The 72089-nt window shown below is 37.5% G+C and overlaps 1 protein-coding gene and 2 pseudogenes across 3 annotated transcripts; 2 read left to right on the top strand and 1 right to left on the bottom strand.

The window, feature by feature from the left end:
- Positions 1-32823: 32823 nt before the first annotated feature.
- On the top strand, positions 32824-36057 carry LOC308416704 (carnitine O-palmitoyltransferase 2, mitochondrial-like; annotated as a pseudogene). Its single transcript has 2 exons — positions 32824-32829; positions 34297-36057. The product of its transcript is annotated as a carnitine O-palmitoyltransferase 2, mitochondrial-like (transcript).
- A 24916-nt stretch (positions 36058-60973) lies between these two features.
- LOC308416694 (adenosylhomocysteinase-like) lies at positions 60974-63006 on the top strand (annotated as a pseudogene). Its single transcript has 2 exons — positions 60974-60998; positions 61806-63006. The product of its transcript is annotated as an adenosylhomocysteinase-like (transcript).
- Positions 63007-64445: 1439 nt separating this feature from the next.
- Positions 64446-71684, bottom strand: RAD51AP2 (RAD51 associated protein 2; the record flags this gene model as incomplete). Its single annotated transcript, XM_080938153.1, has 4 exons — positions 64446-64564; positions 68038-68112; positions 68651-70140; positions 70456-71684. The coding sequence occupies 4 exons, from the start codon at positions 71682-71684 to the stop codon at positions 64446-64448; spliced, it is 2913 nt and encodes a 970-aa protein (XP_080794279.1).
- Positions 71685-72089: the final 405 nt, after the last annotated feature.

The following is a 72089-nucleotide window of genomic DNA, read 5'->3' as shown; positions in this document are numbered from 1 at the left end:
AAAATAGAAACTAAGAAAATAATGGTAAAAAATCAATGAAGCAGTGTTGGTTCTTTGAAAAAGTCAACAAGATAGCAAACACTTAGCCAAACTAAATAAAAGCAGTGAGAATATGCAAATTAACAAAATCAAAATGAAAGGAGGCAATAACAGACACTGAAGATATCCAACACATCATTAGGTCTTACATCAAAACCTGTATTCCACAAAATTGGAAAAGCTAAAGGAAATGAACAATTTTCTTAAACATATACCCCTTCCCAAAGCTAAAACATGATCGGTAAACAATCTAAATAGACAAATAACCCCTTAGGAAATAGAAGCAATCATTAAAAGTCATCCAACCAAAAATCCCCAGAATCACATGGTTTTAGGTCAGAAATTCTAGTGAGAGCAATAATATAACTGAAGTATATCAAGGGGATACAAATTGGATGGAAAGAAGTTAAAGTATTGGTATTTGCAGATGATATGATAGTATGCATAAGCGACCCCAAAAAAATCTACCAGAGAACTCCTACAACTAATAAACAACTTCAGTAAAGTGGCTTGATATGAGGGTAACTCAAAAAAATCAGTAGCCCTTCTTTCTACAGATGATGTTTGTACTGAGCCAAAAATCAGGGAGACAACATCTTTCACAATAGCCATAAATAATATAAAATATCATGGTGTATGTCTAACAGTGAAAAATGGTTAAATATAGTGAAAGATCTATATGACAAGAACTTCAAGTCTCTGAAAAAAAGAAATTGATGAAGATATCAGAAAATAGAAAGATCTTCAATGATAATAAATTGTTATGGTTAACAGAGTAAAAATGTCCATCCTAACAAAGCTGTCTATAGGTTCAATACAATCTCCATTAAAATTCCAACATGATTCTTCAAGATCTTGAAAGAACATTATACAACACTATATGGAAAAACAATAACCCAAGATAGCTAATTCAATCCTGAACAGTAAAAGAACTTCTGAAGTTATCACCATCTCTGATTTCAAGCTGTACTATTGAGCAACCACATAGTACTGAAAAAAAAAAAAAAACAGATAGGTTGATCAATAAAATCTGAGAACCCAGAAGCAAACCCACACACCTATCAACACTTGATTTTTAACAAAGAAGTCTTGACTATAAAATAAAAAGAAGAAGGCATCTTCAATAATTGGTGCAGGTCTAACTGGATTGTCTGCATACAAAAGAATACAAATAGACTCATATCTATCACCCTGCACAAAACTCAAGTCAACTGGATTAACACATAAACACAAAACCAGATCCAGGTAAATCTGAAAGAAGAAAAAGTAGAAAATAGACGTGAACACATTGGCACAGAAGACAACTTCCTGGACAGAACACTAATAGCTAGCTCAGGCACTGAAATCAACAATTAATAAGTGGGAGCTCATGAAATTTGAAAAGCTTCTGTAAGGCAGAAGACATTGTCAATAGGACAAAACATTAGCCTACAGATTGAAAAACATCTTAAACTCCACATGTGACAAAGGACTGACATCCAAAATACATAAATCTCGAGAAACAAGACATCAACAAATCAAATATTCTAATTTAAAAAATGGGGTGCAGATCTAAACAAAGAATTATTGACAGAGGAATATCTATTACAAAGAAGCACTTAAAGAAATGCTCAATATCCTTAGTCATCAGGGAAATGCAAATTAGAACAACTCTAACATTCTATCTGACTCCTGTCAGAATAGCTAAGATCAAAAACTTAAGTGACACACATGCTGGTGGGAATGTGGAACAAGGTGAACACTCTTTCAGTGCTAGGGGGATACAAATTTGTATATCCATTTTGGAAATCAACTTGGTGGTTCCTCAGAAAATTTGGAATAATTCTACCTCAAGACCCAGCTATACCACTCCTGGTCATATATTCAAAAAATGGTCTACCATACTAATATAGCACTTGATCAACTGTACCTATGGCAGTTCTATTAATAGCCAGAAACTGTAAACAACATTGATGCTCCTTCACTGAAGAATGGATAAAGACAATTTCATTTACACAATAAAATATTACTCAGGATTAAAAACAATGACATCATGAAATTTGTAGGCAAGTAGATGGAACTAGAGAAGAATGTTCTAAGTGAGATAACCCAGACCTAGAAGGCAAGCTTGGTTTGTACTCATTTATAAGTGGATATTATTAATCATCAGTAAAAGATAACCGTGCTACAAACTTTAAAACCAAGGAAGCTAAGTAACAAAGAGGACTGAAAGCAGAATCTCACTGAGAAAGGAAATACATTAAACATAAGGGGCGCATGAAGGGATGAAGTGGGGGTAGGACAGAAGGAGAAACCTGGATTGGTGGGAAGGACATCTCTAGGATGACCGAGAAACCTAGGACAATGGAAACTTCCAGGATATAGGAAGTTATACTAACACTCCTAGATAGAGGAGCTATGGAACCTAAAACAGCTACCTTCTGTAACAAGGCAAGACTTCCCATGGAGGGTCTGAGATACCAACCCATCCACAAAACTTTCGACCCACAATTTTTCATGACTACAAGATGTGCAGGTGTGATAATGGAGCTCAAGTTGAGGGAAAGGCCAACCAATAACTGGCCAGCTAGAGACACAAGCCACAAGAGGGAGCCCATTTTGACACTATTAATAATATGCTCTACTTGCACTCAGGTGCCTAACATAATTGTCATCTGAGAGGCTTCACCCAGGAACTGGTGGAAACTGATGCAAAGACCCACAGCCAAACCTGATCTTGGGGAATGCTGTGGAAGAGTGAGAGGGAGGATTGAAGAACCTAGAGGAACAAGAACACCACAGAAAGAAGGAGGAGGGGGTGGGAAGAAGGAGGAGGAGAAGGAAGAAGCCTACAGAATTAGTGAATCTGGGCCCATAGGAACTTATATAGACTGAACTGCCAACCAGAGGGCATGCATGGGACAAACATAGGCCCTCTGAATGTATGTAACAGTTGTTTGTGTTTGTCTTTGTCTTCTTGTGGGACTCCTAAAGCAGAAGCAGGGTCAATCAGACCATACTGCCTGCTTTTGGATCCCTTTCCCTTAAGTGGATGCCTTGTCTAAAACCTCAATAGATGAAGATTGCCTAGTCTTGCTGCAGCTTAATATGATAGAGGAACAGGAACTGAAGAAAAGATCATTCATAGGCTGCCTCAACTGGATCCACCCCATATGCAGCCACCAAACCCAAGCACTATTGCTGATGCTAAGAAGTACTTCCTGGGTCTGGCATCAATGTGAGAACATGCTTTTGTTCCAGGGAGGGCACGTTTTCCCAGTGTAGGGGAATGCCAAGGCAATGGAGTAAAGAGGATGATATGGAGGGAGTGCACCTTTGTGAAGGCAAATGGAGGGGGAGGAGTGAAGGAAGTGGGGCAGGGTAAAGGGATAACATGTAACATCTCAAATATAAATACAGAGTATCTAATAAAAAAATTCTTAAAAGAAGTACTTACTGACAGGAACCAGATATAGATGCCTTCTTAGGGGCTCTGCCAGACTCATACAGATACAGCTGGTCATACTTGCAGCTAACTATTGGACTGAACACCGGGATCCCAATGAAGGTGCTAAAGAAAAAACTGAAGGAGCTTAAAGGGGTTGCAACCTCATGAGAAGAACAACATTATCAACCAACCAAACCCTCCATAACTCCCATGGACTAAAACGTCAACCACTGAGCACACATTGAGAGACCTATGGCTCCAGTTGCACTTGTAACTGAAGATAGCAGTGCCTGGCATCAATGTGAGAAGAGGCCTTTGGTCCAGGGAGGGCATGTTTTCCAAATGTAGGGGAATGTCAAGGCACTGGGTTGGAGAGAGTGAATAGAAGCAAGTGCACCATTTTAAAGACAAGTGGAAGAGGAGGAGGAATGGGAGTAGGGTTGGGGAAGGGGATAACATTTCAAATATAAATACAGAGAGTACCTAATTTAAAAAGAAAGAAAAATAATATTATATAATATATTATATTATAATAACTAGGATTATAGGCCTGTGATACTAGGTCCTTCAGTTTTCAGGGATTTTCATATTATTGCCAAAAATGAATTCCCAAAAATAATGGAAATTCAATAAAAAACAAAGTAAAGATAATTAAAAATACTTAGAATTAGCATTATATTCAATATTTTAATTTTGAATTAACATTATATTCAATATCTAAATTTTTTTCAATTTTCTATATGAGTTCACTGTACTTTCATCCATCATTTCAACTTCTTTTTTTTTTGCTTCCAATTCCTCCTTCCCAGTCTCATTTTTCTGGGCTCAGGATGTCTTCTATAATTAATATTGTTTCATTACATACACATAACCTACTAGTTATGAAGCCATGCTCAAAAGGGGTCACCTCTCCCAAGAACTCCAAACTAGCTCCTGTGTTCCCTTTCTTCTTCTAGGAAGTAAAAATAAGAACATGATACTCATGACAAATTCTTAATTTATTTAAAATATTAAAATACCATGCAAAACAAAGGAAACCACATTTGGTTTAATTTGGAGGAACCCTAAAAGAAAATGGATATTTAAAAAGCAAACAGACAAACAACTTTGAAGTGGCTCTGCACATGAATACAGGAGTCACTCTCATGAGAAGTGTCAACTGAAGACTCTCTGTTTCTTTTCAGCACCTCTAGCAAGAATACTGGAACTCTGAGTCAAATTTTATTGCCCATAACTTCTTGTAAGCAACTTTATCTGGTTATATAGCTACATAATTGCAGTATTTACTCACTCTAAGTGCCAGGGGCCTAGCCATCTGAGTTTAAAATCCAATGGATCATAAAAATCAACCTAGTTAAAAATTCAATAAATCTTGATAATCAGCCATGATCATGAGTCAATTGTAGATATTTTTAATCCTCTAATAAGATCTCATATGCTTGTTTAGCGTTAGCCTCTTATCCTCTCTTATCTCAAGCAGTCCTTAAACTACTTTCTGTTCCTTTAAATGGAATCAAATATAATGGAGTCTTACATCTGGATGCTGTCACTTTGCTGGTTTTGTGTCTGTGCATGTGTGTGTCCCTGTGCCACATGTGCCTATTATATCCCACATGTGTCTGCAGGTACACACAGCTTCATTTGCAGGTGCAGAGAGTAGAAGATGATGTTGGACTCTGCTCTATCATTTTCTGCCTTATTCTCAAGATAAGGCCTCTCCCTGAATTTGGAGATGTGTTGTGTATGTGTATGTGCCTCTCATATCACATTCAGTCACACAATGGTTTTTCATGTGAGTGCCAGAATCCAAACTCAGTTTTCTATGCTTTCATAAGTGTTCTTACCAACTTTAGCCAAGACTTGACTCCCTCATGCTGTTTGTTTTTGAAGCTCATATATGAAATAGCCTGTGGACAATTCGTTGCTTTTGTTGCTATATATTATCCCACTGTATGAATACCCTATTTGTCTACCCCCTTACAAATTGATAAATATTTAGGTTGTTTACAGTTTCTGATACCAGGACAACTGGTGCTCTAAACATTCACTCACAGGACTGTAGACCAAATATTCTCATTTTTCTCAGGTACAAGGCTGTGTACTTGTTAGGTTTTACCTTTTGGGAAGCAGCCAACCCATTTTCCAAAGGGGCTGCACTCTCCTTTATTCCCACTTCACCTCTCACAAAACATCCGTCATTCTCTGTCTTGTTCATTTGTCGGGAACATTCCAATGAGTGGGAAATGAGAACTCATTATGGTTTGCATTTGTGTCTCCCTGACAACTGATGATGTCAGTCAGCTCTCACTGTTGTAGAATTTCACCTCCTTCCTTTACCAACTGTAAGACAAACAACTAAGGAGTCATTTGAACATTCTAAGTGTTTAAACTTCTAAGAAGACAACTAAAATCATTAGTCTATTGCAATTCTAAAGTGTAATCACAAACACTGAGTTTGTCCTTTAGGTCCTTAGCCAGTGATTCTGCTTCTGTAGAAAGCAAAAAATATCAAGGTTACATAGCCCTCCCCAGTATACTAAACCTCCTGTAAGAAGAAAGCAATACATGTATCTGTCATCACACTCCAAATAGTTTTCATTAACAATCATTATTGGATATTGTGAGCACATGAAGGAATAAATAAAAGCATAGATGAATTAATGTGAATACACGAATGCTGATGTTAAAAACATATGTATCTAAAGAAAAGTCAATGGCACTGGGAAGATCTTACACAAAGAAAAGCATGTGGAATTCTACCAATTTCCCTTCATCCAAAGATAAAATGAGTCATTTCCTCTTGCTCAGAAATGGAATAAATGAATGAATGAATGAATGAATGAATGAATGAATGGCCACTCCTGTTTCTTAAGTGAAAATTTCCGTGGTGCATCTGTCTCATCAACACTATCTTTCCTGCCACCATTTTCTCCCACTTGCTGTCACTGGTAAAGACTAGCAGTCATCCTCTCTAGCACAACCTCCTCTGCCCAGCCTGTATTCTCCAACACGGTTCAACTTACTTAGTCTACGCAGGCCCCATCACATATCAAGTGAGTCATATACAGCAGGTAATGATGTAAAAATGATAGGTGGTCCAGCCCCAGAGAAAAGGTTTCCCTCTGGGCTCAAATCATCAACTTGTCCAGTTAAGTTGCTTCAGACGTCATGAATGCCCTTAAATTTCTTTGTAAGTCTAGGGTGAGGTGCAGAAGGTAGTCCAAGAGGAACCACAAATGGAATCAATTGCCTGTTACTTGAGTGGAAAATGGAAGTACCTTCTAGCATCCCACAGTCATGTTTCCTCTCCCAGAACCACTGAAGTCACTGAGAGTGTCCTACATCCTCCCCAGTATTTTACTTTCCCTTTACAGCCAATACTAGGATGAAAAGTAAATGAAGAGCCAACCATGTTGATAGAAATCCAGTGATTTTGGAGGTCAGTAAACTGAGGCCCACATGATGCAGGAAACCTGCTGGTCCCCAGAGCAAATTCTGTTCTTGAACAAGGCAATTCAGACTCCATGATGACTCACTCGACTGTTCACAGGCGCTTTCACAAATATTCACACAGATTAATGCATCACCTCCCACTTGGCATAAGTTTACAATTTGTTAAGAGCAATTGCAAATTAAATTGTGACAGCAGATCTGTCTGCGTGGAATACCATGCACTTTCTAACTTCTAGAAAGTGTAATGCTTCAGACAGGCCAATGTAAATACTACATAAAGCCACAGCATGCTGCTGGCTTACTTGAACTCAGTGAGTATATTGTAAGTGGTTTGAGAACGACCTCCAAGTCCTTTTGACAGTGCATTGACAGGCATTGAGTGCTGTGAGATATGATCTCATGCTTGCCATCATCAGTGATCATTTCTCATCTCAAAAATGACCTATGGATTCTGTGAAATATCAGGATAAAGTTGGTGGAAAGTCCACTACTTCTTGGTATGTGGACCTTGTACAATTACATACATAGGCACATTTAAGTTCTGTGTAAACCTGAGGTATATTTCTATATTTTATAGACATTCCAGATGGCAAAACACCTTTAAAAATCTTAAAATAATCTTTAAACCATGGCATAAACAGTTTTTGCCAGTATTCCAGAAGCCCACGCATTTTATTAGCATATGCCTCTCTGTCATATTTTAGCACTCCCTAATAATAACCAAAACACATAGTGCATAAATAGCATTGATAAGCTGAGCCAAAGAATAAGTGGAGAGATGTTGTGGTGTGGGTGTGATGGCAGGAGCAATGAAAACACTCTCCATGATCCTAACAATTCTTTACATCTCTCTGAGCCACTACTCCCAATCTTAAACAGAAGAGCCATGTTCTCAAGTCTTCCTAAAAAACAGATCTAAGATAAAAGGCCTGTATGCAAATGATTTGTTTATAAGATGGTCCCAGCTAGGCCATGGTGGATGACTCTTTAAGCCCAGCACTCAGAAGGCAGAGGAAGACAGATGTCTGAGTTTGAGGCCAGCCTGGTCTACAGAGCAAGTCCCAGGACAGCCGGGGTTACACAAAGAAACCCTATCTTAGAAAGAAAAAAAGAAAGAAAGGAAGGAAGGAAGGAAGGAAGGAAGGAAGGGATGGGGAGAGGGAGAGGGAAAAAGAGGGGGAAGATGTTGAGAGATGGAGGAAGGAAGGAAGCAAGCAAGCAACAGTCCCAGAGAACAGAAATAAAGAACAAGAGGAACCATGTGTAAAGGAGAAGAAGCTGCTAGCAGAAGGACGTGGGTGCAAATGAGTTGGCCAGTGCTTTGGATAATTGCTGCTTAGCATCTTCTGAGAAGCTCTATGAAATGTGCTTCAGAGTAGTCCTTCCAGTAGAGAAAAGGAGGCAGCATTAATTACCTTCATAGTCAAGCATGTCTCCAGGGGTGTTAAAGCCCTCACACTTAGGTTTGTAATATAAAAACACATAGGTCCATGAGCATTTACCTTAAAATGTCAGTAAAGATCATGGAAAGAAATGAGATACTCAGTGCTCCTGGTTGTCCTAAAAGGAGTCAGGACAAATTTGCAGAAGAGGTTCAGCAGCTACAACAAGCACAAAGGGATGCCTGCTAAATTTGAACCAGTCCCAGCAGAATCATAATACAAGACAGTTGATTATCATGCTCCCATAACTTGGATGCCTTAATACTGTTCAGTAATTCCCATGACTATATTCAATTACTTTTTCATGCATGTATCTCATATGTTGTTTAGTTTACACTGCAGCCTTCTGAGTCAAAACTGTTATCTCCATTTCAGAGACGAAGAAGTTAAGAGGATAAAGGGTAAGAATGTTGCCTGCAGAAGGGTTGCTCAGCCTTCATAAGTTTGATACAGGGGGGTGGAGGAGTACATAACTCTTGGTCGGAAATATGGAGAGTTGTCTCCCAGGAGGCAACGTGTGATGTGCAATCCTTTATCTAAATGCTAAGGCAGCCATGTCAAGTTGTTGGTTTTCATTACAGCTATCACAATAATCTTGGCCTTAATTTAAGTAGCTAATGCAAAAAGCATCCATCAAAAAGCATCTATTATCATTCATTCAGATACAAAGAGGACCTACCATGTAGAAAGCATAGTGTAGAAGTTAGAACACTGACTGTCCTTGTGAATAAAAACTGACTAGACTGGTGCACATCAAGAGGAAGTTACATAAACACAAGGCTGCAGTACTGTAAAGCCAGGGCACAGAGTGATGTGAGAACTGAAATAGGGCCATGCTACTCAGTCCACCACCAGTGCATTAGTATCTGCTTAAGAACCCCCAAGAAGCAATGTGATAGGAAACAAGATTTCAAGCAGAAAAAGGAATGGTGCCATAAAGCAGCTGGCCCAGGGAAGAGGAAGTATCTCTCCTGGTGGAAAGAAAGAGACAACAGAGTAGCAAAAAGAGAAAAGGAAGAATAGAAGACCTGGGTTTTAAACCTTTTGAAGTCATATTAGTTCTTAAAAAGAGAAACCACTAGAGGGGAGATGGGAAGTTACTTGGTCAAATTTACAAGTCAGAAACTATAACATACCATGTAGTGCTGGGTTTCAAATGATGATTTTTACGTGTGTGTGTGTGTGTGTGTGTGTGTGTGTGTGTGTGTGTTGCAATGTAGGAACATGTAGAAACATATGAGTGGACATTCCTATAGTGTCCGAAGTCTTCCTCTTTCAACTGCTGGACTTAATTTTGAGGCAAAGTCCCTCACTGAACCTCTGAATGGATCAACCCATACTCCAGGAGTCCATCCAGGGATGCCAACCTTTTCATTAAAGGTTCACATTGCTGCACTTGGATTTTTAGAGACACTAAGGATCATATGTAGGTCCTTGTATTTACAAGGCAAACACTTTTTCAGCTGAGATACTTCCCCACCCCAAACTGCAAACTACAGTCTTGGGGAAACCAATGTGAGAATTCTATGTTGTTAAATATGCACAGAACTAAACCCTTACTGTCTACCCTAACCCTTGTTACAAGTCTGTGACTATGTTTTCAATACTCTGACTTTTTTTTTAATCATAGGAGGCAGAGGGCAGTAGAGATCTGGGTGGAAAAGGGAAGGGGAGAAGCGTAATTAGGTATGGGGGAGACAGAAGTCCTGAGTTCCAGCAGAATGAATGGAAATATGCAACTTGGAGGGGTTTAGAGAAGTGGGAAATGAGGAGGATCCTCCAGAAAGTACCAGAGACCAGGGAGGAGAGAGACTATCAGGACTCAAAGGAAGGGACCTTAGATGAAACACTCTGACAATTCTTTATGTGTACAGCTGAGCTAAAAAATGGACTGGGGAGTGGGAGCAGCATTTGAGTTGTAAATAAATATACAAATAAGTAAACAGGACTTTTCTGATGATTCCTAATGAACCTTGGGCTACTCAGGCCTAAGAAAGGCTATAAATACTTGCAGAATACTGGCCCATTCTATCTAAAAAGTTTCCTTTCTTAACAAAAAAAAAAGGAAACTATCTAGAGCAAAATGTCCTCATCTTTTTCCCACTATTGCCTTCTTAAAGTCCAAAAATAATGTACTTTCACTGGTAGCTTGAAATACTCCAGGTAAGCAGTATTTTACAAATGAATTCAACTATTACCTACAAAACACTGTGGAATATGACTTAATGTCTCTTAAAAATATCAACTTTCCTTGTTACTGTAATATTGTTTATGTTAAGGCCTAGGTGAAAGGTTAAGGCCTAGGTAACTGTTACCTGACTAAGCTGCCATTTTTTACTATTACTAAGAATCTAAGGAAGCTTTCTCATTTGTTGTTTCTGCTGTTACTAGGAAACATTCTCATGCCCAAACTTATTACACATTCTGTTATATTCTGGGCTCTTGGAAACCAGTCACAACAGAAGTCAGTTAGAACTGCTTTGTGTAGTTAGCCACAATAAGTTTGGACTCGAACCAACCACCCAGCAGCACTTCCTGCACCTATGTATAAGCTTTGATGGTATAAGCGAACCCTGGGATGGACCCCAACATAAGAGAGACATCTGTACCAGTATGAGAAATTATTTGGAATAAAACTTCCATTGAGTCGGGGTTGAGTAAAGTTTAAGTTCCCAAGACCTCTCTGAGAATTGACATCCTACTTGGCAGAGACATGTATGTGGGTAAATGACATACTGATTGACAGGTTGAGGCTTGAATGTTAGACTAGGAAAGCCCCATCCCACCGCTGAATATCACAACCAAAGGGAACAAGATGAATATATGGCAAAGACATGTTTCTAAAAAAAAAAAAAAACTTCTATCCGTAAATCTTGATTGGTAGAATAACTTGGCTCAGATGTTTGTGGATTTTAGATTTTAAAAGCCCTATAGAGCTGCCTGCTCCCAGGCCTGACCCTGTACTACAGCTCTCTATACCCAGACTCTGCCAGGAGAGATCTGGTCCCCCAGAAGTGCTGAAACACCTGAGAGCACAGGTAAGACCACCACTTCTGCTCTGCAGGTCCCACCCACAACTGAGGAGCAGTCTGGGGCAGTATTCTTTTGGTTTGCACCTACACCTAGAGCTGACTAGGTGCTGGAGCACTCTATACCCAGACCCCACTGGGAGAGAGACTGTCTCACAAAAGTACTGACACACCTGAGAGCACAGGTGAAACCACCACCTCTGCTCAAATTCCTATCCCAAGATAAAACCTCCCAGAGCAGATCAAATGTGAGAATAATAGGTATAGAGGAGAGGAAAGATTCCCACTTAAAGGTCCAGTACATATCTTCAATAAAATCATAGAAGAAAATGTCCCTATCCTAAAGAAAGAGATGAACGTGAACATACAAGAAGGGTACAGAACTCCAAATAGACTGGACCAGAAAAGAAATTCTATAGTCAAAACAGCAAATGCAAAAAACAAAGAAAGAATACTAAAATCAGTAAGAGAAAAAGGTCAAATAATATACAAAAGCAAACCCATCAGAATCATACAAGAATTCTAAACTGAGACTATAAAAGCTAGAAGATTCTGGGCATATGTCATACAGATCCTAAGAGAGCACAAATGCCAGGCTACTATATTCAGAAAAACATTCAATTAATAGGGATGAAGAATTCAAGATATTTTATGACAAAACCAAATGTACATGATATCTTTCCACAAATCCAGCCCTACAAAGTATAATAAATGAAAAACTTCAACACAAGTAAAAAAAACCCTAGAAAAAGCAAGAAAGTAATCTTCCAACTAATATAAAGGAAGATAGCAACATAAACATAAATCCACCTCTAACAACAAAAATAACAGGAAACAACAGTCACTGGTCCCTAATATCTCTCAACATCAATTCCCCAATAAAAAGACACATACTAACAGACTGAATACATAAGGAAAACTCAACATTTTGATGCATACAGGAAACACACCTCAGTGACAAAGACAGACATTACCTCAGAGTAAAAGACTGGAAAACAATTTTCTAAGCAAATGATGCCAAGAAACAAGCTGGAGTAGCCATTCTAATAACAAATAAAATTGATTTTCAGCCAAAAGTTATCAAAAAAGATGAGAAAGAAGTATTTCCTATTCCTCAAAGGAAAAATCCACCAAGATAAAAAAATCTCAATTCTGAACATCTACGCCCCAATGCAAGGGCACCAAAATTTGTAAAGGAAACTTTACTAAAGCTCAAAGCATACACTGTACCTCACACATGTACAATCTTGTGGTCAGCATGTAGAAGAATGCAAATCTATCCATACCTATCACACTGTACAAAGCTCAAGTCCAAACAGATCAAGGATCCACATAAAACCAGATACACTCAAGCTAATAGAAGAAAAAGTGTGGAATAACCTTGAAGACATTGGGACTGGGGTAAAGTTCCTAAACAGAACATCAATGGCTTATGCTCTAATATCAAGAATCAACAAATGAGACCTCTTAAAATTGCAAAGCTTCCGTAAGCCAAAGGCCACTGTCATTAGGACAAAACGGCAACCAACAGATTGGAAAAAGATCTTTGCCAATCGTATATCCCATAGAGGGCTAATGTCCAATATGTACAAAAAACTCAAGAAGTTAGACTCCAGAGAATCAAATAATCCTATTAAAAATTGGGTGCGGGGCTAAACAAAGAACTTTCAACTGAGGAATATAGAATGGTTGAGAAGCACTGAAAGGAATGTTCATCATCCCTAGGCATAAGAAAATTTCAAATCAAAATAATGCTAAAATTCTACCTCACACCAGCCAGAATGGCTAAGATCAAATACCCAGGTGACAGCAGATGCTGATGAGGATGTGGAGAAAGAGGAACACTCTTCCTTTCATTGTTGGTGAGACTGCAAGTCAGTTCAACCACTCTGAATCCCAGTCTAGTGGTTCCTCAGAAAATGAGGACCCAGCTATACCAATCCTGGGTATATACCCAAAGATGCTCCAACATGCAACAAGGACACATGCTCCACTATGTTTATAGCAGCTTTGTTTATAAGCCAGAAGCTGGAAAGAACCCAGATGTCCTTCAGTAGATGAATGGGTACAGAAATTGTTGTATATTTATACAGTGGAGTACTACTTAGCTATTAAAAATAATGAGCTCATGAAATTCTTAGGCAAATGGATGGATCTATAAAACATAATCCTCAGTGAAATAACCCAATTACAAAAATACACACATGGCATTCGCTCACTGATAAGTGAATATTAGCCCCAAAACTCAGAATACCCAAGATACAATTTACAGACCACATGAAGCTCAAGAAGAAGGACAACCAAAGTGCAGATGCTTCAGTGCTTCTTAGAAGGGGGAAATATGGAGACAAATCTTGGAGCAGAAACTGAAGGAAAGACCATTAAGAAACTGCCCCACCTAGAGATCCAGCCTATATTCAGCCACCAATCTCAAACAATATCGCTGATGCCCATAAGTGCATGGTGACAGGAACTTGACATAGCTGTCTCCTGAGAGGCTCTGCCAGAGCATGACAAATGCAGAGGTGGATGCTCACAACAAACCATAGAACTGAGAATAGGGTTCTTAATGGAGGAGTTAAAGAAAGAGTTGAAGGGGTTAAAGGGGCTTGCAACCCCATAAGAACAACAATATCAACCAGCCAGAGCTCCTAGAGTATTCATGGACAGACCCATGGATCCAGATGCACATGTAGTGGAGGATAGCTTTATTGGGCATCAGTGGGAGGAAAAACCCTTGGTCCTGGCAAGGCTTGATGCTTCGGTGTAGGGGAATGTCAGGGTGGGGAGGTGGAAGGGGATGGGTGGTTTTGTGAACACCCTCAAAGAAGCAGGGGAGGAGTGCTGGGATAGAAGATATGGGAGAGCATGCAGTAAAGGAGATAACATTCTAAATAAAATATATCCAATAAAATCAGAAATAAAACAAAAGCAAGTATGCCTGGTGGGGAAAATATAAAAGCCCTGTAGGATCTTAACTCAATGTCTTGGTTTAGCTCCAAGTCTGACCTATGGGCCTGACTGATCAGTCTGGGGGGGGGGGTGGCATTCAATAAGCCATCCCTATTTGATTGAGATTGGTGTTTTAGTGGTTTGTGAGATGATTCCCAGGCTCCAAAGTTTAAACTAAATTAGGGCATTTTAGGCTTCCTTTGCTGGCATTTTCAGCTGCATTGACTGGGAAGCAGGTTTAAAACCACCTATAGCAACAATTTTTCAGGTTTCCAAAATGATTAATTAAAGCTGAGGAAGCAAAAACCATGTACCACACTTTGAGGGATGACTTAGCACATGGGAGAGAATGAGTTCTAAGTTAGTATAGCAGAATAAAATTGAAAATCAAAAAAGATAAAACTACATAAGGATCAGCATGGGAGGCTTGAGGGATGTCTCAACTGGTAAAATGTTTGCTGGAAAGCGTGGGAAACTGAATTTGTATCCCAGCACTGTCATAAAAAAAACTGTATACAGCAGCTCATACCTGTAATCCAAGTGCTGGATAGACAGAGATAGACAGATCCCTAAAGTTCACTGGCCAGCCAGTAGAGTAAAATCGGTTCAGTGAGAAATACTGTCTCAAAAAAAAAAAAAAAAATGATGGAGAACAATTGAGAAAGATACAGCAACCTCTGGTTTCTATACACACACACACACACACACACACACATACCACACAAAACTGTGCACACACACATAAAAGAACATGTTGACTATGATTTAAGGGCAAGAATAAAACTTGTAAATAAAATGAGAGATTTAAGAATTATGATATAATCTTTCTATTATATTCAGTAATAATCAAGCACTCAAATATTGGGTCAATTTTTAGTACCTAAAATTTAAAAACATATGTGAAAAGTTAAAAAGAACTTAGAAAGCAAAGCATGAATGTCAATATTAACAACTCTTGTTTTGAAATAATTTTGATGAGTGAAAACGAAAAAGCTGAATCTGTTTCATAAATCATCATGTAGAAGTATTAAAGAAAAAAGTTCATTCAGTGTGGACTACCCATTAAGGCACCACATCTGGATTTCTATTGAACTATAAATGTGATAATAATTTGTAGGATGTTTGCTTACCTCCGATACTTACAAAAAAAAAAAAGGTTCAGAACATAATGCAATAATAATTGTATATAATTTCTTTTCTACTTTACATTCACACAAGACTATTTAAGATGTAGAACAAAAGTGACAGAATAAAGAAAGCTAAATTCCATCAGCATTTGCCATAGTGCTAAGAGAGGAATGATGCCTGCATTCCAAAGCCCACCCACACCGTATTAAGCAATCTGTACACTGTTCTATCTCTAGTATTATACTCTGCAATTCCCAATGTCAGAGCAAACAAACAGAATGGTTTCCTCCTAAAAAGTGTTAAGCCCATACTATTAATTATATAAATTAGTGTGTGGTTAATATAAAAGTAATATGTCATAAATCTGCTCTCACTAGATTTCTAAGACCGGGATTTAAAATTCATTCATCTGCAAATACTTCCATGTCAGTGTTTTTTATATGTGATATAACAGTCACAGTAGGCATGAATTTCTGCTCTCTTAGAATGCACATATCAATGAGAAAAGTTAGGAACCGTTGATGATGAATAAGTGAAATACTCCCAATAAAGCAAGTTCTTGGAAAGACAGAAACAAAGAAAGAGCCATAATGCACCAAGCTCAGTTTGCTCTCTGTTTGTGCGATGAACACCATGACCAAAAGCAACTTGGAAAAAAAAAAAGGCTTTCTTTAGCTTACATAGGTTACAGCTCATCACAGAGGGAAGACAAGGCAAGAACTGAAGCAGAGATTAAGTAAGAATGCAGCTTACTGGCTTGCTCCACTTGGCTTGCTCTTTTATCTTTCATATTCAGCCAAGGCCCACATGTCTAAGGATGGCCCTGCCCACACTGGGCTGAGTCATTCCACATCAACCAGTAATCAAGAAAATGTCTTTATAACCAATCCACTGGTGGAAACAATTTCTCCACTGAGATTCTCTTTCTAGGTGTGTCCAGGTTTGTGTCGAGTTTACAAAAACTGCCGGTGTCACTGTATGAATCCAGGGAGAAGACACTGGAAATGTAAGCGGTGAGGCTTGGAAAGCTGTTTTTGGAAGGTAGAACCAATGTGATTTGTTAAAAGCTGTCTATGAGTGGAGTAAGAGTATAAACAAAGACAATGGTAATTCCTAGGATTCTGTGTGGGTATCCTCAGAGTCTCACTAGGAAGAGGGGGATCTTTTTGTTTCCAATGTTTGACTTACTCTATAGAAGTATAGGAGTGTCAATTGGCAACCCTTGCCAAGTGCCAAGTTCAGAGGAGTGTATATTCTCTCCTAATTCAAAATTAATTTACTTTTACTTTGAATAGCTCACCTTTTGCCTGGTTTTAGATAGTGGAATTGATTTTTTGATCTACTGATTTAGCTTGTGTTACCCGGAGGGTAGCTGACTTGCTACAGTTTCATTAAAAGGCTGTGTTGGGCCCAAGCATGATGGTCTGGGGTGATTTAAGTAATGAAGAGCCTGATAAAACAGGCATTGTTCCAGGTTGCCTTCAGGTGAACCAGCTGCCAAACAACAGAGGTCAAAAGACTGGCAGAAAGGCAGCCCTCTTGTGAATAAACAGCAGCGGTCCTGGGAGCTCCCTTCCTTTACAGACTCCAAAGTTCACTGGTTGATAAAATCACACAAGGTTTAGAACATAGGCATCAGCAACCTCTTTTCTTTAGTCCTCAAGGAAGGACCCTACCAGTTTCCAAATCACACTCTTGACTATTCTGGACAATTTCTACAATATTCTGGGGCTACACTTTTATACTGTAGTGATGTGGCAAGTAAATCTGGGTGGCTAGCCTCCTCTTAGTCATTGAAGGGAGTTGTTGAGTTCATGTTATTACTCATCTCAATGAGTATGTGATTATAGAAGAGAAAGTAATGCTTCATAATTTATATGTGACTAGATATCAAAGGCCTAAAATGGTCAATAGACTATTTAGCTTCATAATATTTAAAAATCTATTTCTGAAAAGTAAAGGCAATCCTAAGTTTAGGAATAAAGCAAATTCTAGTGTTTCTTTTTCTTCTTTAAAGTAACCTTGGCATAATTTGTAGGATATATATGCATTATTTTAAAAATGATAGCATGAAAGCTCTAAGGACGGTTTTAGAACTAAGATGGCTTCCATTTTAGTTCTGTGTTTAATGAATAAAGCCCACTGGATCAGTTTGCTGACTGGCATCTGCTCTGGCCCTTGTTCAACTGTTAATAAATTTCCAGTTGTGTTCACACAGTACTGAGGGCAACACTGAAAGTGATTTCCAGATACCACTCACATGATCTGTAACCTCTATGTGAATCAATTATTTATTACAACTTTTACAATGAGCCAGGAACTTTGTGATAGAATTAATGTAATCTCTATAACAAATTCTCTATTTCTAGTTTATACTTAAGGAAGACAATCAACAGCAAGCCTGGGTTTCAGAAACAGATGCATAATTGGAGCAACTATCCAAACTCAGGCCTCTCAGTTTGACAGACTGGGCTTTTAAATTTATTTCTTATTGAGAAAATTACATATGTGTAAAATTAAATATGGTCATATTTCACCCATCATTTTCTCCCTCCAACATAATCACTAGACCGTGAGGGTGTCCTTTGATTTTTTTCCCCCTCATGGAAAGTGATAGTTAAAAAAATAATAATAAGTAAAGGAGAAACATATAGGCCTAGATTAAAGGAGACAAAGGCTTTGTTATTAGGGCAACCTCAGTCATTTATTATTGTAGAATATGTCTCAGAATGTGAGAATCAAGCAGCCCTCATATTCATATATCAAACTATGTCCATAAGGCTCATACATAAAAATAAGAGGAAGGACCAGTTCTGTATTCATTCTTAACTAAAGTTGTGCTTTACTCTGTCATGGTACTGATGCACAGGACTCTAGACCGTTCCCCAGTTCAGCACACCAGCTCTGTTACTTGAATTAATTTGCTGTAGTAGTAAAATCCCCACAGGATCCCAGCCACGAACCCTGCTGTCAGACTGCAGTAGTGAACAGAGCTCCATGATTTCAACTGTGTGCATCTCAGTCCCGCCACACTCTCTTATCTTGCCACCTCATTTATAGCATCTCTAAATACTCTACTGGACAACTTACAAAGCTTATGTATAATTCTGATGTTTTAAAAAACTGAAAGATTTTTCTTACAGTCAACACTGTGTAGTTAGAAACACAGAATCTGCGTGACTATTATAAGATGGAGACCTCTCTACCTCCAAAACCTCACATCTTTCCTGCAAACTTGTTTAACATCTTTTTTGGAAATACAGAGTATGATGCAACAGAAAGCTATGGTACATTTATTTTCATTGCTCCTGCCACAAAGCCACAATACAATCTGTTGAACGTGTTCCTGAGATGGCTATTCTTAGTTGTCAACTTGACTACATCTAAAATTAACTTAGCCCCGAGTGGCTGGATACACCTGTGAGGGAGTTTTCCTAATTAACACATTTGAAGTGGGAAGACCCACACTAAATATGGATCTTTTTGAGGTGGGAAGATACATCTTAATCTGGGCCACACCTTCTGCAGGCAGCCTATATAAAGGCATAGAAAAAGGCAGCATGCTCTTTACCTACCTGCCCTTGCTCTCCCTGACATTACAGTGTACTTATTTGGGATTCATCAGGTACTGAAGACAAGCTGAGACATCAAGCCTTGTGGACTGGACAATTGCTGATTCTTGCATTTTCCTATGGTAGTCGGTGTCAGACTAGCTGGACCACAGCCTGTAAGTCACTCTAATAACACACCCCCTCTCTCCATATACAAGTATATGTGTATCCATATATATGAATATATTTACATATATTCATCATATCAGTTCTGTTCCTCTAGAGAACCACAACTAGTATAATACCCATATGTCAGAGAAAGAAGTGTACTAGTTAACATTTTATATAGCATTTAAAAAACTAAATATTATGTCATGCCTAACATACTCAGTCATTATTGGAACTTAGACATAACACATCGTTATCAGTGGACTTTTTTCTCCAAATGAGAAGGGTATATTTTATTATTTGAAATGAAACAGGAATATTTTGTCACATTCCATATTTCCCAGAATTAAGTTTTTTCATGGCTGAGGATCTAATAATTTCACAAAATTATATCAAAAAATACTGCTAGTCTGGAAAGATAATTTAGTTGGGAAAGGGTTTACTTAGCAAAGCAGGAGAACCAGAATTCAATGCCTACTGCCATATTGGTGGTGTATACTTGTAATTTTTCTACTGAAGAGATAGAGATAGGATGCCTGCTGAAGCTTAGTGGCCAGCTAGCTTAGTATACTAGGTGAGCTCATTCCAATGAAAGATCCTGTCCCCAAATCAAGGAAAGTAGAAACTAAGAGATGACACCCAAGGTTGATTTCTGGCCTCCAAATTATTGTACACATCAATATGTACACATGTACAGGGGTACCTGTGCACAGACACGCACATACACACACAGCATATTGAATCTGTATATCAAACAATTCAGTAAATGTGTTTACCTCATATCACTAAATACATTTTACTCCTTATGATCTACATTATAACAACTAATTGTAATAAGCTCCTTCTTAATGATTACTAATATTACACAAAATTCCTTCTTTCTTATTTATGAACATTAGCAGATCTGAATTTTTCATTCTTATATTTTCTAATGATAATTTATAAAAGTTGTATTTTTAAGTTTTTAATAGTTCTAAGTAATAAACATATAAATATTCCACTAATTTGACAAACTGAGCTTTCAACTTTAAAACATTAATTATGTTATACACTTTTTTTAGATTTCTTCTCCCTCATTGAAGATAAGATTATAGAAAATGGTCATTACTTTTATATCTGAGTGTAATTTTTTTCTTATTTACTTTTAACTCATAATCACACTCTAAACTCTAAAATCTAACTAGACACAGAGAATAATAAGAACATGTGAAAAACAAGGAACTATGATGAGAATACAGAGATTATAAGATATTGAGAGCAGACATAGTGGAGATTGCTCTCCTAGACTACTTCAGGCATGGTCTTGTGGTTAAGATGAACACTGATGTTTGCCAGTCCCATTGTGCCATGTAATCCACCAATGTTCATGCCTTCTTTCACCTTCCTAGTGACCACCAACCTGCCATCCAATCACTGAGTCTTGGCAGTGCAGATGAAAACCTGGGAAGCATTTGTGTTTTGTCCCACATTTTCCACAGATATAACATAACTCTATGGCCTGTGCTTCAAGAAAACATGCTCAACATCAAATTTCTTTGTGTAAATAAAATTGTCACTTATGCATTTATAGAGCACCATTGTGGCATATGAAGATGACTTTTTAGCATAAGAATTCCAGAATAACTCTGTGATCAAAGAAAACCTTAAAAACACGTCATTTCAAACAAGGTGTGGTGGTCCATTCCTTCAATCCCAGCACTTGGGAGGTAGACGAAGATAGGTCTCTGTGGGTTTGAGGTCAGCCTGATCTACAGAGCTAGTTCCAGATACCCAGAGTTTTTACACAGAGAAACCTCATCTCAAAAAGCAGAACAAACAACAAACAAACAAATTCTTTTTCTCTGTTGCTCAGACATGATTTATTTTCTGATGTCTTTGAAACTTTATCTGCAAACAGTTCAAAAGACTTACCATTGACCCTTATGTACAAGAACATGTGGGGTTGACCGGGGCTGGCAGCAAGTACCTACAAATAATGGGTGTATTTGCAAAGCCTGTGCCTAAGTTTTTGATGTATGTCTCCAGGTCCACCCAGGATTCCAGGCTCTTGAGGGCTGAAATTACATTTTATATTCATTGTGTATCTTCATTTATTATGGTATATAATATGGTATATATATATATATATATACATACATATACATATATATACACACATATATAACACATATATATACACACACATATATATACACACACATACACACATATATATATATGCATTCACTGACTTGATGTGATGAATATCATAATTATAAAAGAAATGGGGGGAAAAAAGAAAAGTATGAAGCAGGTAGCAGGTGTGAAGTAAAGAGCATAATATTGTTCTTCATTTCCATTCAAGAAATAGTCACTGTATGTCAGCTGGTGGGTTAAGATCAAAAGTATCAAAAATTACTTAGGTGACAAAGTCACAAAACATGAAAAATATTTTCATTGTCTGGAAGCGGCAATAATAAATTGATGGAGGAAAATATAAAATACCAAACAAAACCTTTTAGAGAACTATAAACGTGTATCTTGGGTTGGGTAATTTGTAAACAGTAAGCTTGAAAACAAATATAATGATATTAGAAATAAGTTAAGAAATAAACTTAGGGCTAACAAGTTGGCTCATCAGGTAAAAGAAGTCTCTATCAAGCCTAAATATCTGAGTTTGGTACCTTAAAAAAGCAACTCCTGTTCTGTCTCCATAAGAAAGAACAACACAAATGAGGGCTGCAGGTAGAGGTCCCAATAAGCTCTTGCCTTGCAGAAAATGCCAGGACAAGGACTATGCATAGGCACTTCCCTCCCAGAGAAAAAGTTTCTTTGTAACTCTACTCATGACTATGGTAGACCAGATGGGTATTTGATTCCCCCTGAGGATACCTGGTGGGCTCGCTCTTCAAGATTGACCCCTTGGGTACATATACAGGTCCTGAATCAGACCAAGGGTTTTGTGTCTTAGTTCAGCTGATTTCTTAGCTAGACCAATTGTTTTTACAGCTGGGGGGTGGTCACTTTAGTTTTAACTCTGATAGAACCTTTGATCATTTTATGTTTGCTTCTTAATCATGGTCCTTGCATTTTTAATCGCTTAATTGCTTTCATCAAGGAACGCCTTAACACTGTGCAAATAATGGTGCTCAAACAAGAGTATGAGGCTGTGGAGCAAGATGACTTTTGATTTCAAGGTTGAAATAGTGGCCTAGAAAAATGGGGGAATGAAGGATCCTAGGGACTTTCACCAGCCTTACACTCACCACCTCAGGTCAAGGCTATGCCAAGTTCCATTCTCCACACACAGTTCTCAGGAGGAGCAGGAACATTCGTGAAAAACCAGAGAAGGTACTGGTAGTCATCTGACTCTCTGGTCCCAGATAGGGTTCAAATGTCTGTCACATGCTTGCTAGCCAATAGATTCAAAAGTCAATATGCTTAGCCAGTGAATTTAAACTATAACTTTGCTGATGTAACCTGTACCTAAAAAGTGAAAAAACTTCTTGTAACAGCCGTCACCTCTCCTTTGGATGTATGCCACTCCAGTACACTGGTCTAATAAACCTCTTGCTTTTGCATCAATTAAAAATAAAAAAGCAACCCGTACAACATGTTATCTAATAACTACATGCACATAATAACATATACACACATTCAGTAACACTAATACAAACAATAAACATGTACTTTAATAACATTCTTTTTTTCTTCCTTTTTTGTTGGATATATTTTATTTACATTTTAAATGTTATCCCCTTTACCAGTTTGCCCTCCATAAAGCCCCTATTCCTTATCCATCCCCCTGCTTCTATGAGGGTTCCCCCAAACCACCCCTTACATTCTCTTATACTGGAACATTAAGTCTTGTCAGAACCAAGGGCTTCTCTTCGTATTTAGGCTTAACCATCCTCTGCTACATATGCAATGGGAGCCATGTGCCCATTAATGTGAGTACTTTGGATAGTAGTTTAGTCCCTGGGAGCTGTGGTTAGTTGGTATTGTTGTTTGTATGGAGTTCAATCCTGTCTCTACCTCCTCCATTGAGGACACAGTTCTCAGTTCAATGGTTGGCTGCAAGCATCTGCCTCTGTATTTGTGAGAATCTAGTGGAGCCTCAAAGAAGACAGCTATATCAGGCTCCTGTCATCATGTACTTCTTAGCATCAGCAATATTGAATGGGTTTTGTGGCTGGATCTCCAAGTGGGGCAGTCTCTGGATGGCCTTTACTTCAGTCTCTGCTTCAAACTTTGTCTCCGTATTTCCTCTTATGAAGATTTTTGTTCCCCGTTCTAAGAAAGACTGAACAAACTGGTCATTAGTCTTTCTTTATCTTGAGCCTCATGTGGTCTGTGATTCTATGTTGCTTATCCAAACTTTTGGGGTAATATCCACTTATCAGTGAGTGCATACTATGGGTGCATCTTTGTGATTGGTTTGCATTATTCAGGATGATACTTTCTAGTTCCATCCATTTGCCTAAGAGATTCATTGTCATTTCTTTTAACAGTGGAATAGTACTCCATTGTGTAAATGTACCACATTTTTTGTATGCATTCTAATGTTGAAGGACATATGGGCTCTTTCTAGCTCCTGGCTATTATAAATAAGGCAGCTCTGAACATAGTGAAGAATATGTCCTAGTGGATGTTGAAGTATCTTTAGAGTATATCTCCAGAAATGGTATAGTTGAGTTCTATGCTAGTACTATGTCCAATTATATGATGAACCCACAGACTGATTTCCAGAGTAGAAGAACCAGCTTACAGTCCCGCCAACAATAAAGGAGTGTTTCTCTTTCTCCATGTCCTCACCAACATCTGCTGTCACCTGAATTTTAGATCTTAGCCATTATGACTGGTGTCAGGTAGAATCCCAGAGTTGTTTTGATTTGCATTTTCCTGATGACTAAGGATGATGATATTTCTTAAGGTGTTTTTCAGCAATTTGGTACTTCTCAGTTGAGAATTTTTTATTTAGCTTTGTACCCATTTTAATAAGGTTATTTGCTTCTATGGAGTCTAAATACTTGACTTCTTTGTAGATATTAGATATTAGCCATGTATTGGATGTAGAATTAGAAAAGTTCTTTTCCAATTCTGTTGGTTACCATTTTGTCCTAATGACAATCCTTTGAATTACAGAAGCTTTGCAATTTTGAGGTACCACTTGTCAATTCTTGTTTCTAGAGCATAACCCATTGGTGTTCTGTTCAGGAAAGTCTTTCCTGTGCCCATGTGTTCAAGGCTCTTCCCTACATTCTCTTCTAGTAGTTTGAGTGTATCTGGTTTATGTGGAGATCTTTGATCCATTTGGACTTGAGCTTTGTACAGTGAGATACACATGGATTGATTTGCATTCTTCTACATGCTGACCACCAGTTGGAACAGGACCATTTGTTGAAAATGCTGTCTTTTTTCCACTGGATAGTTTTAGCTCCTTTGTCAAAGATCAATTTGTATCTCTTTGACTTCTTTTTGCTCTCTAATGGCACTGGCCAGGACTTCCAGTGCTATGTTGGATAGGTAGAGAGAGAGCGGACAGTCTCATCTAGTCCCTGATTTTAATGAAATTGCTTCAAGTTTCTCTTCATTTAGTTTGATGCTGGCTACTAGTTTGCTGTATATTGATTTCACTATGTTTAGGTATGGGCCTTGGATTCCTGGTCTTTCCGAGACTTTTAACATGAAAGATAGTTGAATTTTGCTAAATGCTTTCTCAGCATCTAATGATATGATCATTTGTGATTTTTTTGTTCAATTCCTTTTGTTCAATGTGTGGTTTTGTTCAATTCCTTCACCTGTTTGGTTGATTTTTGTATTTAGTCTTTTTGGGCTTCTACCTTTTTACTTGTGCTGTACTGTATTTCTTTAAGAGAGTTATGTATGGTCTTCTTAAAGTCCTCCAACATCATCCTGAGTTGTGATTTTTAAATCAAAATCTTGCTTTTTGGTGTGTTGGGGTATCCAGGACTTGCTGTGGTGGGGGAACTACATTCTGATGGTGCCATGTTACCTTGGTGACTGTTGTTTAGGTTCTTGGTCTCTTAACATCTGCTTATCTCTGGTGTTAGTTGCTCTTGCTGATTCTGACAGTAGCTTGACCTTCTATAAACCTGTGTGTCAGCACTTCTGCAGGACCAGCTTCTCCCAGCAGTGTCTGGGTACAGAGATCTGGGGCACAAGGTAATCACAGGGCACAGACAGAAACTAAAAGAATCCTGTCTCACACTGTTTCTCGATTCCTGTGTCCTGAGGGGTACAGGCGGGACCCTCACAACAGCAGAGGTGGTCTTATCTGTGCTCTCAGGTTTGTCAGCACTTCTGGGAGACCAGGTCTCTCCCAGCAGCATCTGGGTACAGAGAGCTCTGTCACTGGGTCACCTCTAGGCACAGGTAGAAACTAGAAGGATCCTGTCCCAGCCTACTCCTCAGTTCCTGTGTCCTGAGTACTTTTGGCAGGTTCCTCTTGGGACAGGAATTTGAGCAGAAGTAGTGGTCTAACCTGTGCTCTCAGATGTATCAGCACTCCTGGGAGACCAGCTTTCTCCCAGAGGGGTCTGGATACCATTTAATAACATTCTTAAAGTAATATGATTAAATTTTTGTAGTTCTTAGAGGACAGAAATGTAGAAAACAATAATTTAGATATTCCCAGATCTGTACTCCATCCCCTGGTGCACCATTCTGCCTGTTTACCTGGAGGCTACCCATGCCTCATTCCCATGTTGACTGGGTCTCCCAGAAATCTCAGAAGCCATGAGGTTTCCTCTGTAATGCATCTTCTGCTCCACGCAGCTACCTGCAATCCTGGATGTGCACTCCACTTCCCAGGCATGGTATTGCCTGCTTCTCTAAAAATCTGCTGCTACTTTTTAGTAGAAACCCAGATTTTCTACTACAGCAATCCCTAGGTATCACAACATGGCTGAAGATTAAACAATGACCTTAAATCTCATCTAGGGGTCTTTAAACAGGAAATAAATAAATCTGTTAAAGAAATACAAGAATATACCATCAAACAAGTGAAAAAATGAATGAAACTGACAAGGAACCACTAGTTCTACTTGTTTCCCTGGGGACCTATTACAACCCAAAATAATGAGAGGCCTGTTGTAACCAGGGACTACTCAGCCAGGCAACACCAGAAACTACTAAGTGGCTAAAACCCAGTGCGAGAACACAATCAAGAAATGTCAGGGTAATATTGAATTTCATTATTGCTAGAACCCAGCTTTCATACTACAGCAATCTCTAAATATCAAAACATGGCTAAAGAATAAAACCTTAAATCTCATCTCGAAGTCTTTAAACAGGAAATAAATAAATCTGTTAATGAAATACAAAAAAAAAAAAAAAAAAAAAAAAAAATACAACCAACAAGTGAGAAAAATGGACCTGAGGATGAAAATAGAAAAAATAAAGACATCACAAAATGAAGGAAAATCTGGAGATGGAAAACCTAGGAAACAGAGGAGGAACTACAGACATAAGCATCAGCAAGAAAAGACAAGAGATGAAAGAGATACTTTGAGGCATAGAAGATACCATAGAAAAAATTGATAGATCAGTCAAAGAAAATACAAAAATTTTAAAGTTTCTAACACAAAACATCAGGAAAACTTGGGACATTATGAAAAGACAAAATCTAACAATAATAGTAATAGAAGATTCCCAGATCAAAGACCTATAGAAATTTTAAAAAAAGAATAAAAAAAATTCCCTAACCTAAAGAAATAGATGCCTATAAACATATAAGAAGCTTACAGAGCACCAAATAGATTGGACTAGAAAAGAAAATCCATTGCCACATAATGATCAAAACACAAAATATACATAATAAAAAACATATTAAAAGCTGCAAGGTAAAAGGCCAAGACCTATCAGAATTATACCTAAGTTTCAACAGAGACTCTAAAAGACCTGGAAAGATGTCTTGCAAACCCAAAGAGACTACAGATGTTAGCTCTGACTATTATACCAAGCAAAACTTTCGATCACCATAGATGGAGAAATCAAGATATTCAGTGACAAAACAAAATCCAACTTTAAACAATATGTTTCTACTAATCCAGTCCTTAAGAGGACTCTTGAAGGAAAACTCTAGCCCAAGGAGGTTAACTACACAAAGGAAAATACAAGGAATTAAAATTTTCACACCAGCAAAACAAAAAGAAGATAATGAATCTCTCTGTCTCTGTTTTTCTGTGTCTCTCTGTCTATATGTCTCTCTGTCTCTCTGTCTCTCTCTCTCTCTCTATACCAACAACAACAACATCAAAATAACAAGATCAATAATCATTGCTCATCAATATCTGTAAAGATCAATGGACTCCAATCACCAATTAAAAAAAAAAAGACACAGGCTAACAAAATGAATGCCTAAATAAGACCCATTATTCTACTGCATACAAGAAACAAAACATACCCCAGCAACAAAGATAGATATTATATCAGAGGGAAAAGGGCTGGAGAAAAGGGTTTCCAAGAAAATGAACCAACCAAACAAGCTTGAGTAGCCATTCTAATATCTAGTAAAAATATTTTTTTCAAACAAAAATAATCGAAAGAAAATGAAAAAGGACACTTCATACTCTTCAAAGAAAAAATCCACAAAGATGACATTCCCATTCTGAACATATGTGACCAAAATGCAAGGACATCTACAATCATAATAGAAATATTACTGAGCATAAATCACCTATCGAACTCCACAAATTAATAGTGGAAGAATTCAACACATCACTCTCAAAAAATGGACAGGTTATAAAAATAGAATCTGAACATAAAAAATAAAATTAATAGTAGTAATAACTCAAATTGACCTAACAAAAATCTGCAGAATATTTTACCCAAACACAAAAAAATATACTTTCTCTCAGCACCTCATAAAACCTTCTCCAAAATTGCCCATATAATCTGGCACAAACTAAGCCTCATGATACAAAAAAGACTGAAATAATCCCTTGCATCTTATCATATTACCATGGACTTAAGCTGGACTTCAACAAAAAACAACAGAATGCCTACAAACTCATGGAAATTGAAATACTCTGTACTCAGTGACCACAAGGTCAAAAAAAAAAAAAAAAAAAAATGAAGACTTTCTAGAATTCAATGGAAATGAAGGCAAATATATGCAAATTTATGAAACACAATGAAAGTAGTGATAAGAGAAAAAGTTCATACTACTAAGTGCCTTCATAAAAAAAAAAATGGAGATATCTCATTCAAGCAATGTAGCAATACACCTGATTTCTGTACAACAAAAAGAAGCAGGCATACCCAAGAGGAGTAGACAGCAGGAAATAATCAAACTCAGGGTTGACATCAATCAGTTAGAAACAAAAGGGAACAGTGCAAAGAACCAACATAACCAAGAGCTGGTTCTTTAAGAAAATCAACAAGACAGACAAAACCTTAGACAAACTACTTAAAGGGCGGGCAGAGAATATCCAAGATAATAAAATCAGAAAGAAAAGAGGACATAGAAATAGAAACTGAGGAAATTTTTAAAAAATCACTAGGTCTTACTTCAAAAGCCCTGTACTCCACAAAATTGAAAAATCTAAATGAAATGGAAGATTTTCAGGATAGATTCTACTTACCAAAGTTAAATCAAAAACAAGTAAACAACCTGAATTGTCTTATAAAACCTAAGGAAATAGAAGCAGTCACTAAAAGTCTCCAAACCAAGAAGAGCACAAGGGCAGATACTTTTAGCACAGAATTTTACCAGATTTTCATAGAAGAGATAATACCAATGTTCCTCAAACATTCCACAAATTAAAAACAAAAGAAACATTGTCATACTCATGTTGAAGCCACAGTCACCCTGCTACCAAAACTGCACAAAGACTCAATAAAGAGAATTTTAGACCAATTTACCTTATGAATATTAATTCAAAAATACTCAATAAAGTGTTTGCAAACTGAGTCAAAAAAGAAATCTATCAAAAACATCATTCACATGAACAAGTAGGCTTCAACCCAGGGATGCAGGTGTGGTTCAATATACAAAAATCCATCAACATAATCCATTACATATACAAACTGGAAAAAAAATATCACCATCTTAGCAGAGGGTGAAAATGACTTTGAGAAAATCTAGCATCCTTTCATTTTAAAAAGTTTTGCAAAGATCGGGAATACAAGACATACCTAAACACAATAAAGGCAATATACAGCAAGCAAGTAGCCAAAATTAAATTAAATGGAGAGAAACTTAAGCAATCCCACTAAATTTGGGGACCAGTCAAGACTGTCCTTTATGTCTGTATCTGTTCATTATAGTACTTGAATTTCTAGTAGAAACAATGAGAAAACTAAGAAAGATCGAGATGTACACTGCAAGAAAAGTCAAAGTATCATTATTCATAGACGATATGACAGTATACATAAGTGACCCCAAAACTTCTACCAGAGAACTTTTACAACTGATAAATAACTTCAACAAAGTAGCTGGACACAAAATTAGCTTAAAAATCAGTAGCTCTCCTTTCTACAATTATCAGCCTGAGAAAGAAATCGGGGAAACAACATCTTTTACACTAGCCACAAATACTGTCAAATATATTACTGTAACTCTAACTAAGCAAGTGAAAGACGTGCATGTCAAGAACTTCAAAACTCTGAAGAAAGAATCTGAGGAAGATGTCAGAATATGGAAAGATCTACCAGGTTTATGGATTGGTAGAATGAATATAGTGAAAATGGTCATCTTGCCAACAGAAATCTAAAGATTCAGTATAACTTCCTCAAGTTCCAACACAGTTTTTTTTCACAGACCTTGACAGAATCAATCTCAACTTCATATGGAAAAAAACCCAAGACAGCTAAAATAATCCTGTACAATAAAAGAACTTCTAGAGGTATTATCATCCCTGATTTCAAGTTGTACTACAGAACAATGGTTATTAAAACTGCATAGTATTGGTGTAAAAACAAACAGGTTGCTCAATGGAATCAGATCAAAGATCCAGAAATAAACCCACACACCTACAGACACTTTATTTTCACAAAGGAGCCCAAACTATACAATGGAAAACAAAATGTATCTTTAACAAATGCTCCTGCTCTAACTAGGAATCTGGATGCAGAAGGATGCACATATATCCATGTTTATCACCCTGCACAAAATTCAAGTCCAAGTAGACCAAAGATCTCAACATCAAACTGAACACACTAAATATAAGAGAAAGTGGGTAACTGTATCAAATGCATTGGTACAGGAAACAACTTCCTGAATATAACATTAACAGCTCAGGCACTAAGATCAACAATTGGTAAATAGAACCTAATAAAACTGAAAGGCTTCTTTAAGGCAAAGAACACTTCCAATAAGACAAAAGGCCAGCCTACAGAATGAGAAAAGATCATCACATCTGACAGAGGGATAATATCCAAAACAAAGAACTTGAAAAACTAGACATTGACAAACCAATAATCCAATCAAAATATAGGGTACAGAGCTAAATAGAGAATTCTCAAAAGGGAAATCTCTAATGCTGAGAAACAAAGAAATGGTGAGCATCCTTAGTCATTAGGGGAATGTGAAGAAATTCAGACACAAAACTATTCTGAGATCCCACCTTACCCCCATCAGAATGGCTAAGAACCAAACTCAAGAAATAGCACAAGTTGTTAAAGATGCCAGAGCAAGAGGAATACTCCTTCATTGCTGGTGGGAGTGCAAACTTGTACAAGTATTCTGGAAATCAATCTGGTGGTTTCTACAAAAGATGGGAATAGTTCCACCTCAAGACCCAGCTATACTATTCCTGGGCATAAAGCCAAAAGATATTCCATAAGGACACATGCGCCATAATGTTCATATTAGTTTTATTGTAAAAGCCAGAAACTGGAAACAACCCAAATACCCCTCAACTGAAGAATGAATAAAAAAAAATATGTGATTTGCTTACACAGTAGAACATTACTCATCTATTAAATGCAAGGAAACCATAAATCTTTCTGAAAAATTGATGGAACTAGAAACATCCTGAGTGAGGTAAGAGAGTCAAAAGGACATGCATGGTATGTACTCACTTAGACATGAATGTTAGCCATAAAGTGAAGGATACACATGTTACAAACACTAAACAAGAAGGAAGGCCCAAGAGAGGATGCTTGAATCCTCTTAAAAGGAGGGAATAAAATGGTCATAGGATTTAGATGGATGGAGGGAACTCAGTGGGAGAAGGGATGAGGAGTGGAATAGGGGCATTCAGGATCAGGTGTGGGGAGCGACAGAAGACAAGGGCAAGAGGACTGAGACAGTAAACGGAAATTGGCAGCTGGCAGGCGGGGCATCTCTAGGGCTTGCCAGAGACCTGGGATGAATGAGGTTCCCAGGAGTCTATGGAGGTGACCCTAGCTGAGACTCCTAGCAGTAAGGTATATAGAACCTGAAGTGGCTACTTCCTATAGCTAGGCTGGACTCCCAGTGTAAGGATAGAGACACTAACCTACCCACAAAACTTTTGATCCAAAATTTGTCCTGTCTATACAAAGTACAGGGGCAAAGATGGAATAAAGACTGAGGTAATTGCCAACCAATAACTGGTCCCACTTGAGACCCATCCCATGGGCAAGAACCAATCCCTGAAACTACTAATGATACTCTGTATGCTTGCAGACAGGAGCCTAGCATAACTGTCCTCTGAGAAGCTCTAACCAGAAGCTGACTAAAACAGATACAGAGATCCATCCTCAAACATTAGTCAGAGCTTGGGAAGAGTTGTGGAAAGGACTCAGGGCCCCAGAAGGTATAGAAATTCCATAGGAAAACCATCAGAGTCAACTAGCCTGGACACTTAGGTACACCCAGAGACTGAACCACCAAACAAAGAATGAGCACAGTCTGAACCATTTGTAGCAGATGTGCAGCTTAGTCTTCATGTGGGTCCCGCAACAACTGGAGCAGGTGCTATTGGTCATTACTAAGAAATCATAAAACATGCTTGAAAAAAATCAAGGAAGACAGAAAGGGAGAAAGAAGAAAGAAAATGAGTACCATGCCCTAATTTTCATTATGAGCTTTTCTTTCATTGAGAATTTTATACATGTATATGCTTTTTGCTCATATCACCCTCCCATTTCCTCTCCAAACCTCCAAGACCCACTAATGCCTCCTGACCCAATTCTATAACCTTTTCAACTGAAAAAATAGCCAACTGAATCCTATCAGTGTTCTCCTTATGTCCATGGGTACAGAGCCCTTCACTAGAACATGAGCCATTTTGCTGCAGAAAACTAGCTCTCCCTACACAAGTAGCTTTCAGTTGCCAAAGCTCCTCAGGTGGAAGTGGAATTTCATCAGTCCCTCCTTTATCCAAATTTTGACTGACTTGATCTTGTTCAGCTCTTATTTATGTTTTGTGCAGACAAGGATAACTATTGATGAGTTTGTGAATGCGATGACACTGACATGGCCAGATTGCAGATTGATAAAAGTCTTCCCTTATCTCTGGCTCTTATATTCCTGTCCCCTCTTCTGTGTGAGCCATGCAGGAAGAGAGTATAATATAGATATCTCTTTAAGGGCTGAACACTCCACAGGTACTTATCATTGTAACTAGCTATGGGTCTCTGTAAAAAATTGCTATACTCTACAAAAAGAAACCACTCTGAAAAGAATTGAAAGCATCACTAATATGGAGGTATACAATATTTAGAAGTAGTTAGTTTGATAGTAGGTCAATTCAGCATAATAATAGTAGCAGTTTCTCCTCTATGGTCTATAGCCATCAAGCATTCTTGGCCAGGTTTGTACCAGTCATGAGCTTTCTTCTATAGAGTAGTCCTTAAATCCAATCAAAGTTAACCCCATATTGAATAACCCCAAAACTTTTGTGTCACTATCTTATCAATGAGCATAACTTATAAGGACAGTTGTTATTGTAGCTCAAAATGTTCATAACTGCATAAGAATCAGTGATTTTTCTCCTTCAACAGCCTGTATAACACCTTCTGGCACTATAAAAGCTAACCAATGGAGATGATGATTGCAGATCAGCTCCAGATTAATATGCCCATGCCCTCTGACTCAAGTGTGCAATGTTTTCAAAAGGAAGCCCTCAGCTTCTAGTCTTGGTGGGTAGCCAAGAACAATGTCTTGCTTTTGAAGTATGCATAATTAAATAGGAAGCTCTTGGAGAAAGAATTTCTCTAAAAACTCATGAATCACTATAAAATAAGAATATCCATTATTCTTCGCTAGCTTTGTGATTTGTAAAGTACCAAAAATAACTTGTTCTAAGTCCTGATATTTCAGTATGCATTTGCTTATCACAGAGAGCTTCTTTAAATTGTCTGGTTTACTGAAACAAATTAAATTCCAAATATTAGAATGGACATCAAAAGGTTAAATAAGGAAGTTTTGCCACAAGATAAAGTTCATGAATGATAAATTCTTTGTGACCTAGAATCCTTCATGGTTTTGTGTATAAATTGAAAATTTGGCTCATTAACATTTTTATAAACTTCCTGTTGAAATAAATTATTTATTACTTTCTGTTATAAATAGGATTTTCTGCTACATTCTTCTGATCTATAATTTTAAACCTCCTAAGGTTTAAGTACCATAATATAAATCCCCTTCCCAATCAGAATAAACCTGTGACCTGTTAATGTGCTCTGTTCTTCAGTTAGATTAAGAGTCCACAGAGTTCTCCCTTTGTAACCATCATTGTACTTAGAAGAGTACTAAATCTAAAAGGAACAGTAAGACAAGATCTCCCACTGGAACTAACAGCCACCATTTGGGTAGACAACTGGCCAGAAATTCTCCAAGATTCACTGTTTCTACCTCTGTTCCTCCACCACAGGAGAGGAGGCAGAGGAGTATATGACTTGTGCTCCCACACTAGATTCGTCTATGGGTGCTAGGACATGAACTCAAATTCTTATGACTTAGCCAGCACTGAGCCATTCCCCCATCTTCTTGTCTCATGTATTATATTCAAACACTGACTTCACGCTTCCTAATTTGTCAACATTCAATCTATTTACATGCCTAAATACTTTTGAATATTTCATTGTAATTTTGATTATTTTTATTTTTCAATTCTTATTTAAAACTTTCCTTAGCTGCTCCCCTAACCCCCCCACCCCCACCATGCAAGTAGGCTAGCAGACTCGTGAAAGGAGAAAGAGATTCGCCATGCTTTGGAGGAAAAAGAGCCACCAGTCATGCGGCTATCCCTAAACTTGAATATCCCATGAAAAGATATATCACTGCACAGAAGCCTCTCTTGAATGACAGGCAGTTCAGGGACACAGAATTGTGTAAGGACTTCGAGAACGGACTTGGGAAGGGACTGCGCACACACTTGCTTGCTCAGGATACGCAGAATAGGCACAGCAGCTACATCTCAGGCCCAGGTCGATACGTATTTAACTGCTCGAGACTCAGTCATTTTAAACTTGAACCCATTTATGGCATTCAGTCCAGACCCAAAGTCTGAGTATAATGCCCAACTCACCCGGATGACCAGCTTGACAGTTTCTACAGTCCAGTTTCAGAAGACACTTCTGTCTGGCCTTCTAGAGCCAGAGTTGTTCCACTTGAACCTTGCCAAAGGTAACAAAGATGCCTTCAAAAGACTCAGACTTTTTGTTTCTTCCTCTCTTTCCTGGTATGAAGCCTACCTGACCAACACATATCCCTTGGATATGCCCCAGTATTCTTGACTTTTCAATTCAACTCATATACCCAAACCCAGCCGAGATGAGCTCTTTACGGATAACACTGCTAGGCACCTCCCTATCCTAAGAAAAGAACATTTCTATGTCATTGATGTCCTCAATCAAGATGGGAACATTGTGAATCCCTCAGAAATTCAGGCACACCTAAAGTACATTCTCTCAGATGGCAGTGCCCTGGTTTTCCCTGGAATATTTGACCAGTGAGAAGGAAGATGTCTGGGCAGAGCTCAAACAAGTTGATTCTTGGTGGTAACGAGGAAAGCCTGAGGAAAGCAGACTCTGCTATCTTCTGCCTAGATGACTTCCCGATGAAGAATCTTATTCACTTGTCGCACACCATGCTGCACGGTGATGGCACAAACCGCTGGTTTGACAAGTCCTTTAACATCATTGTAGCCAAGGATGGCACTGCGGCGGTCCACTTTGAGCATGTGGGGGGGGGGTGTAGCAGTGCTTAGGTTTTTCAATGAAGAGTTCAAAGACAGCACTCAGACCCCTGCCATCACTCCCCAGAGCCAGCCAGCCTCCACCAACTCCTCTGTACCTGTGCAGAAACTCAACTTCAAGCTCAGTAGTGCTTTTAAGGCTGGCTTCCCACTGCTAAGGAGAAGTTTGATATCACCGTGACAACCCTCACCATTGACTCCATTCATTTTCAGAGAGATGGCAAAGAATTGTTAAAGAAGGAGAAGCTGAGCCCTGATGCAGTGGCCCAGCTGGCCTTCCAGACGGCTTTTCTGAGACAGTACAGCCAGACAGTGGCTGCCTATGGATCCTACAGCACTGCAGCCTTCAAGCATGACCGCACAAAGACTATCTGCCCAGGCTCCATCTTTACTAAGAGACGCTCTGGGGCATTTGTCAGGGAGCTCTCCAAGCACAGAGTGGGCGAGCTTCAGCATATGATGGCTGAGTGTTCCAAATACCATGGCCAGCTGACCAAAGAATTAGCAATTGGTCAGCGCTTTGCTCTATGGTGTCTGGCAACAGCCGTAGGGGTCATCCTACCTGAGCTCTATCTGGACTCTGCATACCAGCAGATAAACTACAACATCCTGTCTACCATCACTCTGAACAGCCCAGCAGTGAGCCTTGGTGGCTTTGCACCCACGGTTCCTAATGGCTTCGGTATTGCATATGCTGTTCACGATGACTGGATAGGCTGCAGTGTCTCCTCCTAGTCAGGACACAATGTCTGAGAGTTTCTCCACTGTGTCCAGAAGTGTATAAAAGACATTTCCTAGAAGGGAATCAAAACTTAGCTTCTCGGTTGGTGAAAAGACTCCATTCTTTCACATAAGCATGGGTGCTCATGTAGCTGGAAGGTACCATCTTGAGCCCAACAAAACTAGTCCTGAGGTGCTTGCAACTCACAGTGAAGCAGATATGAGCTGGAAGATGCCAACTGAAGGTAATGAGAGATTGTAGCTTTAAAGTCCTTTGTTCAGGAGATAAGATTCGGAAAACTAACTCAGCTGTATTTATTGTTTAAATAGAAATAAAGCCCAGTGATGCTTGAGAAAAAAAATATGGAACAGAACTTTCTCTTCAAGTTCTAACATATTGCTCAGCAGTCTTCAGAGACCCATGGGAATGTGCTAACCACAGCTAAGAATTCGTCCATAAAATCAGCTAGAGTCAAAAACTACAACTAGTTGCATAATTGAGAGCATTTGCTTTTTTATGTGTTATGTTGTCACTCATGATTTAAAAAAAAAAAGAGGAAGAAGGGAAAACTGTGTAAAATAGGCTTTTTAAATAAAAAAGACTTCAAAGGTTCTATACATAATAAAGTGAATATAATTAGTGTTTGGCTGCACTTAAGGAGCCTCGAATGTTAAAGCTAAAGTCAGCTTAATAATTAATGTGGTTGTTGCTAAAGGTCCTCCATGAGATTGGACACAGCCTGTGGACACTTGTCAAAACAAATTGACCCAAACATGTATATTGTTTGAAGTCTATGTTAACAAAAATAGGTATTCTGAGAAATTAATATTTAAACTATGTGATGGATACTTCTGATTAAAGGTAAACATTTTCATTCCCACACTTCAGATATAGAATTTTTATTTTTTGGCAAGAGGCCTAATGCAAATATTTTTCATTAATAACATGCAAGAGATGAGAAAATCCATTTTCTAAAACATGGAACAAGGCAACATACTGGAAAACTATGTTCCAGGAGCTGTATTGAGCATTGCATACCTATAGTTTTAGTCTTGTTGTCATGAAAACCAACTACATAATCTCCTTCACACCCATGTCTCCAGACACCACAAAAAGACATCTTTTTTCCAAATGGAAAAGGAAGTCACACCTAAGGTTTTCTTCCCAGCATAAATAAAAAAGTTTGAGCAGCCATTCATTACATTTTGTCCATTGTTATCAATATAGTCTAGCAATCAAGTTAAGAACAAGTTTCTTATCAGTTAAACAGCTCTGAACAATTTGATAGATAGAGTCCTTTAAAATTATTTTATAAATGATTGATTAATGTAATGATGACTTTTATACATGAGAGGATTTAGAAATTAAGTCTTTTATTCAGTTTCAAGTTAACACCACATTCTCAATAATGTTTCTTGAAGCCATATATAAAAGAGTTAAGAAATAGAAGATATTTCTTGTTTAAAATGCATAAAACATGAGTTATAAGGACTATCGTAGTTTCTATTCCTTTTATTTTTAACATCCTTTAATGGTGTTATAAACTTGCTAAAATACTTAAGTTTATTATTTGTTTCTTATTGTTTATACTTACAGTTTTTGTTTATATTGTTCATTTTATCTCCCCTTAAAACCCCACATGGTATTTGATCTGCTGAGTAGATGAGCAATAATTATAATGACTATAGTAAATAACCAAAGGAAAAAACACCTGAATGAGGCTACAAGACATATTATAGGCCATGATCAGTCAGAAAAGATGTTCATGTCTCTTGACAGTTCTTTTAGATTTTAATTAAAGTAGTCTATGTCTTAAGCCAAGAGTTGTGCAAATTCTATGCAGTATGTGGAAAGAAGGAAGGCAAATTAGGTTTAAGATTTTGATGGTTAATATTAACATTCCTGTGGTCACAGATTTCAAGGCCACAGATTCATATAGAAAACCATGGGGTTTGTCACTCAAGAAATCATAAGAGCAACACACTAGACAGAATGGTACACCCTGGGATCCACTCTTTTCCGGCTCAGTGAGAGGTCAGGTTGACTGCCATCAAGACTAAGGACCCACCCCGCTGACAGCTGAGCCCAAAGAGAAGTCTTGCAAGTGCTCTCCCACTTGAGCCCATGCCTGTGCCAGAAGGGATGTCCTGGAGCTCCTGGAGGAGAGATAGAATGGTGCACTTTGGAATGTGGTGCTTTCCAGCCTAGCAAGAGTGCCAGGTGACCACCATTAAAACAGAAGAATGAAAATAGACCCTTTCTTATCTCCTTATACAAAGGTCAAGTGGAAGTGAATCAAAGATCTCCACATTAAACCAGGTACACTGAAACTATTAGATGAGAAAGTAGGGAAAACCGTAGAACACATAGACACAGGGAAAATTTTCCTAAACAGAACACCAATGGCTCAAGCTCTAAAGTCAAAGGTTGACAAATGGGACTTAATAAGATTGAAAAGTTTCTGTAAGGCTAAGGACACTGTCAAGAAAACAAGTCCGCAGCCAACAGATTGGGAAAAGATCTTTACCTAACTCACATCTGATAGAGGCCTAATATGCAAAGTATACAAAGAACAAGAAGTTAGACACCAGAGAATCAAACAACACTATTAAAAATTGGGTACAGAGCTAAACAAAAAGTTATCACTTGAGGAATATCAAATGTCTGAGAAGCATCTAAGGAAGTGCTGGACATCCTTAGTCATTAGGGAAATGCAAATCAAAACAACACTGAGAATCCACCTCACGCCAGTCAGAATGGCTAAGATCAAAAATTCAGATGACAGCAGATGCTGGCAAGGATGCAGAGAAAGGGGAACACTTCTCCATTGTTGGTGGGCTTGTAAACTGGTACAACCACTCTGGAAATCACTCTGGCAGTTCCTCAGAAAATTGGACATAGTCCTACCTGAAGACCCAGTTGTTCCATTTCTGGGCATATACCCCAGAGATGTTCCAACATACAGTAAGGCCACAGGCACCTCAATGTTCATAGCAGCTCTATTTATAATGGCCAGAAGCTGGAAAGAACCCAGATGTCCTTCAGTAGATGAATGGATACAAAATTGTGGTATATTTACACAATGGAGTACTACTCAGCTATCAGAAACAATGACTTCATGAAATTCCTAAAAAAATGGATGAATCTATAGAATATCATCCTGAGTGAGGTAACCCAGTCACAAAAGAACAGACATAATATGCAGTCGCTGATTATTGGATACTAACCCCAGAAAGCTGTGAACACCCCAGAAACAACTCACAGGTCATATGAACTTCAAGGAAAACAAAGTCCAAAAAATGAAAGCCTCAGTCCTTTTTAGGAAAAAATAAATAAATGTATAGCACCCTCTCAGACTATGGTACACCTGGATGTTAAATCACTAATAATCCAAGAGCTAAGAATATAGCCTTGTGACAATTTTTGATATTCAAAGATCATTATGCTTAATCTATATTCACCAAGAAAACTGTTTCCATGTTACCTTCTGTCCTACATGTACATTATGCATATGGTAACTAGTGGGATTTTAATGCATGCTATCAAACCTCTAAAATAATTAAGTACTGACAAAAAAATTCATATAGTGTTATGCCAAAATGCCTTTAAAAGTCTGTATATGTATTCCTCTTTTTTTTTAAACTAAAGTTGTAAGAGAAAGAAAAAAATAACATCCATATAGATTTTGTCTTTTAGCACATATCACTTCATGTAATAGTATCCAATACTATTCATCTTTTAAAAACTTGCATGGCTCAGGCCATTTGTCTCTGGGAACAGCAAAAATCCTGGGACGCAAGGCTGATGAGACTACGCTGAGAGTAGCTGGGGCGCAGAGAGGTCTGGGCCAAGCACATGGAAAGCGATTCCCCCCATTGCTTCAAGAGAACAGGAACTCTGCTGCAGGGTCTCGGTTTCCAGCTGGAAAGCCCTAGCCTGTGGACCAAACACTCAGGTCATTTACCACCAGGAACATCGGAGATGCAAGGATACAGGCCAGGTACACGAGAGAAACAGGAAACAATCACTGACAACAAGATTGCAAGAGGAAAGCAAAAACACTTACCCAGTGGAAACCAAGACAACCTGGCAACATCAGAAACGAGCTCTCCCAACAGAGCAAACAGTGGAATGCCAAATATTCCAGAAAAAAAAAGACTCAGAGATGAAATCATACTTAAGATGATGCTGAAGATCTTTAAAGAACAATGGAGGAAAATAATAGAGGAATAGAAGCTTATAAAGAGGAAACATAAAAAACACACAAAGAACTTCTGTTTCCACCCGGCGGCAACTTCAGGACACCGAATAAAGTAAATTTCCAACCAAAAGTTATCAAAAAAGATAAGGAAGGACAATTTTTACTCATTACCGGGGAAATCTGTCAGGAGAAACTCTCAATCCTTAACATATATGCTCCAAATAAAAAAGCACCCACATTCATAAAAGACACCCTACTAAAGCTCAAAAAATACATCTCACCCCACACAATAAAAGTGGGACACTTTAATACCCCACTCTCACCAATGGACAGATCATGGAAACAGAAACTGAACAAGGACACTGCAAAACTAGCAGAGACTTTGAACCAACTAGAATTAATAGATATATACAGAACATATTATCCTAAAGTAAAAGAATACACCTTCTTATCACCACCCCATGGCACCTTCTCGAAAATTGACCACATAATTAGACACAGAGCAAGCCTCAATCAATATAAGAAGATTGAAATACTCCCATGCATCCTCTCAGATCACCATGGTCTACGGCTGGTCTTTAACAACAACAAAGACAAAAAAACGCCACATACACATGGAAACTAAACAACGCTCTGTTAAACAATAGCAGGGTCTAAGAAAAAATAAAAAAGGAATTAAGGATTTTCTAGAATTCAACGAAAACGAAAACACAATATACCCAAACCTATAAGATGCAATGAAAGCAGTACTGAGAGGAAAACACATAGTTCTAAGTGCTTCCAAAAAGAAAATGGAGAGCTTACATCAGCAACCTGACAGCACAGCTAAAAGCCCTAGAACAATAGGAAGCAGATATGCCCAAAAAGAGTAGACGGCAAGAAATAATCAAAATTAGGGCAGAAATAGACCAAATAGAATCAAAAATAACCATTGAAAAAATCAACAAAACCAAGAGTTGGTTCTTTGAAAAAATCAAAAAGATTAATAAACCCCTAGCCAGACTAACTAGAGGGCAAAGGGAGTGTACAAATTAACAAAATCAAAAAGGAAAGTGGGAACATAACAACTGAAACTGAGGAAATTCAAGAAATCATCAGATCCTACTACAAAAACTTATATTCCACAAAATTGGAAAATCTGGAGGAAATGGAAAAATTCCTAGACAGATACATGATCCTAAAGTTAAACCAGGACCAAGTAAACCATCTAAATAAACCTATAACACCTAAAAAAATAGAAGAAGTCATCAAAAGCCTCCCAACCAAAAAAAGCCCATGTCCAGACAAGTTCAGTGCAGAATTTTATCAGACATTTATTGGGGATATAACACCAATACTCTCCAAACTATTCCAAAAGATAGAATCAGATGGAATACTACCTAACTCATTTTTTGAGGCTACAATAACCCTAGTACCTAAACCACACAAAGACCCTACAAGGAAAGAGAACTTCAGACCAATCTCACTTATGAACATTGATGCAAAAATACTCAACAAAATCCTTGCAAACCAAAGCCAAGAACACATCAAAATGATCATTCATCATGACCAATTAGGCTTTATCCCTGGGATGCAGGGATGGTTTAATATAAGGAAATCCATCAACGTAATCCACCATATAAACAAACTCAAAGATCAAAATTACATGGTCATCTCACTAGATGCTGAGAAAGCATTTGACAAAATCAAACACCCCTTCATGTTAAAAGTCCTGGAAAGAACAGGAATCCAAGGTCCATACTTAAACATAATAAAAGCAATATACACCAAACCAACAGCCAACATCAAACTTAATGGCGAGAAACTTGAAGCAATCCCACTAAAATCAGGGACTCAACAAGGCTGCCAACTCTCCCCCTACCTATTCAACATAGTACTGGAAGTCCTGGCTGGAGCAATTAGACAGCAAAAGGAGATCAAGGGGATACAAATCAGAAAGGAAGAGATAAAAACATCACTCTTTGCCGATGACATGATAGTGTACTTGAGTGACCCCAAAAATTCCACCAGAGAACTCCTACAGCTGATAAACAAGTTCAGCAAAGTGGCTGGATACAAAATTAACTCGAACAAATCAGTAGCCTTCCTATACTCAAAGGACAAACATGTGGAGAAAGAAATTAGGGAAAAGGTACCCTTCACAATTGTCACAAAAACTATGAAATACCTTGGTGTGACTCTAACTAAGCAAGTGAAGGACCTGTATGACAAGAACTTCAAACCTCTAAATAAAGAAATTGAGGAGGATCTCAGAAAATAGAAAGACCTTCCATGCTCATGGATTGGAAAGATCAACATCTTAAAAATAGCCATCCTACCAAAAGCAATCTACAGATTCAATGCAATCCCCATCAAAATTTCAACCCAGTTCTTCAAGGAATTGGAAAGATCAATGTGCAATTTCATATGGAATAACAAAAGACCTAGAATAGCTAAATCCATCCTCAACAACAAAAAATCATCTGCGGGAATCACTATCCCTGACCTCAAGCTATATTACAAGGCAATTGTGCTGAAAACTGCATGGTACTGGTACAGAAATAGGCATGTGGATCAATGGAATAGAATAGAAGATCCAGAAATGAGCCCTCATGTATATGGTCACCTGATTTTTGACAAAGGAGCCATAAACATTCAACGGAAAAAGGACAGCCTATTCAACAAATGGTGCTGGTCCAACTGGCACTCAGCATGCAATCGAATGAAAATAGACACTTTCTTATCTCCTTGTACTAAGCTCAAGTGTAAGTGGATCAAAGATCTCCACATTAAATCAGATACACTGAAACTATTAGATGAGAAAGTAGGGAAAACCTTAGAACACATAGGTACAGGAGAAAATTTCCTGAACAAAACACCAATGGCTCAAGCTCTAAGGTCAAAGATTAACAAATGGAACTTAATGAGATTGCAAAGTTTCTGTAAGGCTAAGGACATCGTCAAGAAAACAAAATGGCAACCAACAGAATGGGAAAAGATCTTTACCAACACCACATCAGATAGAGGCCTAATATCCAAAGTATACAAAGAACTCAAAAAGCTAGACACCAGAGAATCAAATAACCCTATTGAAAAATGGGGTACAGAGCTAAACAAAATGTTCTCAGTTGAGGAACACCAAATGGCTGAGAAACATCTGAGGAAGTGCTCGACATCCTTAGCCATCAGGGAAATGCAAATCCAAACAACCCTGAGATTCCACCTCACACCAGTTAGATTGGCCAAGATCCAAAACTCAGATGACAGCAGATGCTGGCGAGACTGCGGAGAATGAGGAACACTTCTCCACTGTTGGTGGGGTTGCAAACTAATACAGCCACTCTGGAAATCAGTCTGGCGATACCTCAGAAAATTGGATATAGTACTACCTAAAGACCCAGCTATTCCACTTCTGGGCATATACCCCAGAGACACTTTAATACACAACAAAGATATATGCACCACAATGTTCATAGTGGCTCTATTTATAATAGCCAGAAGCTGGAAAGAACCCAGATGTCCTTCAGAAGATGAATGGATACAAAAATTGTGGTACATTTACACAATGGAATACTACTCAGCCACCAGAAACAATGACTTAACCAAATTCTTAAGAAAATGGCTGCATCTAGAGAATATCATCCTGAGTGAGATAACCCAGTCACAAAAGAATAGACATAATATGCAGTCACTGATAGTGGGATGCTAACCCCAGAGGCTTGCACTCCCCCAGAAACAACTCACAGACTGTATGAAGTCCAAGAAATAAAGAAAACAAAACAAAAAAATTACAAAACAAGAAGACTTTGACTATTTCTATGTTGCATTTTGTTTTGCATGTACTTAACGCTCATTGTAACTATTAGGTTTTCAATGCATACTGTCAAGCCTTTGAAAAAATCAAGTACTGACTAAAAAATATATTCATATAGTTTTATGTAAAAATTATTTTAAAATCTGAAAAAACAGTACTGACAAAAATGTATAATTTTAAGCAAAAAAATGTTTAAAATCTGTACATTTATCTTTGTTTTGTAAAATAAAGTTGTTTTTTTAAAAAAAGAATATTTTTGCTAAAGCAAACACATGAAAGGGCACAAAAAAAAAAAAAAACACACACACACAAAGAAATCAAAGAAGTAGAGGAAAACAGAACCAAAAAGATGAAGGAATGGAAGAAGGAATTTAAAATGGAAATGGAAACAATAAAGAAAACACTAAAAGAGACAACCCTGGAGGTAGAAATCCTAAAAAAAGAAATCAGGAGTCACAGATGCAAGCATCCCCAACAGACTACAAGTCATAGAAGAGAGTATCTCAGGGACCGAAGACAACATTGAAAATATAAACAAAACAGTCAGGGAAGATGCAAAAATCAAAAAGCTCCTAACCCAAGATGTCCAAAAGATCCATGAAACAATGAGAAGACCAAACCAAAGGATAATAGGAATAGAAGAGGGCGAAGAATATCAACTAAGAGGCAAAGAAAATATCGTCAAAAAATTGTAGAAGAAAACTTCATACCCTTAAGAATGAGATGACCATGAGCATAAAAGAAGCCTACAGAACTCCAAATAGAGTGGACCAGAAAAATAATTCCTCCCAACACATAATAGTCAAAACGCCAGATGCCCAAAGAAAAGAAAAAATACTAAAAGTAGTAAGGGGAAAAGGTCATGTAACATACAAAGGCAGACCAATCAGAATCAGACCTGACTTCTCAACAGAGACTAGGAAAGCTAGAAGATCTGGGACAGACCATAAGAGAACACAAATTTCAGCACAAACTGCTATACCCAGTAAAACTCTCAATCACCATACATGGAGAGACCAAGATATTCCAGGACAAAATTGAACTTACACAATATCTGACCACAAACACAGCAATACAATGATTATAGGTGGAAAACCCAATACAAGGAGGAAAACTAAATCCTAGTAAAAGAAAAGGAAATGCCTAAGCAAGAAAAACAAAATAAGAAAGAAACACAGGCACAATTCTACATCTAAAAGCAAAAATAGCATGAAAGAGCAACCACTATTCCTTAACATCTGTTAGCATAAATAGACTCAAGTTCCCAATAAAAAGACATAGGCTATCGAACTGGATAAATAACAGAATACAGCATTTTGCTGCATACAGGAAACTCATCTCAGAGACAAAGACAGACACTATCTCAGAGTAAAAGGTTTGGAAAAAATCTTCCAAGCAAACAGGCCCAAGAAACAAGTTGGAGTAGCCATTCTAATATCGAATAAAGTAGATTTTCAATCAAAAGTTATCAAAAAAGATAAGGAAAGACACTTTTTACTCATTACAAGGAAAATTTGCAGGAGGAACTCTCAATCCTTAACATGTATGCTCAAAACACAAGAGCACCCATATTCATAGAAAAAAAACCCTACTAATGCTCAAAAAATACATTGCACCACACACAATAATAGTGGGAGACCTCAACACACCATTCTCATTAATGGATAGATCATGGAAACAGCAACTGAAGAAGGACACATTGAAACTACCAGAGGTTATGAACCAATTGCAATTAATAGACATCTACAAAACATTTCATCCTAAAACAAAAGAATACACATCCTTCTCAGCACCTTACGCCACCTTCTCCAAAACTGACCACATAATCAGTCATAAAACAAGCCTCAATAGATATAAGAAGATTTAAATACTCCCATGCATCTTATCAGATCACCATGGATGAGTTTGATTATTTCTTGCTGTCCACTACTCTCCATTAAACTATAGCATGGTTAAAAAAGATATAAGAAAAAAATTAAGAATTTTCTAAAATTTTAATGAAAATTAAAACAAAACAAACACAAACCTATGGGGTGCAATGAAAAAATTGCTGAAGGAAAACTCATAGCTCTGAATGCTTCCAAAAAGAAACTAGAGAGAGCATACACTAGCAACAGCACAGTTGAAAGCTCTAGAACAAAAGGAAGCAGATACACCCAAGAGTAGTGGACAGCAAGAAATAATCAAACTCAGAGCAGAAATTAACCAAATAGAAACAAAAAGAACCATTCAAAGAATCAACAAAACCAAGAGCTGGTTTTTTGAGAGAATTAACAAGATTGATATACCCTTAGCCAGACTAACTAGAGGGCAAAGAGAGAGTGTCCAACTTAACAAATTAGAAAAAAAAAGTGAAGATATAACAAATGAAACTGAAGAAAATCAAGAAATCATCATATCCTACTACAAAAGCATATACTAAACAAATCTGGAAAATCTGGAGGAAATGGGTGAATTTCTAGACAGATACAAGATACTAAAGTTAAACCAGGATCAGATAAACCATCTAAATAATCCCATAACACCTAAAGAAATAGAAGCAGTCATAAAAAGCCTCCCAACAAAAAAAGACCAGGACCAAATGGGTTCAGTTCAGAATTCTATCAGACATTTATTGACGACCTAATACCAATACTCTCCAAACTATTCCACAAAATAGAGTCAGATGGAAGACTACCGAACTCATTTTTTGAGGCCACAATAACCCTCATTCCTAAACCACATAAAGAAAGAGTACTTCAGACCAATCTCACTTATGAACATTGCATCAAAAATACTCAACAAAATACTTGCAAAATGAATCCAAGATCACATCAAAAATATCATTCACCATGATCAATTAGACATCATCCCTGGGATGCAGGGATGGTGTAATATACAGAAATCCATCAACATAATCCACCATATAAACAAATTCAAAAAAAAAAGATGGTCATCTCACTAGACGCTGAGAAAGCACTTGACAAACTTCAACACCCATTCATGTTAAAAGTCTTGGAAAGAGCAGGAATCCTAGGCCCATGCCTAAATATAATAAAAGCAATATACAGCAAACCAATAGCCAATGTCAACTAAACAGTGAGAAACTTGAAACAATCCCACTAAAATCAGAGACTATAAAAGACTGCCCACTCTCCCCCTATTTATTCAACATAGTACTGGAAATCCTGGCTAGAGCAATTAGACAGCAAAAGGAAATCAAAAGGTACAAATTGGAAAGAAGTAAAAACATCACTTTTGGCAGATGACATGATAGTGTACGTAAGTGACCCCAAAAATTCCACCAGAGAACTTCTACAGCTGATAAATAAGTTCAGCAAAGTGTCTGGATATAAAATTAACTCAAGAAAATCAGTAGCCGTCCTCTACTCAAAGGACAAACATGCAGAAAAAGAAACTAGGTAAAAGATACCCTTCACAATAGTCACAAACAATATTAAATACTTTGGTGAGACTCTAATTAAGCAAGTGAAGGACCTCTATGACAAGAACTTCAAATCTCTGAAGAAGGAAACTGAGGAAGATCTCAGAAAATGAAAAGATCTCCCATGCTCATGGATTGGAAGGATCAACATTGTAAAAATGGCCATCTTACCAAAAGCAAACTACAGATTTAATGCAATACTCATCAAAATTCCAACCCAATTCTTTATAGAACTGGAAAGAGCAATGGGAAAATTCATCTAAAATAACAAAAGACCTAGAATAGCGAAATCCATCATCAATAACAAGAAAACATCTGCGGGAATCACCATCCCTGACCTCAAGCTATATTACAAGGCAATTGTGTTAAAAATGCATGATACTGGTATAGAGATAGGCACGTGGATCAATGAAATAGAATAGAAGATCAAAAATGAGCCCTCACATACATGACCACTTGATTTTTGACAAAGGAGCTGTAAACATTCAATGGAAAAAGGACAGCCTCTTCAATAAATGGTGTTGGTCCAACTGGCACTCAGCATGCAAACGAATGAAAAGAGACCCTTTCTTATCTCCTTATACAACACTCAAGTGCAAGTGGATCAAAGATCTCCACATTAAACCAGGTACACTGAAACTATTAGAAAAGAAAGTAGTGAAAACCTTAGAACACATAGGCACAGGAGAAAATTTCCTGAACAGAACACCAATGGCTCGTGCTCTAAAGTCAAATATTGACAAATGAGACTTAATGAGATTGCAAATTTTCTGTAAGGCTAAGGACACTGGCAATGAAACAAAATGGCAGCCAACAGATTGGGAAAAAATCGTTACCAACCCCACATCTGATAGAGGCCTAATATCCAAAGTATACAAAGAACTCAAGAAGTTAGACACCAGAGAATCAAACAATACTATTAAAAAATGGGGTACGAAGCTAAACAAAAAGTTATCATTTGAGGAATATCAAATGGCTGAGAAGCATCTAAGGAAGGGCTGGACATCCTTAGTCATCAGGGAAATGCAAATCAAAACAACTCTGAGATTTCACCTCACACCAGTCAGAAGGGTTAAGATCAAAAATTCAGATGACAGCAGATGCTGGCAAGGATGCAAAGAAAGAGGAACACTTCTCCACTGTTGGTGGGCTTGTAAACTGGTACAACTACTCTGGAAATAAATCTGGCAGTTCCTCAAAAAATGGACATAGTCCAACCTGAAGACCCATTTATTCCATTTCTGGGCATATACCCCAGAGAAACTCCAACATACTACAAAGACACATGCACCACAATGTTCATAGCAGCCCTACTTATAATAGCCAGATGCTGGAAAGAACCCAGATGTCCTTCAGTAGATAAATAAATACAAAAATTGTGGTATATTTACACAATGGAGTACTACCCAGCTATCAGAAGCAATGACTTCATGTAATTCCTAAGAAAATGGATGAATCTATAGAATATCATCCTGAGAGATAACCCAGTCACAAAAGAACAGCCATAATATACAGTCACTGCTCTGAACACCCCAGAAACAACTCACAGACTACATAAAGTTCAAGAAAAAACAAAGGACAAAAACACACACACAAAAAAAAAGAAAATGATAAACCATCATGCTTAAGCTTTACACACCAAGAAAACTTTGACCATTTCCAGGTTGCATCTTGTTTTACATGTACTTTATGCTCATTGTAACTAGTAAGATTTTAATGCATACTATCAAACCTTTAAAAAATCATGTACTGACAAAAATGTATTCATATACTTTTATGCAAAGATGCTTTTAAAATCTGTACATTTATCTGTTTTTTTAAATAAAGTTGTTCAATTAAAAATTAAAATTTGCAAAATTTCAATTTTTCATTCACAAATAAAATTTTATTATGTATGTATGCCATGCTTTTTTTATTCACTATCCTATTTGAAAATATCTAAGTTGATTTCATTGTCCTCCTGTAAAAAAAAAATTAAGTACTGTCAAAAATATTCATATAGTGTTATGTCAAAATTCCTTTAAAATCTGTATATGTATCCCTCTTTTTTAAAAAATAAAGTTGTAAGAGAGAAAAAAAAGACAAAACAAAAAAGACACAGGAACTGCCAGCAAACAGCTGAGCTCCCAGAATAGCCTCACAAGAGCTCTTCTACCTGAGCCCACTGAGACAGAACAGAGTCACTGCCATCAGAACTCACTGCCTGCCTGTAAGAGCCAAACACCCAGAAGCAATTTCCTTCCTTCCTGAGCCCATGGGCCCTTAGATCCATAGGAGAGACAGGCTCCAGTAAAAGATAACAATATCACCTATAATCACAGATAACAAAAAGAAAGAGAAAGATACTAAGCAATGAAAACCAAGACAACTTGGTAACCCAGTTCTCCCACCACAGCAAGTAGTGGATTACCAAACACACCAGAAAAACAAGACTTGGACTTGAAGTCATACTTCAGGATGAAGAGGGAGTTCTTTGATAAGCACATAGATAACTCCCTTAAACAATTACAGGGGAACACACATAAACAAATAGATGCCCTTAAAAAGGAAACACAAAAATCACTCAAAGAACTACAGGAAAACACAACTACAGGAGTCACAGATACAAGCATCAGAAACAGACTATAAGAGATGTAAGAGAGGATCTAAGGGGCTGATGACAACATAGAACACATAGGCAAAACAGGCAGAAAAGATGCAAAAAACAAAAACCTCCTAACCCAAAATATCCAGGAGATACAGGACAAAATGAGGAGACCAACCCTAAGGATAATAGGTGTAGAAGAGGGCAAAGAATAGCAACTAAAAGGCACAGTAAATATCTTCAACAAAAAAATAAAAGAAAATTTCCCTGCCCTTAAGATCTAGATGACCATGAACATAAAGAAAGCCTCCAGAACTCCAAATAGATTGGACCAGAAAACAAACTCCTCCCTACACATAATAGTCAAAACAAAGAAATAAATATTCAAGACAAAGAAAGAAAAAGGTGGTGGGGGGGAGACAAGTAACACATAAAGGCAAACCAATCAGAATTACACCAGACTTCTCAAAAAAGACTATGAAAGTTAGAAGATCCTGAACAGATGTCATTCAGACCCTAAGAGAACATAAATACCAGCCCAGGTTACTATATCCAGCAAACTTCTCAATCACCATAGATGGAGAAACCAAGATATTCTAGGACAAAAGGAAATTTAAACAATATCTGTCCACAAATCCATTCCTACAAAGGATGATAGATGGAAAAATCCAACACAAGGAAGGGAACTACACCGAGGAAAATCAAAAAATGAAAATAAATAATCACACAAGGAAACCAAAAGACGAAAACACACAAACAAAATTCTACTTTTTTTAAAGTTAAAAGGAAGGGGTGAACATAAATAATTATTTTTTAAACTGAACAACTTTATTTTAAAAAACAAAGATGAATGTACAGGTTTTAAGCATTTTTGTATACAAGTATATGAATACATCTTTGTCAGTGGTAGGTTTGTTTTTTAAAGGCTTGATAATATGCATTAAGATCTTACGAGTTACTATGAGCATAAAGTACATGTAAAACAGAATGAAACCTAAAATTAGTCAAAGTTTTCTTGGTGTGTAAAGATTAAGCATAATGTTTTTTTTAAATGAACTCATAATCTGTGAGTTGTTTCTGGGTGTTCAGAGCTTTCTGGGATTAGTATCCAACTATCAGTGACTGCATATAATGTCTGTTTTTTTTTTTTTTTTTTTTTTGTGACTGGGTGATCTCACTCAGGATGATATTCTCTAGAAGCATCCATTTTCTTTTTTTTTTTTCTTTTTTTTTTTTTTTTTTTTGCTGAGTACTGATTTTTTTAATTTTAAAAAACAAAGATAAATGTACAAATTTTCAGCATTTTTGCATAAAAGTATACGAATACATTTTTAAGATTGTAATTAAGTATTTGTGGGTACATATATATACTCATATATATATATGTAACAATAATATAGGAAAAGAGGCTATTAATTTGAGGGGATAGGAGAGAAACTAGGAGGGGCTGTAGGGAGGAAAGGGGGATGTGATACAGTTCTATTTTAATTAAAATATATTCTTTTTTTGTTGAACTTCACACAGTCTGTGAATTTTTTTCTGGGGTGTACAGAGCTTTCTGGGGTTAGTATCCCATTATCAGTGACTGTATATTATGTCTGGTTTTTTTTTTTTTTTTTTTTTTTTTTTTTTTTTTTTTGTGACTGGGTTATCTCACTCAGGATGATATTCTATAGATTCATCCATTTTCTTAAAAATTTCATTAAGTCATTGTTTCTGATAGCTGAGTAGTACTCCATTGTGTAAATATATCACAATTTTTGTATCTATTCATCTACTGAAGAACATCTGGGTTCTTTCCAGTTTCTGGCTATTATAAATAGAGCTGCTATGAACATTGTGGTGCATGTATCTTTGCTGTATGTTGGAGTTTCTCTGGGGTATATGCACAGAAATAGAATAAATGGGTCTTCAGGTAGTACTATGTCCAATTTTCTGAGGAATCACCAGACTGATTTCCAGAGTGGTTGTAGCAGTTTACCAGCCCGCCAACAGTGGAGAAGTGTTCTGCTTTCTCCACATCTTTGCCAGCTATTGCTTTTTGTAAGAGGGCCATTTTTGCAATGTTGATCCTTCCAATCCATGAGCATGGGAGATCTTTTCATCTTCTGAGATTTTCAATTTCCTTTTAGGAGTCTTGAAGTTCTTGTAATATAAGTTTTTCACTTGTTTAGTTATAGTTACACCAAGGTATTTCATATTGTTTGTGACTATTGTGAAGGGTATCTTTTTCCAAATTTCTTTCTCAGCATGTTTGTCCTTTGAGTAGAGGAAGGCTACTGATTTGCTTGAGTTAATTTTATATCCAGACACTTTGCTGAACTTGTTTATCAGCTGTAGAAGTTCTCTGGTAGAAGTTTGGAAATACTTAAGTATACTATCATGTTGTCTGCAAATAGTGATATTTTTACCTTTTCTTTTCCAATTTGTATCCCTTTGATTTCCTTTTCTGTCTAATTGCTCCAGCCAGGATTTCCAGTACTATGTTGAATAGGTAGGGGGAGAGTGGGCAGCCTTGACGAGTCCCTGATTTTAGTGGGATTGCTTCAAGTTTCTCACTGTTTAGTTAGATGTTGGCTATTGGTTTGCTGTATATTGCTTTTATTATGTTTAAGTATGGGCCTAGGATTCCTGCTCTTTCCAAGACTTTTAACATGGAGGGGTTTTGAATTTTGTCAAATGCTTTCTCAGCATCTAATGAGATGACCATGTGGTTTTTTATTTTGAGTTTGTTTATATGGTGGATTACATTGATAAATTTCGATATATTAAACCATCCCTGTATCCCAGGGATAAAGTCTACTTCATCATGGTGAATGACCATTTTGATCTGTTCTTGAATTCAGTTTGCGAGAATTTTGTTGAGTATTTTTGATGCAATGTTCATAAGTGAGATTGGTCTGAAGTTCTCTTTCCTTATGTGGTTTAGGAATAAGGGTTATTGTGGCCTCGAAAAATGAGTTCAGAGTGTTCCATCGACTCTATTTTGTGGAATAGTTTGGAGAGTATTGGTATTAGGTTGTCAATAAATGCCTGATAGAATTCTGTACTGAACTCATCTGGCCGTGGGCTTTTTTTTGGTTGGGAGACTTTTGATGACTTCTTCTACTTCTTTAGATGTTATGGGATTATTTAGATGGTTTACCTGGTCCTGGTTTAACTTTGGTATCTGATATTTGTCCATAAATTTGTCCATTTCCTCCAGATTTTCCAGTTTTGTTGAATATAGGTTGTTTTAGTAAGATCTGATGATTTCTTGAATTTCCTCAGTTTTATTTGTTGTGTCTCCACTTTCCTTTCTGATTTTGTTAATTTGGACACACTCTCTTTGCTCTTTAGTTTGTTTGGCTAACTAGATTGGTTTATTAATACTGTTAACTTTCTCAAAGTACCAGTTCTTGGTTTTGTTGATTCTTTGAATAGTTCTTTTTGTTTCTATTTGGTCAATTTCTGCTCTGAGTTGATTATTTCTTGCCATCTACTCCTCTGTGGTGTATCTGCTTCCTTTTGTTCTAGAGCTTTCAACTATGTTGTCAAGCTGCTGGTGTATGCTCTCTCTAGTTTCTTTTTGGAGGCACTCAGAGCTAGGAGTTTTCCTTTTAGTACTGCTTTCATTGCATTTCATAGGTTTGGGTATGTTGTGCTTTCATTTTCATTAAATTCTTAATTTCTTCCTTTTTTTTTCTTCTTTGACCATGCCTTTGTTGAGTAGAGCAATGTTCAGCTTCCATGTGTATGTGGGCTTTTTGTTGTATTTGTTGTTATTCAAGACCAGCCTTAATCCATGGTGATCTGATAAGATGCATGGGAGTATTTCAATCTTCTTATAACTATTGAGGCTCGTTTGTGAACATGGTCAATTTTGGAAAAGGTGCTCTGAGGTGCTGAGAAGAAGGAGTATTCTTTTGTTTTAGGATGAAATCTTCTGAAAATGTCTGCTAATTCCAATTGGTTCATAACCTCTGCTAGTTTCACTGTGTCCTTGTTCAGTCTCTGCTTCCGTGATCTGTTCATTGATGAGAGTGGGGTCTTGAAGTCTCCCAGTATTATTGATTGTGGTACAATATATGTTTTGAGCTTTAGTAGAGTTTCTTTTATAAATATTGTTGCTCTTGTATTTGGAGCATATATGTTAAGTATTGAGAGTTTCCCCTGATAAATTTTACTGTAATGAGTAAAAGGTGTCATTCCTTATCTTTTTTGATAACTTTTCATTGAAAGTCTACTTTATTCGATATTAGAATAGCTACTCCAGCTTGTTTCTTGGGACCGTTTGCTTAGAAGTTTTTTCCCAGCCCTTTACTCTGAGATAGTGTCTGTCTTTGTCTTTGAGATGAGTTTCCTTTATGCAGCAAAATGCTGGATTCCATTTATGTATCCAGTCTGATAGTCTATATCTCTTTATTGGGGAATTGAGACCATTGATGTTAAGAGATATTAAGAAATAGTGATTGCTGTTTCCTGCTATTTTTGCTTTTAGAGGTAGAATTATTTCTGTGTGTCTTCTTTTGGTTTTCTTTCTTAGTTATTTTCTTGCTTTTTCCAGGATGTAGTTTCCCCTCCTTGTATTGGGTTTCCCAGCAATTATTCTTTGTAGGGCTGGATTTGTGTTCAGATATTGTATAAATTTTGTTTTGTCCTGGAATCTTGGTCTCTCCATCTATGGTAATTGAGAGTTTTGCTGGATATAGTAACCTGGACTGACATTTGTGTTCTCTTAGGGTCTGCATGATGTCTGTCCAGGATCTTCTAGCTTCCATACTCTCTGTTGAGAAGTCAGGTGTAATTCTGATTGTTCTGCCTTTATATGTCACCTGCCCTTTTTCCCTTACTGCTTTTAGCATTCTTTCTTTGTTTTGAATACTTGTTGTTTTGATTACTATGTGTTGGAAAGAGTTTCTTTTCTGGTCCAATCTATTTGGGGTTCTGTAGGCTTCTTTTTTACTCATGGTTATCTCCTTCTTTAGGGTAGGGAGTTTTTCTTCTATGATTTTGTTGAAGATATTTACTGTGCCTCTTAATTGATAATCTTTGCCCTCTTCTATTCCTATTATCCTTAGGTTTGGTCTCCTCATTTTGTCCTGGATCTCCTGGACATTTTGTGTTAGGAGCTTTTTGATTTTTGCATCTTCCCTGACTGTCTTGTCTATGTTTTCAATGGCCCCTGAGATTCTCTCTTCCATCTCTTGTAGTCTGTTGGTATGCTTGCATCTGTGACTCCTGATTTCTTTTCTTTTTTTTGGGGGGGGGGGTGGTTGGTTGGTTGGTTTTTTAGTGTGTGTGTTTCCTCTTTAAAAGCTTCTACTTGTTTATGTGTGTTTTCCTGTGCTTGTTTAAAGGAGTTATTCATGTGCTTCTCAAAGATCTCCTTCATCATTGTGAGGTATGATTTCAAGTCTGAATTGTCTTTTTCTGGGGTGTTTGGCAATCCACTGTTTGTTGTGGTGGGAGAGCTGGGTTCTGATGTTGACATGTTGTTTTGGTTTCCGTTGCTTAAGTTCTTTTCTTTTCCTCGTGCCTTCTTGTTATCTGTGATTTTATGTGGTCTTGTCGTCAGTGACTTGCATCTGTCTCTCCTATGGATCTGAGGGCCTTTGGGCTTCAGAAGAAATTTGCTTCTAAGTGTTTGGCTTTTAGTGGACAAGCAGTGAGTTCTGGTAGCAGTGACCCAGCTCTGTCTTTGTGGCCTCAGGTGTGGGTGTTCTTGTGAGGCTGTTGTGGGAGTTCAGCCCTCTGCCAACAGTTCCTGAGTAGTATTCACAAGGGCCTGGCTCTTTCTCTAGGCCAAAAGGAACCCTTTTCCAGATAGCACAGTACTTTCTGCTCTCTGAGAACTCCTGGTGTGCTCTCCCTGGGCCTATGTGCCAGGCTCCCATCTGGTCCAGGTGCATGAGGGCCTGTAGAGCTGACTTCAAACACTGCCTTTCCCAGGCATACCCCAGTTCCCACTGGCAAAGGTCTGTGCCTTACTGTGGGCCTGTGTGATTAGTCCACAAGCAAGGGCTTCCTGTGAGTATCCTGAGTCCCTCTGAGTCTGTGCTAGGGGCATGTTTTCTGTGTGCTCTGCCTAGCCCTCTCTGTGCTTTGGTTACTCACAGCACAATCTCACCAGGCATATGTCCCCATATCTCTGCTGTTCCAGGGGGCAAAGTACTGAGCCATAATATCTTTTATAATAATGCATTCTTTTACAGTCAGTGCTCTCTTAATAGAGCCTTACCTAACATAGCTTCTAAGACAGCCCCCAATTCCCTACAACTAAACTCCCCTGATGTAGTTTACTCTACTCTCTCCCAAGTATATTTTCTCATTTGCCCACTATCTTTCCTCTTCTTGGTACTCTTCTCACTTACCTGATTAAATCTTTTTCTGTCCTTACCTATTCACTTCCAAAAAAAAACTGTTTTGCTTGCTGTGTCCCCTGAATGACTAACACACTTACTATTAAATTTCACTCACTAGGCAATACTACATTTCTATTTACTTTTTTTTAATCTGATCTTGTGCATGAAACTGTCTTAGAAACTCCAAAACAGTTGATCAGTGCTGTTTACTGACAATGTTTTCTGATTATATACCTAGTACCACTTAAGCATTTTCTTTATAATTTTTTTATGTTTGGGTTTATATTTATATTGATAAGTCTAGGAGTTTACAGTATTTCTTTTCCAAGCTGCCCTTTAATTCCTGATCCTCCTCCTCTTTTCTCCAAATGCTCAGATTATAGGGAATACTCTCTATACCTATCTTATTTCTTCTTCCTTACTCTATATCCTTTTACTATTTTGTCCAGTTTCAAAGTAAAACTTTCCTTTCCACGGTGCATTGTAAAATGACCTTTTCATATGGCTAAAACACTTAAACTTAGTTAGGCACTTCTAAGTTATATCCAGAAATACTTTGGGTACTGCATACAAAGAACTTTGAGAATGATTAAAAAGGAATAAATGGTGATGACATCAATAATTCCTAAAGATACAGTATAGTAAAATTGTGTAGACAACAAATATATTTGCTTAAGAGCTATAAATGCTTCATAGATCAAAATTCTTCTTAAGACATGACAAGACACAGCTCTTATAGGACATTAACATTTTTAAAATTGTGAGTTGTAACAAGTTAATTGATTTTGGTTATTAGGATAGTTTTAGGTTTACAAAAAAAGTAAAACAGAAAATAAAGTTTCTGCATGTGACTTCCTGTTTCTTTATTCTTAACATCCTGCACTGGTCTACTCAAGCTACATGTTGAATAATATTTCAAATGAAGTCCACATTTATAGTAGGCTTCACCTTTGTTTTGTAAATTTCCAAAGGGATTTCTGAGTACACATTTCCATACATGCATCACTATGGTATCAAATAAAGAAATGATTTTGCTTGCTTGAAACTTTCTCTATTCCATTTATTTATTTATCTACATTGAACCCTTTAAAAGCACTGGTAAGCATTGGTCTTTTTTTGCCACTATATTCTTGCTTTCTCAGAACATCAGAGAGCTAGAAGCACACAGTATTTCATAGCTTTCCAAGATTGCTTCTTTTCACTTACCAATAGGCACGTACACTCCCACAATAGTGATTTTTTTCTAGCAATAATCTTCACTTAGTACAGACTTACAGTGAGACCATTTTTAATTTTTTTTTCTTTTAAAGAAGACAGTTCTACACTCTAAACAATGGGTATGTCCCCTGGATGGTTTTCTTATGGATTTTTCTATATAGGGATTCTGAATTTTAAGGAAATTACACTGTCAACTTGACAAAAGCTTCCCTGTAAGAAGAGATGTTTAAAAACATGTTAACCCTTGAAAATGGCCCCACAGAGAGTTTTTTCTTCTATTTTGTTAGCAGGAATTGTTTTTAGGAGCTGAAATAGGACACAGACAAAAGTACTCAGCATGAAAATAAATGTCATGTGAATACCTGTGAATTAAAACTCATAAGGCTAAGCAACATAAGGGGACATTGTAATGTGTTGCTCTTTTTTTCTTATTTTTATTAGATACTCTGAATTTACATTTGAGGTGTTACCCCTATGATCACCTATTCTTATACTTTTAAATACTTAAATATCTAAACTTTTGAGTTAATATACTACAATAACCAAATCTACTGTAAAATATAGAGAATAAATGAAAAGGTAAGAATAAGATAGATTCAGTAACAGATATGTATATTTAAGTGTAGTATTCATAAAACACCCTATGTGCTTTATAATATTACCATTCAGAGAAACATGTAGTGGCAAGAAGCTTTTAACCATTTACAAGTAACCAATCTAAAAGGAACATTTGATCACGGGCTATGGAAGTGGCAGAATGAGCTGTACTGCTAGCTTAACAAGCATGCCAGGAAAGACAGGCAAGTGCACAGAGCCAGAAGTAGAATCACCCATTTCAAGAAAAGATAGTGTGTCTTCAGTGGGACAAACAAGGAAACAATAGGAAGGAGTTTAGGAATGTAATAGTTCTTAACCACAAAAGTAAGAATTTGACTCTTAGTCAAAATAAAATAAAACTTTAGATGATGATATTGTATTGAGCTGAGCAATAACATGCTTTGAATTATAATGCAAATATTATTTCTGGATATTACATTCAGAAAAGATGGAAGCAAGAACTGAAGCAAGAAGCTCACTAAGGAAGAACTCAATTCTATTACAGTTATTTGAGCAAGGGAAACCAAAGTGATAGGTCAGTTGGAAGTTAGGGAAGTGAAGAGATGACTCCAAGGATTTTGCTCTGAGCCACTTAATGGAACTCCTCCTCCTTCCTAAAATGTAAAGTATATGAAGAGGGACTTACTGAGAAAACAGAAGGAGCTTCTCCTGAACTATGACATGTTTGAAGTGCCTGTTAGAAGTCAGTATGAAAGAGAAGTAAACTAGAAAGCCTGGAGTTCAGAGATCCACAGTACTTCATTTAAATTGTTCCCAGAGGCTGTGAGTTTATTCTTTTTCCATGAGGTTGGTCCAGCACAGGGACACATGCCTATAAAAATATGGCATTGGGAAAACTAGATAAGATAATGGGGCTCACTAATGAGCCAATCAGCCGACATGGTAACCTTGATACTTAGTGAGAGATCCTGCTTCAAAAATAAAGTGAATCTGACTAAAGAAAAGACATCTCCATGTCAACCTGTATCCTCATGAATTCATATATACATAATGAATATGTTGTGGTTATTGAAAAAACTTAAGTTCTGAATATAAGGTCTTCTTCACTTCTGATTAATATATGGAATAAGGTAAGAGGAAGAGACAACAGTAGCAGAGGCTATTCAAGTAGAGTGATAACTTAATCCAAAAAAAGATAAAGAACTCAAGAAGCTAACCTCCAAAAAACCAAATGACCCCCAAACTGAGGTTTAGATCTAAACAGAGCATTCACAACAGAGGAATCTCAAATGGCTGAGAAGCACCTAAAGAAATATTCAGCATCCTTAGTCATCAGGGAATTGCAAATCCAAACAACCCAGAAATTCCACCTCATACTAGTCATAATGGCTAAGATAAAAAACTCAGGTGACAACATATGTTGGCAAGAATGTAGAGAGAGAGGAACACTCCTCCACCATTGGTGGGATTGCAAGCTGGTACAACCACTCTGGAAATTAGTATGGAAGTTCCTCAAAAAATTGAAGATAGTACTACCTGAGGACCCAGCTATAACACTTCTGGACATATACCCAAAAGATGCTCCAAAAATATAACAAGAACACATTTTCCACTGTGTTCATAGCAGCCTTATTTATAATAGCTAGAAGCTGGAAAGAACCCAGATGTCCTTTATCAGAGCAATGGATACAAAAATTGTGGTTCATTTACACAATGAAATACTACTCAGCAATTAAAAATAAGAACATCCTGAGTTTAGCAGTCAAATGGATGGAACTATAAAATACCATCCTGACCCAAAAAGACATGCACTGTGCACTATGTACTCACTAATATGTGGATATTAGCTACCCCACCCTCCAAAGAGTACAGAATACCCAAGATACAGTCCACAGAACTCAAAGAGGTCAACAAGCTGAAGGGCCCAAGAGAGGATGCTTCAGTCCCACTTGGGTCAGAAAAGAAAGCAACCACAAGGTAGGAAGGAAGGAGGGACCTGGGAAAGAAAGGGGACTGAAGTGGGGTGTGGGAAGGAAACATGATATGGTATTGGGTGGGAAAAAGAGACTGAAGCCCTGAGGCCAGCAGAAAGAATAGCAACAGACAACCTCAGAAGAAAGGATGTTGTGAGGACCCTCCTGAATGTACCAGAAACAGGGGAGGTAAGAGATCCTCAGGACTCAAGGTGGGAACCCTAGATGTAATGCCTTAAAATGGGGAGAGAGAACTTGTAAAGACCACCTCCAGCAGAAAGAGAGCATCAAGTGAGGGACGGGTTTGCTATCCCACAGTCAAAACTCTGACCCATAATTGTTCTTATCTCAAAAAACTGAAAGGATGGAAATGGAGAAAATCCTGAGGGAAAAAAGAAAAAAAAGATCCAGGGAAAGGCCCAAAAGGGGATCCAGCACCATTATATAGGCTATGGAGTGCTCACCAAAAGGGACCTATCATGACTGCCCTTCAAAACAAAAAACACAACAAGCAGCTGAACGAGTCAGATGCGGATATTTGCATCCAAGCAACCAACATAAACTGCTGACCCTTGTGATTGAATTAGGGAAAATCTGGAGGAAGGTGACCTTGTAAGAGGACCAGCAGTCTCAATTATCTGGACCACTGAGATGTCTCAGACACTGGATCACCAACCAGGCAGCACACACCAGCTGATATGAGGCCCCCAACATATGTAGAACAGAGGACTCTCAGGTCTGGGGTCAGTCAAATAAAATGCACTTAACCCTCAAGAGACTTGAAGTCCCAGGAAGTTCAGAGGTCTGGTGGACTGGGTTGGGTAGGGACATCGTCATGAAGACAGGGGTGCAGGGAAGAGGTATGTGATGTGAAACAGTAGGATGGTGGACCAGGAGGGGAATAAAATCTTGACTGTAAAAATAAAATTTTAAAATTTATAAACAGGAATAAGTAAATAATCTGGATTTCAAAATGTTTGCATTCTGGAGCTGAAGAGATGTCTCATCAGTTAAGAGCAATGGCTGTTCTTCCAGAGGACCCAAGTTAAATTCCTAGCATTCACAAGGTAGCTCACGGCTGTCTGTAACTACAGAGATTTGATGCTCCCTTCTAGTTTTCAAAGGTTCTGCCTACACATGGTGCACAGACATTCAGGCAAAATATTCATACACCAAAAAATAATAGTTAGAAAAGAAAAAATTGCATTTAATAAGATGTTCCCTGCTGGGTTCTCTGGCCAAGAGTGAATGGAAGGATTGCAGCAGCAGCATGCTGGAGTTGGAAAGTGTTTGCTGGAGAATGGAACTCAATGAATAGAGGCGAAGTTGAGGGTTGAACTTAATAAGTCTAAAACATTTACTGATGATCAGCGACAGTTAGGCTTACTTGTAGATGTAACTGAAAAATAGACTGAGATAACCCAGCCTTGTTGCTGCTCTTATGTTTTCTTGATACTTATTTTGTTCCCTTCCTTTTTTTCTCTGTGTCTTAGTTAGTATTCTATTACTATGAGGAGACACCATGGCCATACCAACTCTTATAAACTCTTATAAAAGAAAATATGTAACTGGCACTAAGTTACAGCTTCGGAGGTTTAGTCTGTGAGTCATGATGAGAAGCATGGTGTCGTTCAAGCAGACATGGTGCTAGAGAATTCTACATCAAGATCACAGGCTGATTGCCAAGGCTGGCATTCCAGTGTTTGCCTGGAAAAGTGAGACAGATGAGGAGTACCTATGGTGCATTGAGCAGATGCTGCACTTCAAAGATGGATCCCCTCAACATGATTCTGGATGATGGTGGTGACCTTACTAACTTCATCCACACCAAATACCCACAGCTCCTGTCAGGCATCCAAGGTATCTCTGAGGAGACCACGACTGGGGTCCACAACCTCTACAAGATGAAGACCAATGGAATACTGAATTGCCTGCCATTAATGTCAACAATTCTGTCACTAAGAGCAATTTTAACAACCTCTGTGGATACCAGGAGTCCCTCATAGATGGCATCAAATGAACCACAGATATGATGATTGCGGGCAAGGTGGCAGTGGTAGCAGGCTAGGGTAATGTGGGCAAGGGTTGTACCTAGACCCTGAGTGATTTCAGGGTCCGAGTCATCATCACCGAGATTGACCCCATCATTGCACTGCAGGCTGCCACGGAGGGCTATGAGGTAACCACCATGGACCAGGCCTGTAAAAAGGGCAACATCTTTGTCACCACCACAGGCTGTTTTGATATCATACTTGGCCAGCACTTTGAACAGATGAAGGATGATGCCATTGTTTTAACATTAGATACTTTGATGTGGAGATTGATGTAAAGTGGTTCAATAAAAACGCTGCGTAAAAGCCCCAGGTGGACTGCTACCGGTTGAAGAATGGGCACTGCATCATCTTGCTGACTGAAGGCCATCTGGTCAACCTGGGTTGTGCCATGGACCATCCCAGCTACGTGATGAGCAACTCCTTCATGAACTAGGTGATGGCACAGATTGAGGACCACCCAGATAAATACCCCGTTGGGGTTCACTTTCTGCCTAAGAAGCTAGATGAGGCAATGGCTGAAGCACACCTGTGTAAGTTGAATGTGAAGCTGACCAAGCTGACTGAGAAGCAGGCTTAATACCTGGGCATGCCCATTAATGGCCCCTTCAAGCCATTCTTGTTCCAGGCCCTACCTCTCGATCCCAGAAGCAAATGCCACCAACTCTGCAGTGGCTTCGACAGTGTTTTCCCCTCGCCCCCTCCACTGTGGCTGTTTTTTCTTGTATATCTTTCTGGTGTATCCCTCATACTGTTTCCTGTGTGGCAGGGGGAACAGAGAGGTAGCTGGGAGGCATCCACAGGGAATGTGAGCTAAGAAGTCCTGGAAGTCCTGAGGCTGGATGTTGTTAGTGGTGGTCACAAGCCCATGCACCTTACTATCCAGATCCTCACTTGGTCTTTAGAGTTGTGTGCTTGGTTAACAGATCCTCTGGTTTCTCAGCCCAGGACACAAGAAGGAGCTCTGTCTACCAAAGTGTAGGAACCACTGAAGGTTCCTGAGAGCTTGGCCCTTTCACTCTTGGGCCATCTCTTAAACCTCATAGTAGGAGTTGGTACTTTTGGTCCCTGTTTCACAGGGTTAAGATAAATTAACCAAGAAAGGATAAGTGACAGAGACTGAAAGGGGATGGAAACACAAATAGGAAAAGGCCTATCACTGCTGTAAAATTGATGGTTCCTATCACAAGCCTGGGTCATAAACAGATTAATTTGTTCTATAGTGTTTATGTACAATTTACAATGTTAACAAAGGAAAGTGGGTTAAATAAAGTTTCTAGTGCCTAAAGAATTCGGGCCCTTTATTAAATTTTGAGTGTGTGGTTAAAAAAAAAAAAAAAAAAAAAAAAAAAAAAAAAAAGATCACAAGCTGTAAGAGAGTGTAAGATACTAGGCTTGATCACTTGATCATTTTAAAACACTAACACCCCCCACAGTGACACATTTTTTTCAACAAGGCCACACTTACTCCAACAAGGCCACACCTTCAAATCCCTGTCAAGTAGCAACATTCCCTAGTGATGAAGTCTTCAAATATATGAGCCTACTGAAGCTCTTCCTGTTTAAACCACCACAGTATGTCAAAATTTATCTTTCTAGTATTTTTAAATATGCTTTATTCTTTTGGTAGTTACTTTAAAATATGTATATTCTGTATATTGTTAGAAATATCAAGCACAGGAAGAAAACTATAGCACAAGGAGGCAAGAGAGACAAAAGCTCAAGATCATTATCATCATCATCATCATCATCAGTTCCATAGGGAGTGTGAGACCAACCTGAGATAGTAGATATCTAGGTAAAGTGAAGAAGACAGGACTGAATGGAAGGAAGGAGGGAGGGAGAAATGAAGTTTCTATAAGGCAAGATCTTATATACCTGTAAAGACTGCTAGATCAGAGGTGCATTACCCTTTTATAAGCCCTAGATCCTTTCAGAAAGTAGTCAAACTTATATATTTTTCTCTATAAGGAGATTACACGCAACTCATAAAAAATAAGAAGCTAAAATGGTTTATATGATCATGAAAATACTTTAATGTGTATATTGATCATATGTTATAAAATATCAGCGAAAAGTTTTCTTTTAAAGGTAATTAGATAATTAATAGAAAAAAGAACCTCTCTACACTTTATTTTTAAAAAGCACAAAATCTGAAAGCTGAAGGAAAATACTTATACAAAGCAAAAAATAAATTATGCCTAGACACACTGAACTGTTAAAGTCTAGAAGCTTCTTGAAGTCCTTACAACTCATTCATTTCAGATAAGGATGAAGCTGTTTCAGCCTAGCTCTTCTTGACAAGCCAACCCTAATCGGACGACTGCATGTCTTAAGAGGCTGTACTCTGGAAATCCCATGTGAAAAATGACTGCCTGCAAAAAGGACAACATAATTTACAGACTGAGGCAAAAAAAATACCAATATGCTTAGAAGACCTTATTTTAATCATGATACTAGACACATCTGCTAAGAATTTATATAGCAGTCACTTTAAATGCATTGGTGTACTTAATCTTATTATATCCAGTTCTAAGGTATAGAAAGGCAAATACAAGAAAAATATGAAACCTTTCCAAGGTATATAACATCTACATAGGACCAGTATTCCAGTCAAGATATCTGACAAAAGACCAGTAAAACCAAAAACTAATTAAGATTTAAGTCCACTTGATAGTGTGTTTTATGCATGTCATTTTTTAGCTTTAAGGGAAGCAATTCTGCCATGTTGTTAATAGTTACATTTGGTTTCTAAAAGAGATTTTTATTTAGTAAAATACAGGTATAATTATAGCTATGGATTACTCTGATCTTTAGTTTTATTTGACATCATATTACATCACTTTCCAAGAACTTCAATTGTTTTCAAGAGCTATATTTCTCCCTAGAACAGTTAACTTAGACAGGTAGATGTGTTGTATTACCATTAGGATGGCTTTTCTCCACATAAACTATATACTACATTTGTAAAACTGGTAAGTTGGGGTCTTAGTGAATTATTATGACTTTAAATATGACATTATAATATTACAAACACTGTCATCAAGCCACTGTTAAATCCAACAAAACTAAACAGTATGACTTCAAAGTTGGCCAAATTGCATGTATCTATGTAAACACTGATGAAACCGATTCTAAATTAAACTACATATTAATAATGAAAACAAGGTAACCCTCCAAAAAGCCATATATGCATTTTAATACTCAATTTAACATAAAAATCATAAATTTAATGATAAGCAAAAGTTTCATTACTAGAGTTTTAGAACTCTTTTAAATGTAAGGGGTACTCAACTCAAACAAATGATTGGGTCATGCTGATGTTAATACATTTGGTTATATATTAGACAATTTTAGGAATTTTATATAAATGAGCTTCTTCATTAAAAGATTATTTCAGAACAGAGCAAAATTAATCATCTATTTTAGTTCTTTCTTAGACTATACATTCCTCTTTTATATTTCAATATAACAGGGACTTATGATAATTTTACAATGAGTGGGAAATTATTACACTAATTTCCATCGATAAGGAGGTCTCTGTAAAATAATGACCTCTCATTAAGCTATGTGTTGAAACTATATTCCTTTACAAAATAAATCATGGTCCTTTCCTTATTGTTATATGCCTGATTAATTTATTGTTCACAGTTTTTAACAAATCTAAGCATTCCAGAATACTATGTGAAATTGTTCTAAGTCAGTATTTTAAAATATGTCATGATTAGCTGGGTATCATAGTACTCGACTTTAATCCCAGCACTGGCAGAGGCAGGTGAATCTTGGAGATCAAGGCCAGCCTGATCTACAGAATGTGTTTCTGGACATCCAAGGGTACTAAGGATTTAGTCATTAGGCTAATAACATCTGTGTCTGCTGGGAAATTGTTAAAAATGCAGAATCTTAGAGCTTGACTACACTAAAACAGAATTCTTTAACAAGATCTTCAGCACATTGAAGTCAAAATAACACTGGCCTAAAGGACATACAAAATACCCAGTTAACTGGCAGCTGCCACATAGCATGCAACAATGTAGATGTGTGTTTCTTCTCCTCCTTCTATCCCACATCAAAATAGGCTCCTAAAGACAGGTGTTCCCTGCCTTTCTCCATCCTTTTTAGATCATGGGCAATCAGTCCCTCTACCGTCACTTGTTTTCATGGAAGAAGACACTGACTGTATTCTTTTAAGCTTCTAAAAAGGCATCAATTAACTGTTAAGGTTAATTCATCATAAGACAAAGGGAAGACAAAATGAAGTTGTGTTCTTCTAATAATGAAAAGCACATATATGTGTATGTGTGTATGTATTTCTGTGTATACATATAAATGAAATTATGGCTCACTAGAGATATTTGAATGAGTATGTTTTCTTTTCAATGTGTCCATTTTAGATGCAATATGGTTATGTAAATCTCTGGCAAGACTATAACTTCACCTTTTTTTCTAATTTTATTCCTATTCTTATCTATACACATTTGTACAAGTAAGAATAAATATTAGATTTTGCTTTATTCTTATATCAAAACTTCTTAGGTAAAGATTATTAGCAAGTGTTTCATTTTGCTTTGGTTGTTTTTCTTAACAGCAATTAAGAATAAAAATAAGTATATTAGCCATGTTCAAAAATCATACTAACACCTAAATAATAATAAATAATTGCTAGAGTATTTGGGCCTTGATTTCTGGCCTCAAACCTGTACAAGCTTCTTCTGTCAACACCTCCCTAGTGCTGAAATTAAGGGATAAGTTACCATACCTAGATCAGCATTAGTAAGTTGTTTATATTTATAAAATATCTACATGAGAAGATACATAAAGGTGAAAAAGCATAGAGCATAATGGTTATGGCATTTCGAAAATGGGAATCCATTTGGGATGCTCCTTTGCTTGATACTTTGTCGATTAATAGTGTATACCCAACAAATCACATAATAATAACACATCTTATCATTTAGATTATTGTCATACATAACTACAAGTATTTAAGCATCTTTGAAGAGGACACCTTCCAGTATTGTTCTCAGGTTTAGCCAGTCTCTACATATTAGAATTAGTAACTTCTTGATAGTTTTCTTTTTTTTTTTTTTTCATAGATTGTCTTTTATTGGTAAAAGGGCACATAGAAACAATAAAAACCACAATGGGGTTTCCTAGAAAAAACAATAGTATACAAAACATCTAAAGGAGAAGCACAGTGTTTCTAATACACAGAATTTAACCAAACTCTTTCCACATGGTAAATAAGGCAGTGAAAAATTTGCAGGCAATAGTCCCCTGGTTGTCCAAGACTTTAGAAAAACATTTTAGAGAGTTTAACAGAAAGAAAAGAATGTTATAGAAAATATCAATCAATACAATTTTTTTTCAGTGCTTGGCTTTTTTTTTTCTTTTTTTCTTTTTTTCTTTTTTTTTTTTTTTTTTACAATGAGCAAAAAGTATATGTAATACAGGGTGTAACCCGGAATTTGTCAATGTGTTCTTGTTGTGTAAGGATTGAGCATGACTTTTTGTTTTGTTTTGTTTTCTTTTCTTTTCTTTTTTCTTGGTCTTCACACTGTCTGTGAGTTGTTTCTGGGGCAGTGCGAGCCTCTGGGGTTAGCATCCCACTATCAGTGACTGCATATTATGTCTGTTCTTTTGTGACTGGGTTATCTCACTCAGTATGATATTCTCTAGATGCAGCCATTTTCTTAAGAATTTGGTTAAGTCATTGTTTCTGGTGGCTGATAGTTTTCAAAGTATGAAATTTTGTACTTGTTTTTTACCAACCATAGGAGTTTCATCATGCTCAGAAAATATAACAACCATCTTAAAATATACTCCAGAAAAGAACAAAAGATCTTACCTCCCTTCAGAAAAGTTTCTTTTGTACATTCATCAGGAGAAAAAGTAGGGCTCTTAGGTAAAGGTTTCTTATAATCTGAAAATAAACATTAGCATATTATAACTCACTTATGACACTGCATTGATTAGCTGATTAAAGCTCTTTCCAGAAAAAGTGACTTTTGTCTATAAATGGTAAAAGAACATTGACAAACTATGTTTTTATCAATTGACTCCTAATATTTAGAAAAAATAAATAAGACTCCAGAGCATTAAGTAATTTGTTTCCTTCAACTTCAGTGTACTGTCTAACATTTAAATAGGTCTTTGTGTGAAATAGTATACATTAAAGGACAGTCTTTTTATTTTATTTGTTATCAAAATTGTATATTTTCCTTACACAGGAGAAAAAAACTGTGACCTTTTATCCTGAGTAGAAATTATAAGCCAGGCAATTGTTGTGTATTCTTTAATCATAGTGCTTAGGAACCAGAGGCAGATGGATCTCTACAAGTTTGAAGCAAGTCTGGGCTACAGAGTTTCAGGACAGCCAAGGCTATACAAAAACTCTGTCTCAAAAAAATAAAAAATAAAAAACCAAACAAAAAAAATAAAATAAAATTTAAATGGCATACCTTTCTCAGGAGTATAATGGAGGAATTTTTCCTCTGATCTTGAACAACACTCACTGGAAACTGCCCGTTCACCATAAGAAGGTATTATTTTCCAATTAAATAAACTTTGGTGCCTTTTATGTTTGTTGAGGTCTGCTTTCACATCACAGGGCAAAAAGAGTGTACCTCTTGTGTTGGCTTCAACCATTTCTAGTTTTTTTTCTATCTTCACTCTTGCCCCCTTAACATCATTACTTTCTCCAAAGTAATTTTCTTTCCTATTGTTTGTTTCCATGGTACTTGGAATTTCATTTTCCTTACTAATTTCATGAAACATACGAAGTTCTTCAAGTACTAAATCAAATTTGCTCTTCATCTCAAACTCTCTTGCTATTGGCAGAGTTTCTGTTGATGAACATTTAGAAGTTAAGGCCTGAAAACATTCATTGTTCTCCAGACTGGAATCACTTTCAAATTGATGATTAGCATACAATGCAGACTCATTCTTTGGATGAAAATGCTTCGGATTAGCTAACTCACTTTCTTGCAAATAACTTCCAACCTCTTTTGTGCTAGCTCCATTAATTTGATTAACAGATGTAGTTTCTTCCACATTTATACTCTTACTCACTGGCCAAGCTGACTGCACTGAAGACATGCTGTCCACTTGGGAAAAACTGTCCCCTTCCTTCTCTGTGTCAGTAGCCTTACAAGTTTGGCAACTACTTGACCTTTTTGTGACCTTCATTTCTTTCTTCAAAGCAAAATCACATATTTTCTTTTCTATATAACTTAACAAAGTCTCCAAGCTAATCTTCAGAGCATTAATCGGGTCACTGTGTGATGTATTCTGGCTTAGCAATGTGTACAGTTGTCTAACATTAAAGACATCTTCAAATATGAACTTAAAAATGAAGGGAATAGTCTTACACTTCCATTTTCTTTCAGTATCTAAATCTTGATTATATATACTACTTTCATAATATTTTTCATTAATATGTCCACAGTTATTTTGAATAAATAGAGGTTCAGACTTCACATGTGTGTTGCCAATACCAAATCTATAATAAGCCAAATTTTCCATATTTAGGAGTTGTTCAGCAAAATTTCTATTATCATAACTAGGTTCTTCTGTCAAAGAAAGTTTTTCCATGTTATCAAAATCCATTAAAATGAGAACATTTTCACATAGTTTGTAAATTAGAAAACTTTTAGTTGTCATAGTAAGAGAATTGATGTTTTGTTTCTTAGCTTGCTCTATTTTAAATAGCTTCCTTTTCTTTGCTGTAGATTTTGTATTATGTCTTAATATTTTTGAGATTAACATCTTTGTTAGATATAAAATATGTCTTTCCTTTATAATACTTTTCAAATAATTCAAATTCACTATAGATTTGAAAATACATCCCTCTTCTGATTTCCCATCATCTCCATTTCTTATGAAAGAATCAAAGTTATCAAGCAAAGAAACTACAGTGGTTTTTAGAATAATATTTAAGAATTCGGAAACACTGTTTTGTAAGTATTTGCTCAAAATGCTACTTTTTTGCATTTCAATCTGCATTTCACATGTTGACATTTTATGACAGATTAAAGTACTACCTTCTTTATTTCCTGAAATATATTTTTGTACAATATAGCATCCCCACTGTAGCATATTGGCATTTTTGCCTTCACCATTAAACCAAATGGCCTTTATAAAATTGGGGGAAGAACCCAGAGTTCCTATCATTACATTCCTGACTTTCACACTGTGATAATCTCCCTTGTGTAAAAGGTCTGTCACTAGTAACCTTGCCAAATTCAAATGTTCTCCATGTTTATACATATTCTCACAAATAATCTGAAATTTTTTCATTCTCCAACAATTTTGCTTTTTTCTTTTCAAAATAGATTTGTTATAGTCCGAGCTTTGAGATTCTTCTTGTTTGGCAAGTATGACTTGATTCCTTTCTGTTCTCTCCCAATTTGCATCTTCTGGTGTTAAAGTGAAATTCTTTTTAGAGTCGCTTACATCACACTCGATACTGCTGTGCTGATAGTAGTTTAAATTAATCAAGACTATTTTCCCTTCAATAGTGAGTGACTGGTGGTTACTTTCAGAATAGTCAGAAAAATCATTTTCTACGTGTACATTTTTTTTATCTTCCTGTAACTTTTGTTTCTTAGCATCAGGTCTATTTTGGGACGAGAAAATGTTTGTGAAATCCCTAACATATGCCACAATTTTGTCATTCTTTTTCTTTGCTATTTCCTTTAAATAGACAAAGGACATGTTGCTATTTAAATCCCCTGGAAACTCAGGGAAATTTTTTGTGATGCTATCTCTAAAATAGCTAGGTTTGGCACTTTCCAAGCAGGCCTGGTTTTGAAATTTTGATATTTTAAGTGTAGATGATGAAACGTTTTCTTTTTTCTCTGAGGTTATAACACTGTCAACTTTATATCTGTTCTTAATTTCACGTAAGGCTGACTTAGTTTCCACAGAAAATGTTACATCTAGAAATGGATTTCCTGGCTGTCTCACAGAATTCTTTTCTTTCAGAATCATTTTCTTCTCAGGAAATTCTTCAGGCTCCCATTTGACTCCTTGGAAACAGGGTATGGGGATATTGGGTGGAGCGCGACTCACTTCTGTGTGGTCACCAAGGCTCACACCCAGAGCCTCCCTGTCCTGCAGTCCTGCTTCACAGGACCTTCCTGGAGCCCTCGAACAACCTGCTCTTGCTGAGATTCCTGACTGCCCACAACTCTGCGTCTGGAATGTTCTGTCCTGACATCCCGGGTCACATGGCTGCCTCCCACCGCCTGAGCTGCCCGGGTTCTTTGGAATGAGGAACGCTGTGAAGGGTCTGAGGGACCACTCCCAGACATTTTCTACCTCCGACAAGCGAGGCACCACAAGCGGCGGCCATCCCGCCACACAGACGCGGTCCGGCTCCTTCAGACGACGCCGCTTGCTGCTGGGTGACGCCGCAGCGGGGTCCTCAGGAGTCCTTTCTGAGGAGACAGGCCAGGTAGGCCCCGAAGGCCACGCGGGCCGGAAGAGAGACATGAGCGCCTACCAGGAACGTCTGCCGGAGATTCCCGCCACGCTCCGGCCTTTTAAAGGGCACCAGCGGGCTATGCCCCGCCCCCCGCATCAGCCCTTGTCACACCACCACGCCCCTCAAGCCCAGCTTTAGGCAAGCAGTCCAGGTTTCGCCCCAGCCTGGCCACGCCCCCGACACGCCCCCCGTAGCTCCGCCTTTACCTGTGTCCGTCAAAGCTCAGAGCGCTCCTGACCGTTACACCCTTCTTTATTGCTGCTGTGAAGACATTAGCTGTTCTCCGCGTTTCTGGCCTTCCCTCGGGTAGAATTGAGAGGGAAAGTCAGAATCTGTGTTTTGAGTTTTGTGGATGGAGCTAGTCTTATTTTATTTTTGTTTTTAAGTTCAAAAGTCGATGCTTTCCTCTGAAG

This window comes from Micromys minutus (genome assembly GCF_963924665.1).
Source record: "Micromys minutus genome assembly, chromosome: 1".
NCBI lineage: Eukaryota > Metazoa > Chordata > Mammalia > Rodentia > Muridae > Micromys > Micromys minutus.
Note: the sequence above shows the minus strand (reverse complement) of the source record. Positions and strands in the feature narration are given on the sequence as shown.